Source organism: Miscanthus floridulus, chromosome 1 (genome assembly GCF_019320115.1).
Source record: "Miscanthus floridulus cultivar M001 chromosome 1, ASM1932011v1, whole genome shotgun sequence".
Classification (NCBI taxonomy): Eukaryota; Viridiplantae; Streptophyta; class Magnoliopsida; order Poales; family Poaceae; genus Miscanthus; species Miscanthus floridulus.
The window spans coordinates 166,297,061-166,368,486 of NC_089580.1; the positions used below are offsets into that span (position 1 = coordinate 166,297,061).

The 71,426-nt window shown below is 45.7% G+C and overlaps 4 protein-coding genes and 1 pseudogene across 4 annotated transcripts; 1 reads left to right on the forward strand and 4 right to left on the reverse strand.

The window, feature by feature from the left end:
- Nucleotides 1-21,753: 21,753 nt before the first annotated feature.
- On the reverse strand, nt 21,754-28,358 carry LOC136500915 (uncharacterized). Its single transcript, XM_066496388.1, has 7 exons — nt 28,020-28,358; nt 27,860-27,915; nt 26,696-27,546; nt 26,400-26,598; nt 26,058-26,237; nt 25,583-25,959; nt 21,754-22,138 (listed from the first exon to the last, which is right to left on the reverse strand). The coding sequence occupies exons 1-7, from the start codon at nt 28,193-28,195 to the stop codon at nt 21,998-22,000; spliced, it is 1,980 nt and encodes a 659-aa protein (XP_066352485.1). The 5' UTR covers nt 28,196-28,358; the 3' UTR covers nt 21,754-21,997.
- An 837-nt stretch (nt 28,359-29,195) lies between these two features.
- Nucleotides 29,196-32,352, forward strand: LOC136500922 (lipid phosphate phosphatase gamma-like). Its single transcript, XM_066496402.1, has 3 exons — nt 29,196-29,913; nt 31,315-31,525; nt 32,049-32,352. Exons 1-2 carry the CDS (start codon nt 29,437-29,439, stop codon nt 31,519-31,521), a joined length of 684 nt encoding a protein of 227 aa, XP_066352499.1. The 5' UTR covers nt 29,196-29,436; the 3' UTR covers nt 31,522-31,525; nt 32,049-32,352.
- A 2,560-nt stretch (nt 32,353-34,912) lies between these two features.
- Nucleotides 34,913-38,655, reverse strand: LOC136500930 (uncharacterized). The gene is given in 12 exon segments (XM_066496411.1): nt 34,913-35,333; nt 35,336-35,432; nt 35,837-35,932; nt 36,027-36,083; nt 36,351-36,533; nt 36,662-36,728; nt 36,857-36,921; nt 37,049-37,126; nt 37,224-37,291; nt 37,589-37,700; nt 37,793-37,854; nt 38,062-38,655. Coding segments are annotated over 12 exon segments (1,221 nt in total). The 5' UTR covers nt 38,369-38,655; the 3' UTR covers nt 34,913-35,304.
- A 495-nt stretch (nt 38,656-39,150) lies between these two features.
- LOC136500939 (RNA pseudouridine synthase 5-like) lies at nt 39,151-46,238 on the reverse strand (annotated as a pseudogene).
- Nucleotides 46,239-46,659: 421 nt separating this feature from the next.
- LOC136500949 (uncharacterized) lies at nt 46,660-47,999 on the reverse strand. Its single transcript, XM_066496428.1, has 4 exons — nt 47,860-47,999; nt 47,210-47,385; nt 46,969-47,098; nt 46,660-46,895 (listed from the first exon to the last, which is right to left on the reverse strand). The coding sequence occupies exons 2-4, from the start codon at nt 47,377-47,379 to the stop codon at nt 46,827-46,829; spliced, it is 369 nt and encodes a 122-aa protein (XP_066352525.1). The 5' UTR covers nt 47,380-47,385; nt 47,860-47,999; the 3' UTR covers nt 46,660-46,826.
- Between the last annotated feature and the right edge of the window lie 23,427 nt (nt 48,000-71,426).

Below are 71,426 nucleotides of genomic sequence, written 5' to 3' on the forward strand. Positions count from 1 at the left end.
AAAGTCACACAAACCTATGCCACTAGTACTTCAAGGAACAAGGGAGCTCCTACACAAGCTAGTAAGCAAAAGCACAAAGCCACCTAAGCTCACTAGCAATGCTCAATAACAAGGTAACCAATGCCAAATTAGAGAGCGTAATTTCTTAGCTACACAAACTAAGTAATGTGACTAACAAGGTTACACAAACCAAATTAACCACGTAAGGAAGCTACTTCTATGCTACACAAGCAAGAAGGTAACTAGTAAGCTACACAAGCTAACTAATTACAAGAGCAACTATACAAGCACAATGTATATAAAATATAAATACAAGCTTGTGAAAGGGGATTGCAAACCAATGGGAAGAACAAGGTTGACACGATGATTTTTCTCCCGAGGTTCATGTGCTTGCCAACACGCTAGTCCCCATTGTGTCGACCGCTCACTTGGTGGTTCGGTGGCTAATTGGCATCACCCGCCAAGCCCGCACGTCGGGCACCGTAATAACCTACCCGAAAAGTGATGGTAGCTCAATGACAAGCTTTACTAGAGTTGCTCTTCGTGGCTCCCATGGGGCAAGCACAATGCTCCTCACAAAGCTCTTCTCCGGAGCATCGCACAAGCTTCTTGCGGGCTTCAATGGAGACCACCACCAAGCCACCTAGGAGGTGGCAACCTCCAAGAGTAACAAGCACCACTGGCTTACAACTTGATCACTTAGTGCCACTCGATGCAACCTCACGATGCAATTGCACTAGAATCACTCTCTCACACAATCGGATGATCACTATTAAGCATATGTGAGATTGAGGGCTCCCAAGCACTCTCAAGCATAGACACAAAGTCCCCCGAGGTGCTCAACACCAGCCATGGCCGAGACCCCCTTCTATTTATAGCCCCACAGGCTAAACTAGTCGTTACCCCTTCACTGGGTGTTTTTAGGTTGACCGAACGCGCCGATCATATCGACCGGACGTTGGACCTCAGCGTCCGGTCAACGGATGCTCGCCACGTGTCGCCTCTGTTCAACCTCAGTCACTTGATCTCAACGGTCATGAGATGACTGGACGTAGCGGCTCAAAGTGACCAGATGCAGAACCCCAACGTCTGGTCGTTTCCAGTAAGGTTCTAGTCGCGACTGGACGTGTCCGGTCGGTCATGATCGGACGCAGCATCGGCGTCCGGTCCTTGTCCAACTTTTCTTCATTGTCTACGTCACCGTACGTCAGCCTGACCAAACGCACCCTGCCAGCGTCCGGTCACTTTCAGCGCCAGCGTCTGGTCGAAGACTGATGCCTACGTGCGCTCTGTTGCCACTGACCAGACGCAGGACTCCAGCGTTCGGTCACTGCGTGACCAGCATCCGGTGCACTCTATGAGACCCTGTCTTTTTTATATAGAGCACCGGTGGCACCATCGGACTGTCCGCACTCTATGGGCGAACACTCTACCGATGGAGTTTCGAACCCTTCTCACCTCCGTTCCATCACCGAGTTGATCCACATCAACTCCAACTTCATCTCCTTTATAAATGTGCCAACACCACCAAGTGTATACCACTATGTGTATGTGTGTTAGCATTTTCACAATCATTTTTCAAAGGATTAGCCACTCAACTTGCCACGCCACTCAATCCTAGCAACAATGCAAAGTTAGATCACTCGAGTGGCACTAGATGACCGATATGCAAATAAATTTGCCCCTCTTAATAGTACAGACATCTATCCTAAATCTGGTCATAAACTTCTCTACACACCTATGACCGATGAAATGAAATACTCTAGGTTATACCTTTGCCTTGCGCATTCCATTTCATCTCCTCCAATGTCGATGCAACACATGCACAAACACGATCAACAATGATATGATCCACTTCATATCATCACGTGATCATATTGGTTCATCGATCTTGACTTCACTTGCTTTTTACCGTTGCCTTCGTCCATCGGCGCCAAGTCTTACTCAAACTTCACCGCCACGCGGTCCATCACTCCAAAGCCTCCGACTTGTCCTTCACGCTTGCAACCGGTCCATCAAGCCAAGTCTTATCTTGATCTTCTTCACCTTGATCACATGACTCAATGTCATGTCTCATGTGCAATAAGCTCCTTCATCATCACATGTGTGAGCTTTGCAACATCTCCAAACCATTTTTACCTTCACGGCATATGTTGCTCACACACATATACTTGTGGACTAATCACCTGTGTATCTCACATAAACACAATTAGTCCACCTAGGGTTGTCACTCAATTACCAAAACCACACAAGGACCTTTCAGCGGCCTCCCGCTCGCGCCCGCTTGGGCCTAATTCTGGCCCGGTTGATCTGTGTCGTTCGTTCTGGTCGGATGGTCGTGCACGTGGATAGGGAGAACAAAACCCCACCCACGGTCGGCCTGCCTCCCAAAGCCCTAGTATCTTTCACTCTGCTCCCCTTCCACTCTCTCTTACCGAGCGGCGACAGCGGCGACAGCGATGGTGGCCATGGTGGCTATCGGCGCCGGTGAGGAAGACTGCCATCGGACCAAGTTCGGCTCCCCTTCCTCCTCTTCCTTTCTCTTTCTTAGCCCCGTGAGCGACAGAGCGCAACCAAGCTAGCAAAACGGTGGAGCGGGCAGCCATGGCGCCGTCGCCGGCCCCCTCGCCGACGTGCGTGCTCCCCAGCGGGTGAGCGCGCCACCGTCGAGCGGCCTGGCCGCAGCGCCCCCTTGGCCGAGCCCGGGCGAAACAGCTCCCTCGGCTCGGCCTTCTTCTCCCGCGCCGGTGAAGGGTTAGCCCGACGCACGGCGAGGTAGGTGCCTTTCCTCTTCTTCCCCGTCCCCTTCTTCTTTTGAATTTGGATTCTTCTTCTCTTATCCGAACCGGTGTTGGGGATTGGGGTTTAGATCTAGGGTTAGGGTTCGGAATCCAACCCACTGTTCTCCTTCCCTAGAGGTTCTTCATGGGTTTAGGGTTCGACTTTGATTCTCTTCTAGGCCGAATCCCTCTTCTTTTGTTCGTTAAGATAACCGCCGAAAAGCGTGTGAAGAAGCTTAACCTTGGATCAAACTTGACAAGCAACTAGATTTACTTACAAGCATTACATTTGCATGAATGTTGTTTTGTCGTTTTGTTCCATTTGCCCTCTTGCTGCCTACTTTCTTAAAAAGAATTATAGCCTAAGGCAAAATATTTTGAAAATTATGAGGGTTTGAGAGAGGTCACTCACATCAGTCCCAATTGGTGTTTATTTTGATCTTATTCAAGTTGGGACTTGATTGGGAACAGGTAGCGCGAAGGTATGTTGAAGAATTGCTGAAAAAGGTGCACCGGACGCTGCACCGGACGCTGATGTCCAGCGTCCGGTCAGTTCACAGGAGGTGAACTGCTGTTGAAGGAGTGACCGGACGCTGCGTCTGTGCGTCCGGTCAGAAAGGGCTCAGCGTCCGGTCGAACGGAGGATGACAAAGTTGTACTGACCGGACCCTGCCTGCGTCCGGTCAAGGACCACCGGACGCGTCCGGTCGCGATTCCAGAGGATTTGGACCTCTCTGGAATCGACCGGACGCTGGGTGGTAGCGTCCGGTCGCTACCACCGGAGCGTCCGGTCAGTAGATCTCGCGCGTCTTAAGGACTCTTTTCGGTTTCCCTTTCTGTCGCGTTCGGGGGGTTATTTATCCGTGCCGTGTTCCTCTGCTCCGACCTAACCAGCGCCGCCACCTTCTCGCCTCCAATCTCGCGCACGCGCCGCCGCTGCCTCGCCGAGCCGCCGCCGCGCCCAAGTCGTCGCCGCACCACTGCGCCGCAGCCTCCTCGCGCCTCACCTCTCGTCCGCGCAGCCGTGCCCTAGCCCGAGCCACTGTCGCAGCCCAGCCACGCGCCACCTCTCCGGTCAGCCTGCACCCGCGCCACCGTGCGCCTGACTGGCCGCGCCGTCGTGCCTTGCCTCGCCGCGCCTCCACGCTCGGCCCCCGCTCGCCAGTCGCGCTCCACCCAGGGCTATCCTCCCATTGATTGGTATGGCAATCTTTGCAATTCAATCTTGATCTCAACTGTGACCTAGATCAAATTCTAAATTCACTGTTCCCCATTGCATTTAGGGCATTTGACCTAACCCTAACCGGTTCTGAGATCCCCCGCGTGACAACTTACCTCTTCTCGGTTCGCGGTTCGTCAGGTAGAAAGCCATACGATTCAATTTCGCATCTACATTGCTTTCTCTATTAGGATTTCGCAACTATTAGATATATGGTATTTATTTGTATATCCATCTATTCTATCGTGCAGCGTGTCGTTTCCGTTGTGTTTCGTCTGGCAGTTGGCAGTAAACTCGGAGCCAAGCTCGCGAGTAAGGATCGAGGCCAAGCCTCGAAAGCGGCAGATTGACAGTTGATCTTCATCAGCGACAGTTCACCATCTTGTCAGCTCAGATGGCTCGCACCAAGAATGTTGGTGGTGGCCCAGGCGATGATGATCGGAGGCCCCCGCCTCGTCAGCCAGCCGGATCCAAGGGCAAGTCAACCAAGCAAGTAACATCCAAGAAGCGCAAGTACCCCGACGCCGAGACAGCGAGAGCAGCAGCTGTTGCAGAGGCCGCAGAGCGTGCAGAGAGAGGTGGTACCCGCAGCGGAGTTGTTATTGCAGATCAGCCAGTTTCACCCGCACTCAGAGCTGCGATTGAGGAGGCTGAGCGTCGTCATGGTAGTCCAGCTGGGACTGCCACGTTGGCAGGACGACGGGTTGCCATTGAGGAGGGTCCGTCAGCACAGCAGCAGCCCCCACCAGCAGAGCCTCAGCCAGCCCAGGAGACTCAGGAGAGTCAGGAGACCGAGCCGGCACCTCAGCTACGCCGCTCGAGTCGTACCAGTGCTGCAGTTCCACCGAGGCCAGTGACACGGCGCAGGGGTTCACGTCCTTCACAGGGTCCGCCTCCAGTGGTTCACCTCGACTTGAGGGCCGCTACAGCCAGGCAGGTTCAGCAGCTGCGGTTTGTGGAGTTTGAGGTCTGGTTTCCTCCGAGGAGGGATGAGAGAGCAGCTGAGGGGTTCTACACGCCACTGCATGAGGATTTCTACAATGCATATCTTAACAGTGGGGCAGTGTTCAGATCACAGAGGGTCTGTCAGATAGAGTCCATTGTGGCAGCAGCCGGAGAGGGCATTCGGCAATACTTGTCATATTTGCCAGGACTGTCAGATCTGATTGGACGGACGGGGATATATGTACCATCTTGGGTCCGTCAGTTTTATGCCTCGCTCTATGTTGATCCTCATCACAGATTCATTCACTTTGCCTTCAACGGCAAAGACCATAGAGTGACTAGTGGCAGAGCCAGGGAGATACTGAGACTACAGGAGCAACCTATAAGGATGCATGAGGTTTGCTATGGACAGCAGGGACCTCCCAGGCGTCCCCATGGAGGGTTGGTACCCCCTACAGACTTAGTGCGGCATTGCTTCAAGGAGCCATTTGGTGAGGGGTCGAGCAGGAACCCCAGTGACTTGACTCCTACAGCGAGGATACTAGAGGCCATCATCAGGAGGACACTGCTTCCCAGGTTGGGATACAGGGAGGGCCTGACTCGCTTACAGCTCTGGCTTCTCAATGCTATCATGCAGATGACAGTGTTTGACATCTGGGACCTCCTTCTTTCTGAGATGGAGGATACTATCGCTGAGGGATTCAAGGGTCGCAGGCAGCTTCCCTATGCTCACTGGATCACCTTCCTTATTCGCAGAGTTGTGATGGATAAGCCCCCTGGCATGATGGATGAGTATACAGGTGCCACCACAGAGTTCCCAGCTTACAACCTGTCACAGCGGATCAGACACGCCACTCCTCAGGCACCCAGTCAGCCTAGCCGTCGCCCCGACGTGCCAGAGTCTGCAGCTCAGCAGGATGAGATCATCAGAGGGATTGCAGCTACTGAGGAGGCGGAGCTAGAGGCACAGCAGGAGGTGAGCGAGTACAGTGATAGCTCCGACGACGACTACCAGCCTATACCTCAGATGCCTCCACGCAGACACGATGCAGAGGCCGGTAGCTCCAGTTCTGCTCCACCTGCTCCACAGACAGACCCCGCTCTCATTGCTATTCTTGAGCGGATGCAGCAGGATCAGACACGACAGGCACAGGAGACAGCTGCCAACTTCGCACAGTTTCAGGCTCGTCAGGACGAGTTCCAGCGGCAGCAGCAGCTCCTTCAGCACCAGCAGCTACTAATGCAGCAGCAGCTCATGGGATTCATGCAGCATGTAGTGACAGCTATTGGGGTCCCAATGCCACAGCCTTCGCCCCAGCTTGCACAGCCTCCTACCACTTCGACGACTCCAGCAGTACAGCCCATCGGGCTTCAGAGTCAGGGACAGCCTCCAGTTCAGTTCACGTCACCTCCAGTACAGGTGTCCCAGTGGTTAGCCTCACCGGGTGTTGCCCCGCAGTTCACGCCCTTTCAGACGGGCTTTACACCAGAGCAGTCTTCCTCGCTGTTCGTGCCTGAGTCGTCAGTCTCCAGGAGTCTTGGAGCATCATTCAGCGAGTTGACCGGCATGCCTACTCCGCCTCACATGCATACTGCCGGTCCGTCTACAGCAGCTCCAGCTATCATGACCACTCAGAGGCTCCCCTCGTCTGTCGCCTCGTCAGATCCTACGACAGACTTACTTGCAGCGTCACAGGCAGCACCAGCCCCAGCTCAGACCCAGACCGCTTCAGCGACACTTCCTGCTTCAGAGGGTCAGTCAGTTCAGAGCTCAGGATCTGATGATGATGGCGCCCAGTTCCATCTTGCTCCACGTACTTCAGCGCCCGACTCGTCCGCTGCAGCCCCGCCGTCCGACCCTTAGGTTTTGGTGTTTGACGCCAAAGGGGGAGAGGGTTTGAGTATGTAGACTTAGGGGGAGCGAGTTTTAGGGGGAGCTAGTTATCTAGTATTAGCTTTTTATATACATTTGGAGTTTTATTTGTGTGATACACTATTACTTATGCATTCGTGTGTTTACTTTCATGCATACTTTTATATATATGTGATAGTGCTATCTACGTGGTTGTGATATTTGACATATGTGATTTCTACTTCGCTTTTCTATATGTCATATCACTTGTGATTATGCTCATTTGCGTTTGCTTCCGCGTTTATACTTCGAAGCAAATGAGCTTTGTTATTTGTACTCATGCTTAATTCATATCCTTTGAGTACATTGTGTTGGCTTGGGTCATATAAGCTTGACTAACTCTTTGTTCTTATTGACAAAAGCTTATATGAACCAAGCCCGTCAAAAACCTCACTCCATAACATACTCGAGGTGGTATTGTCATCAATCACCAAAAAGGGGGAGATTGAAAGCATCTAGGCCCCTAGTTGGATTTCGGTGATTAATGTCAATACAAGATTACTATGACTAACGTGTGTTTTGCAGAGGCAATTAAGTTAGGTCATGGTAATAGAGATCGATTGGGCAATCGAGGTTGTCATGCCCCTACGATGGAAATCGTTTCGGTTTTCAGAGGATGGACGACAAGGTTAAGGATAACTAGTTCTAAGTGTCGATTGGAGTTGGAGAGACACTTAGAGTAGTTTAGGACTTTGTTTTTCCTTTGGCCGTACTATGAAGGGGGGTATGAACGGGTAGCTTGACCTAGTTGAGTCTAGTGAGTTAGGTGTGGTGCACACTTGTTAAAACTAGCTCTAGGTAGCTCCTATGAATGCCTAAGATCCTTTGGAGCAAACTTCATTCACATATGATCGAGAGTTGAAAGTGAATGGAGGGTCAAACACTGACCGGACGCTGGCTCCGGTGCGACCGGACGCTGGCCGCAGGGTCCGGTCAGTTCGTTTGACTGAGGTGGTTAAGTCTGTTGTGACCGGACGCTGGAGGGTCGTGTGACCGGACGCTGAGAGCTAGCGTCCGGTCGACTCCAGTAAGGGTCCAGACTTGGAAAAGTGTGACCGGACGCGTCCGGTCAGTGCGACCGGACCCTGAGGGTTCAGCGTCCGGTCGAGTCCAGTAAGGTTCCAGTAAGGGTTTTATGCGACCGGACGCGTCCGGTCAGTGCTGACCGGACCCTGCCAGCGTCCGGTCGACTCTTTAATTACTGGTTCGCGGGTAGAACTGACCGGAGCGTCCGGTCATCACGACCGGAGCGTCCGGTCACCCCGCAGAAGCTCATAACGGATAGTTTTTCAGGCTGCCTTATAAATAGAAGCTCCACTCGTGAGTGGAGCAACTTTTGCTCATTCCAACAGCTGAGAAACACGTTTGTGAGTGCCAAGAAGAGCAAGTTCCTAGTGAGGTGTTTGTGAGTTGAGAATCCAAGAGAGTAGCCTCACTAGCAAATCAAGAGTAGCCAAGTGTGCATCCATCGTCTCATTAGGCTTCGCGTGGTCAAGTGAGAGTTCGTGCTTGTTACTCTTGGTGATCGCCATCACCTAGACGGCTTGGTGGTGTTTGGGAGTTTGGTGTTCACCCGGCGGAGCTTGTGGGTGACCCAACTCAAAGTTGTGAGCGGCTTTGGGTGATTCGCCGCGACGGAGTGTCGAAGAATCAACCCGTAAAGAGCACTTGATCCTTGCGCGGATCAAGGGGGAGCTACACCCTTGCGCGGGTGCTCCAACGAGGACTAGTGGAGAGTGGCGACTCTTCGATACCTCGGCAAAACATCGCCGCGTTCCCTTCTCTCCCTATTTACTTTGAGCACTTACTTTGAGTATTTACTTTAAGCAATTCAATACTTGTTTTACATCCATAGAATTGCTTGCTTGAGTAAGGTTGGAACATAGGTGGTGAGTTCGTTGTGCATTAGTTTGATAGAAACACTTTTCTAGGCACAAGGGGTTAATTGGGCTATCCGTAGGATTTGTTTATTGCAAGAGAATTTCGAATTAGCCCAATTCACCCCCCCTCTTGGGCATCTTGATCCTTTCACAACCACAATCTCTCGGTTGCTCTCTGGCGACGCCTAGCCGTCTAGGACCGAAGAGTCCAAGAGTAACAAATGCGAATCACGAGATTGACAATATGCACAAGTGCTCAAGTGGTGGCTTGCTCTCTTTTTCAAATTCTCTCTTAACCCACAAATTGATTTTGCAATTTGGATCACACACTCACTAAGAGAGGGTTTAGGAGAGTTGGCAAGGCTCAAAAACGTGTGTCTATCTCAGCAGAATCAGCAGCCTCCAAAGGTGGAGGCTTGGGGGTATTTATAGCCCCCTTGAAAAACTAGCCGTTTTATAGCCGTTGCAATACCGGACACGTCCGGTATGACTCATACTGCGCCAACGGTAACTAAGTTACAGTGAAGGTGTGAGGCGTCGGAACTCCCGAAGAACGCCGGGACTTCCGACCGTCGGAAGTCCTGACTCAAGTCGAAACCCCCGACCCACAGTAATTTTGAAAAACATGTAACTGAGTTAAAGTTAGTGAGGTGTCGGAACTCCCGACATATGTTGGAACTCCCGACCCTCACGGCTTTTGAAAACTAGCCGTTGGCTTCTGGTCATCCATACCGGACACGTCCGGTATGACCAGGACAGTGAACCCTCCAAGTCGGTCGAAGTGCGATACGTCGGAACTCCCGACCCATGCCGGGACTCCCGACCGTTGGAACTCTCGACCTATGTCGGAACTCCCGACGAACCAACCCGAGAACAACAGTTTTACATCTGCTGGACAAATACCGGACACGTCCGGTATGAATACCGGACACGTCCGGTATTGCCAGACCAGCAACGAATCAGTTAGCTCTTTTGTCGCTCAAATTCTCAAAACTCACATGGGTTGGCTTGAGCACTTATGAAACATTATCTATCAACATGATGCATCCCTCTTAATAGTACGGCATACCTATTAAACTCAAGATAAACGGGAATATGAATTTGTACCACTTGAGTTGTTCTTTTTGAATTGATGCCGTCCCTTCCAATCTTCATCAAGTAAGGGTGCTAACATGTTGATGTTGATCTTTTCACTTGAGCATAGCCATCTTGAGCATGTGACTTGATTCCATTCATCAAGTTTGAATAATCCCAAATGTATCAAGTCACTTCCATCAAATACTTCATTATAGATTTGATTCTTCACATCAATATGACCATCTTAGCTTGATTAGTACCTCAACTAAATGCAAGTACTTTCTTCTTCACCCTAGCTAGGTTCTTCGGCCACCAAGCCATCGCTTGCCCTTCACCCTTGCTTAGTACCTCGAAGCCTTTCCTTGCTATCTTCACCATCTCAAGCCATCAAGTCACATCTTGTTGTTGAATCATCCATTCATATGTATTGTTATCTTTTTCATTTTTATTTAGCAAGCTTCAAATATGAGACCATTCCATATGCAATCCCTCATGTCTCATTAACTAATAATCACGAGCTTGCTTTCACATAGTACATGGAAATCCCACAAGAAATAAGCCTTCACATGAATTCCATTTGCATTGTTGTCTTGTGCTTGAACTAGATTGTTTATACAACAACACATCATTTTGGCTTTCATTAAGTGCCTGTGAGATAACCTATTACCTGTTCACACTTAGCAAACGGGTTAGTCCTTTAATCACGTTATCATTCAATCATCCAAAACCCACTAAAGGGCTAGATGCACTTTCAAGACCGATGCCTACGCGCGCTCTGCTGCCACTGACCGGACGTAGGACCCTAACGTCTGTCACTGTGTCACCAGCATCTAGTGTACTCTGTGAGACCCTGTCTTTTCTGTATAGGGCGCCTGTGACACCATCAGACTGTCCACACTCTATGGGCAGACACTCCACCGGTGGAGTTTCGAACCCTTCTCGCCTCTGTTCCATCGCCGAGTTGATCCACATCAACTCTAACTTCATCTTCTTTATAAATATGCCAACACCACCAAATGTACACCACTATGTGTATGTGTGTTAGCATTTTCACAATCATTTTTCAAAGGATTAGCCACTCAACTTGCCACGCCACTCAATCCTAGCGATGATGCAAAGTTAGATCACTCGAGTGGCACTAGATGACCGATATATAAACAAGTTTGCCCCTCTTGATAGTACGGCCATATATCCTAAACCCGGTCACAAACTTCTCTACACACCTATGACCGGTGAAATGAAATACCCTAGGTTATACCTTTGCCTTATGCATTCCATTCCATCTCCTCCAATGTTGATGCAACACAAGCACCAACACGATCAATAATGATATGATCCACTTCATATCATCACGTGATTATATTGGTTCATCGATCTTGACTTCACTTGTTTTTCACCATTGCCTTCGTCCATCGACGCCAAGTCTTGCTCAAGCTTCACCGCCACGTGGTCCATCGCTCCAAAGCCTCCGACTTATCCTTCACGCTTGCAACCGGTCCATCAAGCCAAGTCTTGTCTTGATCTTCTTCACCTTGATCACATGACTCAATGTCATGTCTCATGTGCAATAACCTCCTTCATCATCACATGTGTGAGCTTTGCAACATCTCCAAACCATTTTCACCTTCATGGCATATGTTGCTCACACACATGTACTTGTGGACTAATCACCTGTGTATCTCACATAAACACAGTTAGTCCACCTAGGGTTGTCACTCAATTACTAAAACCACACAAGGACCATGCAATCTCCCTCTTTTTGGTAATTGATGACAACTCTACAAAGATATGGAAATTAAACTCTTTTGGATTTATGTTGTTTGCCCAAGCAATTTTACCATGTGTAAATGATTTTGGACAAGTACCATAAACCCGAAGTGATAGTATTAGCTCCCCCTATATTTGTGCTAGAGTATTTGTTTTGAAGCTCGCACATATACATAGATTGAAATTGTGGGAGAGTAATTACTACTAAATGATGCTAAGATGTATAGAGTAAACCTTTGAAGCATGATACCAATCAAAATTGCACCTTTAAGTTTATCCTTAGCACCATGGTTAGCTAGATATCACTTGGAAACAAAATCACTAGATACCTCATGAGATCAACATTAAAACCAAGGTACTAGCATTACTTGAAAAGCATACCAAGTGTCTAGCTATCATCCTATACATGCTAGTTTTCATTTCATCAATCAAATTCTACAACTAGCATACATCATACAAGCATACATATTGAATTTAAGAACTTATGCAATACAAGCAAGCACGTGAATATGCACATAACAAATGCAATCAATCAAAGTTCATGAGCTTGCTCCTCCTATTTGTGTGCTTCTCTTGTCCAAGAATTTTGATCCATCTCTTTTCTTCAATGTTGCTCCCTCTTTCTCCATATCCATATCCTACCTCTACTTCTTTGAGCTTTCATATCTTATCTCTCCCCCTTGTACAATCTTAATCTCAAAGCTTTCATATCTTCTACAATCTCTCCCCCTTTATCATCAATTTCCATAAAAGATGTGCTTCTCATTGATGCAAAGGTATGCATTTTGGGGTAGATGGTTGAGGCTTGAATCTTACATTTTTTATGGACATCACTTGATTGTTGGAATGACACCACTTGTAGATACTACTTGTAACTTGTACTACTTATATTTTGTGTAGGGCTTCTTGAGATACCACACATAGAATCTTTGATCTTGATATCAATTTGTGTGACACCTCCCCCTATGTGATAGCATGGGTCATCCATTTGATACACTTGAGCTCTTGTAGGTGAGAGATACATTCTTCATTTGATGATCACTTAAAGTTGAGGATCACTTGTGGAACCATTGTCTTGCATGATTGATATTATGTGCAGATGTGATATCACTTGAAAGAATCTTCTAGTATGGAACCACTTGTTGGATTTATCAATAAAAACCATTTCTTGAACCTTTGCTATCTATATGAGTACCACTTATAGGATATCACTTGTGAGTTGATCTAGACATCACTTATGAATTCTTGATGAAATACTTGAGTCTAGATACCATTTGAAACAAACAAACTAGATATCCATTTGCATTGTTGTCTTGTGCTTGTACTCTTATTATTATCATAAGCTTCTATGGTTGACTTGAACTAATTTGATTTGCCTAAGCTTCCAAGTTTGGTTTGAACCAATGACAAGCTTCTTCACACCTCTTACAAGGGTTATCATGCCAATGTTGTACTTGTCACTTGTTGGTAATCCAAATTAAATTAAGTACTTGGGTTTACTTAGCTCATGAACAAATTCATATACTAACCACTAGATCATTTAATCATTCAAGCAATAGTGGTAGGCTATGAATTTAAACGTTTCATTTGTTATGCATGATCCTATAAAGTATGAACTATATGCACTAACCGCATACTAGTAAAGGATGAAATGATCATGCACATAACAATGATACCTTTGCTATGTTGGAGTAGAGAATAGTCACATAGATTCCAATTCATTACTTCAATAGCAATGTGAAGTCCAATTATAAGCTTGGTGAAGACCAATAGATACCATTTTGAATTCTATTCTTCACCCATATGAAATGAATACCACTTATGTTCAAGTGCACTTTCTTGTTGTGGTTGGCTTGCTTCATCTTTTGATCTTTGCTTGCATGAGAGAACTATTTGGAATACCACTTGAAATATCATGACTAGCTTTCTTTTGGGTGTTGCTTACTTTTCTTGATCAACCCTTTTGATTACTTCAACTAAGCATCTCAAATGTCCCTCGGATCACCACTTCCATGTTAGCCTTCCAAATACCACACTTGGTTTACCTACACATAGGCGGTAAGCCTCTACACTAGGGAGAAGTGACCTCTTTCCAAAGAACCATTCTTGATACTCACTTGAAATAGCTTGATTGATTGATCCAAGTGATAGACTTAACTTGATAAGTAATATTGATTCCTTCTTTAAGTCCTTTTCTTTCTACTTGTTTAAGTCATTTTCTTTCTACCAAATGATCTCTAATCATATCTAGAACTTAAACTTCATCTTCAACTTGAGTTTGATCTTGATCTTCATCTTGAGTACCAAAAGTGTGCAAAATACACTCCACAATCAAATGTCCTACTACTCTTTGCTTGTCATGCTTCTAGATCATCTCAAAACCAAACTTAGGTACCTCAACCACTTGTAAATATGTTTCCAACTTGAGGTCCTTTCAATCAAAGTGACTCTAGATCAATCCAACATTTGTTATTTTTCTGACATATTCTGTACCCTTCAAAGAAATAAGCATATTTCCCAAAGTACAAATCTAAATATCACAAAATTTGGTGGAGGTGTGCATTACTAAGTTATCTAACAGATGTAAAAATTTGAGCTTCATTTGACTTCTATATTACTACCAGATTTTAATTCTTCCACCACTGCTACATGCTGAAAACTATTGCACTATAGCTGACAAGATCCACTCCAAAACCGAAGCATTTCTTATCTAATTTTCATAAAATTTCTATAGCATCTCATACCATAAGTCTAGAGCATGAACACCAATTTTTATGCCAATCCAATAAGTTTTGATCACTCAAACATGGCTATAATCACAGCTAGCTCATATTTTGCAATATAGGACAGATTTCAATCACTTGAGCTATACTTCATCAAATGTGAATCAAACTTAAAACTAACTTGTTTAAATACTTCCATAAGACATATATCCATTCAAACCACTTACTAAAAGTCATCTCATGAATTTATCCAACACAAATCAATCCAACCTTGATTATTAATCAATTATCCAATCAATCAACTTATAGCAAGCAACTTTGCATATTTGTCCATTTTAATCAACTCATATGCACCTAAATGAAATGATCAATAAGCGATATACCTTGGTTGGCTCATGATCATCCAACTTGCAAGCTTCAACTTAATTATTTGTAAACCATCAAATATATCCAATGAATCACCAACAACTTAAATTTGACACTTGTATGTTGTAGCACATTTGGATTTCACTCAATTTGTCATGGCATTAGGAGAATGATCATCACTTAGCAATACTTGGCTCAACTACATGATCAACAAGATGAATATCATTTGAACTAAACCTCCAATGCCGATGGTACCTACAAATAATCATTCACTTTTTGATGGTACCCAAACAACTTTGGGTCCTCTCAAGTTAGGTGCAACATACTTATGCATAGCATTAGTATGAATAACGGGATGTTTTGCAATAGCAACTATAGAGGTACCATTACCATCCTTCCTAAGCATAGAATCATCATTAATTAAAATAGGCTTAGGGGTGTTACCTAGGGGACATGAATGTGCCATGTGTCCCTTTTCCCGGTATGAGTAGCACTTTCACTTTGCTTGAGCCTTTTCTTCCTTGCTCATGTTGTGCTTCTCATTGCCTTGCTTCTCCTTGTTTGCTTGAGCCTTCTTCTCAAGCTTGTTTGGACAACCCGAAGCTAGGTGGCCCAATGTGTCACAACTATAGCATCTCATGTGAGCAATCTTCTCCATTTTCTCTTCTTCGTTCTTGCTCACTTGCTTTGCATCTTGATTCATCCTTGGACGCATTGCTCTTTCTCTTGCTTTTCCACCCCTTCTAATTTTCTTCTTCTTTATCATTAAATCACCACAATCTTCATGGTTGATCTTGATTTGCTCTTGGGGTGTCTTCTCTTGCTCAATTTGTGGCTTTGGTTGAGGCTCTTCTAGTTGCTTCACCAATTGCTTGGTTGAGCACATTGAGGTAAGATGACCCCAAGTGCAGCACTTGAAGCACTTAACATACCTTAGCCTCTCTTCTTCTTTCTTCAACTTGAGCTTTTCTTCATTGGGGCAACCATTTGCAAGATGTCCCACTTCATGGCACTTGAAGCACATGAAATGAGAGAGCTTCTCTTGTTCTTGCTTCTTCATCTCTCTTTCATATCTTCTTTTGCCCCATCTTTTATCCTTGATCTTGTTCTTGTTGAAGCCAATGCTACTTATGTCATTGCGGCTTTCTTGATAATTGACTTTGTTAGTCTTGAAGCCGACGCCACTCTTGTCACCAAAGTTTCTTTGAGTCTTTAACATATGCTCAAAGGTGACTTGAGAGTTATAGCACCTCTCTAACTTATTGTTCAATTTCTTCACTTGTTCATTGAGCTCATTGTTCTCCTTCAAAAGGTTAGTCTCACAAGACATAGAAGTAGAACAAGCATCTAATTATGAAGAGCATGACATATCTAATAAATCATCACAAGAGGTGGATACATGCTTCTTGTCTACATCACAAGGGTTAGCAATATTTTGCAATTTATCATTTGATCCATGTGATAAGCTCTCATTATTTTTAAACTTCTTTGTAAATACTTTATTAAGAGAAGCATGTTGTTCTAATAATTCTTCATTAGATGCAAGTAGTGTCTCATGGTTTAATTTTAGCTCATCATGTGAAGATTTAAAAGCATCAAGTAATTTCTTATGTTCTTCACAGGAGTTCTTTAAAAATGAGTTTTCATTTTCTAATTTTATTGTTTTAGCTTTCTCATTTTCTAAAGACACAGTCATGCTAGCAAGTCTACTAACAAGCTCATCATATGAATCAACATGATCAACCATATTATTATTTGATACCTTGGTGTCACCTTGTGACATAAAACAATGTGGTATAGTAGGAGAGCTTATAGTAGCATCATCATCATGGCTTGAGCATGAACCAACATCATCAAGATCACCACCAAGTGTGCTTGAGGTAGAATCTTCATGTGCAACACTTGTGACATCATCATCAACCTTGTCAAGTGAACTTGTAGTGAATCGATCATCATCATCATCACTTGACCATGAGGTGGAGCAATCTTTCACAATCACCAAATTGTGATCATGCTTGACACACTCATGCGCCTCCTTCTTGGGCTCATCCTCCTTAAATTTGCCATCATCCCATGTGGAGGAATCACCGAAGGTGTGCTTGATGGACTCCCATATCTCACGAGCGGTTCCCATGTAGTTTACTTGTTTCATCAAATCAAAACTCAAAGCATCCATTAGAAAACAACAAGCATGTGCATCAAGTTTATAGATAACTCTTTGAGATTTGGTGATATTTCTATGATCCAAGACATGAGTGAGACCACTAGTGACAATCCACCAAAACTTAGGTCCCTTTGCATAAAAATGATCAAGCATGTGATTTTTCTAAAGTGCAAAGTTTGTGCCATCAAAAATGTGTGTTTCACAAACATCTAGCCCACTAGACGCCATCCTCTCGGGTCGGTGAAGACCACAAATGAGAGACCTAGCTCTGATACCACTTGTGAGGTCGAGATGACGGACTAGAGGGGGGTGAATAGTCTTTTCTAAAATTAATCACGTCGGCTAACTAAAATAAGTGCGGAATTAAAACTATCTGTCTAGCCAAGACTACACCCCTTTATTTATGTTCTCTAGCGCCTTCCAAAGATACTAATTAAGCAACAAAGGTGTCGAGCTAGCTAGAGCTCACCTAACCAATTCTAGAAGCAAAGTCACACAAACCTATGCCACTAGTACTTCAAGGAACAAGGGAGCTCCTACACAAGCTAGTAAGCAAAAGCACAAAGCCACCTAAGCTCACTAGCAATGCTCAATAACAAGGTAACCAATGCCAAATTAGAGAGCGTAATTTCTTAGCTACACAAACTAAGTAATGTGACTAACAAGGTTACACAAACCAAATTAACCACGTAAGGAAGCTACTTCTATGCTACACAAGCAAGAAGGTAACTAGTAAGCTACACAAGCTAACTAATTACAAGAGCAACTATACAAGCACAATGTATATAAAATATAAATACAAGCTTGTGAAAGGGGATTGCAAACCAATGGGAAGAACAAGGTTGACACGATGATTTTTCTCCCGAGGTTCATGTGCTTGCCAACACGCTAGTCCCCATTGTGTCGACCGCTCACTTGGTGGTTCGGTGGCTAATTGGCATCACCCGCCAAGCCCGCACGTCGGGCACCGTAATAACCTACCCGAAAAGTGATGGTAGCTCAATGACAAGCTTTACTAGAGTTGCTCTTCGTGGCTCCCATGGGGCAAGCACAATGCTCCTCACAAAGCTCTTCTCCGGAGCATCGCACAAGCTTCTTGCGGGCTTCAATGGAGACCACCACCAAGCCACCTAGGAGGTGGCAACCTCCAAGAGTAACAAGCACCACTGGCTTACAACTTGATCACTTAGTGCCACTCGATGCAACCTCACGATGCAATTGCACTAGAATCACTCTCTCACACAATCGGATGATCACTATTAAGCATATGTGAGATTGAGGGCTCCCAAGCACTCTCAAGCATAGACACAAAGTCCCCCGAGGTGCTCAACACCAGCCATGGCCGAGACCCCCTTCTATTTATAGCCCCACAGGCTAAACTAGTCGTTACCCCTTCACTGGGTGTTTTTAGGTTGACCGAACGCGCCGATCATATCGACCGGACGTTGGACCTCAGCGTCCGGTCAACGGATGCTCGCCACGTGTCGCCTCTGTTCAACCTCAGTCACTTGATCTCAACGGTCATGAGATGACTGGACGTAGCGGCTCAAAGTGACCAGATGCAGAACCCCAACGTCTGGTCGTTTCCAGTAAGGTTCTAGTCGCGACTGGACGTGTCCGGTCGGTCATGATCGGACGCAGCATCGGCGTCCGGTCCTTGTCCAACTTTTCTTCATTGTCTACGTCACCGTACGTCAGCCTGACCAAACGCACCCTGCCAGCGTCCGGTCACTTTCAGCGCCAGCGTCTGGTCGAAGACTGATGCCTACGTGCGCTCTGTTGCCACTGACCAGACGCAGGACTCCAGCGTTCGGTCACTGCGTGACCAGCATCCGGTGCACTCTATGAGACCCTGTCTTTTTTATATAGAGCACCGGTGGCACCATCGGACTGTCCGCACTCTATGGGCGAACACTCTACCGATGGAGTTTCGAACCCTTCTCACCTCCGTTCCATCACCGAGTTGATCCACATCAACTCCAACTTCATCTCCTTTATAAATGTGCCAACACCACCAAGTGTATACCACTATGTGTATGTGTGTTAGCATTTTCACAATCATTTTTCAAAGGATTAGCCACTCAACTTGCCACGCCACTCAATCCTAGCAACAATGCAAAGTTAGATCACTCGAGTGGCACTAGATGACCGATATGCAAATAAATTTGCCCCTCTTAATAGTACAGACATCTATCCTAAATCTGGTCATAAACTTCTCTACACACCTATGACCGATGAAATGAAATACTCTAGGTTATACCTTTGCCTTGCGCATTCCATTTCATCTCCTCCAATGTCGATGCAACACATGCACAAACACGATCAACAATGATATGATCCACTTCATATCATCACGTGATCATATTGGTTCATCGATCTTGACTTCACTTGCTTTTTACCGTTGCCTTCGTCCATCGGCGCCAAGTCTTACTCAAACTTCACCGCCACGCGGTCCATCACTCCAAAGCCTCCGACTTGTCCTTCACGCTTGCAACCGGTCCATCAAGCCAAGTCTTATCTTGATCTTCTTCACCTTGATCACATGACTCAATGTCATGTCTCATGTGCAATAAGCTCCTTCATCATCACATGTGTGAGCTTTGCAACATCTCCAAACCATTTTTACCTTCACGGCATATGTTGCTCACACACATATACTTGTGGACTAATCACCTGTGTATCTCACATAAACACAATTAGTCCACCTAGGGTTGTCACTCAATTACCAAAACCACACAAGGACCTTTCAGCGGCCTCCCGCTCGCGCCCGCTTGGGCCTAATTCTGGCCCGGTTGATCTGTGTCGTTCGTTCTGGTCGGATGGTCGTGCACGTGGATAGGGAGAACAAAACCCCACCCACGGTCGGCCTGCCTCCCAAAGCCCTAGTATCTTTCACTCTGCTCCCCTTCCACTCTCTCTTACCGAGCGGCGACAGCGGCGACAGCGATGGTGGCCATGGTGGCTATCGGCGCCGGTGAGGAAGACTGCCATCGGACCAAGTTCGGCTCCCCTTCCTCCTCTTCCTTTCTCTTTCTTAGCCCCGTGAGCGACAGAGCGCAACCAAGCTAGCAAAACGGTGGAGCGGGCAGCCATGGCGCCGTCGCCGGCCCCCTCGCCGACGTGCGTGCTCCCCAGCGGGTGAGCGCGCCACCGTCGAGCGGCCTGGCCGCAGCGCCCCCTTGGCCGAGCCCGGGCGAAACAGCTCCCTCGGCTCGGCCTTCTTCTCCCGCGCCGGTGAAGGGTTAGCCCGACGCACGGCGAGGTAGGTGCCTTTCCTCTTCTTCCCCGTCCCCTTCTTCTTTTGAATTTGGATTCTTCTTCTCTTATCCGAACCGGTGTTGGGGATTGGGGTTTAGATCTAGGGTTAGGGTTCGGAATCCAACCCACTGTTCTCCTTCCCTAGAGGTTCTTCATGGGTTTAGGGTTCGACTTTGATTCTCTTCTAGGCCGAATCCCTCTTCTTTTGTTCTTTGCTTCACCCAATTAGGGTTAGGGTTAGGGAACCCCTTCTGTCTGCTCAGATCCGAAAGGATCTAATTCATTCTTTCCTTTTCTAATCGTTTCTAGTCCCTTCCCCTTCTCTTTTGGATCTTCTTTCTTTTCTTTTCAGAGTTGAACCGATTTGGGTTTGGGGTTAGGGTTAGGGTTTGACTCGAAGTGCCGAGACCCCTTTCTATTCTCTTCTCAGATCTGAACACCGATGTTCTTTTCTTGCCGTGCGCCGGCGAAGACGGCGGTGCGACACCTTTCCCCTGGCTCGGTGGCGGTGGTGACCGGCAGTCAGTGACGCCCGCCACCCTCCCAGTCTCTTTTCTATTTTCTTTTACCCGGTTAGGGTTAGTGTTTCAATCCGAAACGGATCGAATCCTTGTTCTTTCTTTGATTTCTTTTCAATGCTTTACCCCATACTAGATCTACACACTGGCAACCTTGTCTCTGGTACCATTGTTATAGACAGTGTACCTCTTAAACGTACATCAGGGTAAGCATCTTACTTAGAGTTCCTCTAGTTCGCCCTGGCGCAGTTGCGCCGCAGCCTCGTGGACGCCGGTGTTGAGGGAGCTCGGTGCGGTGGCGTCCAGCGTGGTGGAGACGATGCAGAGGCGACGACGGAGTCGATGGAGCTTCCCGTCGCTGGCAGCACTCTTCTTGAGATCGGATTAGTGTTTCTCTGTCAGTGGTTACGGCGGCTCAGGTCAACCTCATAGTTAGAGCCATGATCCCCACCTATCTTTTATAGTGCTGTGCGACAGAGGCTCACCAATCATATCAGGATTAGACGCCCCCCCCCCCCCCCCCCGATCATAGCGTAGATCCAAGGACCAAGGCCTATTGGTGGAGATCAACTAACAATGGCTACTCTCCGGAATGGGAACAATGGAATTGGAATGGGAAATCGCTGCTGCTCCTCCCGTTAGCGGCGAGACCCTGCAGCAGGGCGTGCGAAATCACCTGCAAGGCTGCAAGCCGGCGGCGGCGGACCCTCACAGGCAGGCGCGACGGCGAGTCCTGGGCAGCCGGCCAGCAGCGACTACCTGCGACAATGGAAGAAGAGGTCAATCAAGTTTATAACCTGAGTGTACAATTACTAAAAGTATCCTTTATTACAAATAGTTAATTTTTTTATGATCGACGGCTGCAAATAATTCCATACGGAAGAACCAGTGGTTCCTTCCAAGCATAGTAACAAATCTCCTATCTATAATACCAAAACCCGTAGTCTCAGAGGACCGGGACCCATTTGTTTTGTTGTTAACATGCTACTTTCGGGGGGCCAATCAGGATTGTAGCCTCAAATAAGGGTGAATATTAGGATCCTCGTATTCATGAGTAATATTACTGTTAATGATTAGTATGTTAAATAACGAGTGAAATTGATGAACAGATCAAAACGATACTGCAGTAAGTAAATTACTGGAAAAATTACAAAAATGTATAGGTACATTAATAAAGGATCTAAATCAGAGAATGGGGGTTAAGCAAATCAGATTGTTACAAATCTAAGGTACAACTTGGGCATAACATTCAGACGCCCCCCTCCATCAGGCCATATTACAGCTAAATAAAGCTATGTCAATTCCAAGCATGCTAGTGTTAATTACAACATTAACACCAGTAAACTAGCTGGTCACAGTTTATCCCCTCAAGACTACCAAACCAACTTTCAGCTTTCTGAATCTGAATCTATAACTGACTGGAGGTTCAAGGCGGACGAGCCAATATGGATTCCTCTAACCACACCGCCACACCCAACGTTTATTTGGTGGCATAAAAGTAGAATGGCATCCCACAGAGCTGTTCTTCCCTGGAAAGTGAAAACATAGATGTATAGTGTTAAGACTTATTTTCACGAAAGATTTGGTGTTAATGCTTAACAGTCGATGCTCTAGAGAACATAGTCTCTCGGTTAGGTACAAAAATGATGTGAACAAATTCAACTGGGGTAATGAATTAAGAATCCACATAGGTAACACATATATAGCAACAAAAGCGAAGGACCTATTGAGAGAACAAATATAATTGGCTAATGTCACGTTAACAGTTTAATCGACGCAAGCACGTACTTCTCAAATGAGGCTATCAGCCGCTCAAGTTTCCATACTGATAAATCATCATATTCATAGTAAACGGTAGATGAACAAGAGGTACTACCTCCAAAAATATGTCCATCTATTCCCAACCACATTTGAGTTATAAGATGATAACTTGACGTAGCTTCATTCAAGTCCTACCTCAACTCCTCAAGCAAACAAAACTACCCATTTTCTACCTTTCTTCTGTGTTAGTTTCTCCCGTCCCTTTAACACGAATTCACAGGAAAAAGCCTCGGCCAGTTAATATGGCCACGTCGTCTGTATTTTCTGGACCGTTCGATCCAAATCCGGCCATCCAAAAGCAGGCACGACAGCTAGGCTTCGCCGAACCCTTCGCCCCGAGTGCGTCTTCCTCGAGGCGCAAGAGTCTCCCCACTCGGCTTCACCAGTGCTACTACCTCGTCTCCCTTTCCCACATCCCCAACGAGTCAACGACAGTAAGACTGCATCGCCTTCCTCCTCCTTGGGGCGCCTAGCGCACGGGTGATCGACAGCCGTTTGGCGGACATGCACGTCGATGCACCCGCGGCGATGCCAGCTGCTCGCCCCCTTCCTGCACACGCAAGTAGGAGGATGGTGAGGATGAGAGCATCTCCACAGCATGAGGCTGCAGGCACGAGCGCCCTGGCTGCGGCACAGCGTGCCATGCTTCGCGTTCCCACGACCCACTCAATGGAATGTCGTGCCGCGTTGTTGTGGACCACTTTGTGCATTTCCTCTACTTGAAAGACTGCAGCAGTAGCACGCGGTGCCGCTGCTAGCAGCTGTTTGGGGACGGCCGTGTGCCCACATCAATAGGCCATAACCAACAAGAGGCAAGCAGCTGAGGTCTGCTGCACGCTGCTTCTATTCAGTATCTTTGCCATATGCACTGGTGAGTGTAGATAACTAGATATCAAATTAATCAATCTGCCTATGTGTCTATCAAAATTGTTCCAATAAATCTAAACCTAAGTAAGATTGCTCCAATAAAGTTAAGTTACCTCTCATTATCCCACATTAGACCAATTTTACTTTCTCCTATCTGAATTTTCACAGTTCTAATATAATAGATACAGAGGCCTTAAATTAATTTCTCATTCTTTAGGTGAATCCTAGAGTTCTCTTAGCTCTTAATTCATGGTTTTGACAGCTCTCCTACTCCGATTAGCAGCAGCCTGCACTTGAAATTTCCTTTGCAAGTTAACTAATGCAATACACATCAAGTCCCAGAGATATTTTTAGCTGACCTTAGAATTCACTAAAGCTTAAATTATAGTGTGGTTTAGTTAGTTTAGATGCTGGTCCTGCCATCCTTTATGTTTGTTGATTCCTGAATTTCAGATTCCCTATAAATATAGTGTTACATCCAAACTCCAATATTACAAGTGTCCAGAATTGTTCTTGACTTCGTGAAATATCCATATTAGCCACCAGTGCTTGCATTTATGTCTCCGTGTTTATACATTCTCATGATTTTTCAGTTCCCCTATCCTTAATTACCAGGTAACATTTTATATATCTACCAGTTAAGGCCTTGTTTGGATGCGCATGTATTCATCTCAATCCACATGTGTTGAAGTGGATTGGAGGAATTAAACTAAATTCCATTCCATTCCACTCCAACACTTGTGGATTGGAGTGGATACACATGCATCCAAACAAGGCCTACGGGTGTGTTCTCTGTATGTTTGAGTCAAAAGAATTTGTTTCAAACAAGGAAGAGGTGTTAATGTACTATTAGTTCACTTTTGCTTTTCTAATAATTCATGTGCTCATTGTCTTAGATTGCGAATATGAAAATGCAGAAATTACATATTCATCTTCTCTGAATTGCAGCTCAAGGATGAACCACTACTTTTAACAACAGGTATTGGGCATGCATGTAGTTTACATTGTTTCCTGCTACTTTCTGTCGAGGTACATCCATATCTGATATCACTTCCAGGCCTGGCAACAGCCCGAAGCAGCCCAGGGTGCAGAGCAGCTTGAATGACCAACAAGGACAGTGCAGTAGCAAGAACAAGCTAACAGACAGGGAATTGCAGCGACGATTTCCTGGGCCACTTTGGTAATGTTCTAGTGTAGATCGGTTCCCTATGGCCCTATATGAGAATAGAGAAGGTTTACTTTAAATTGAGTTAATGTCTTCGCCCGACTCCATTCTCCCATGGACAATTTTATCTCATCTGCAAAGGATTTACAGTCCAATGTGTCTGTGCAAATCTATCCATGGAAGGCCACTCATGTTCAGATTTTTATGTTACTCACTCGCAATAGTCAACATGACTACATGTTCTGATTTTTATGGGTTCTAGAAATAAAGACTTTACATGTCCTTGCCACACTTTTCCTTATTCCTTTGTATAATTGTTAACTCATCTTTTGTTTCACAGGGCTCTTCTAGCGATTGAGTTTGATCTAGCTGAAATATTTCTTTACGAAGGTCTGAACCAAAGCCACAAAACCTTCGTTGTTGAGAGAAATAGAAGAGGATTACTACATGCAGAAATAGAAGAACATGAAGATTACTATATTGACAAGCTACTGTACCATAACTACAAATCAGGGTTCCATCAATTGCAACCTCATGACCAACAGCAAACATATACATTAGTCATATGCAATTATACATTCACCAAGTGCAACTTTCATTACCATATGCATTGGTCAAGAATAGAATATTTGTATCTAGCGATTGAGTGTGATTCTACTATTGCATCAAACAAATTGTGAAGATGGACTTCATTTCATGGCTGCCTAATAGTTTACGAGTAACACATTAATTTAACATGTACACCATAGTCCATATTGTGAAGTGTAAATAAGGCTGAGTTATCGTTATGGGAACTAAGAGCTCCAAAATTCAATTCAATGGACAAAAAAGTTCATGAGATTGGTGGCCAATCTAACCATGTTATAATAGCATGTGCAGGGAACATGTTTGAAGGTATGTTGTATTGCCAATACTACTCAAAAGTTCTCAACTGGGCTAGCCCAAGGCGGCGCAGCGCGCCCGAGGTTTTCTAGTCTTTCCTTAAATTCCTAGATCGTGTATCTTATTAAAACAAAATAGCATTTCCTCAACAGCAATCCATGCTGAAATGAATGACTCTGAACGGAGGAAAAGGAATAGTACAACCATGATAGAAGAAGAATTGCACATAAAAAATCACCTGAAGAGAAAATTGCTGCTTCTTGTCCCAGTATAGAGCAAAAATTGGAGGATTCTGCTTGCTCACAGCCAGTATAAGGGCCCCTGGGTGGATAACTGCCGGAACACCTGATATCAGAGCAACATACTTTTCTGGAAACCTCTCTTTTGGTGGAAGAACTCCCAGAAATAAGGGATTTTTGCTGGACTGGGCACCAGAGTACGAGGTAGGGTCAACATGAAGCATCCATTTCGGATGTTCAAGGAAAGCAGCAAACAGGTACAAAAGAAGGTGCGAGTCAGTAGGTAGCTCGGTGGTCCATTTCTTTTCTGATTTACCATAGCCATTTCCATGACCCATGTAATCATAATTCTTCAAGCATGTTCCTTCAGCAAGTTCTGCATTGAGATAGAAGCACACAAGTTATACCAGCACTAATTCAACAAAAGGCTCTGCAGTTGGCTACTTTGAGAAAAGGCGAAATCCATATATTCACCTTGAACTCTCTGGACAGTGTAATCAGCACGGACACTACTCTGTGGCAATAAGCCTTTTATCAGCTCTCCCTTCATCAGAGAGTTGAGCCTCTGATGCTCTGTAATTGCATCAATACATGCTTGAATAGCAGGAAGGAGGGGATTCCGTTGTGGCTGTTGTGGACTGCCAAAAGTTTGCGCTGCACATAGAAAATAATGACTAACAACTAAAGAAAATCTAAGCTAAACTTTAAGAAGTAGGTCAACTTCAACCACAGCACAAAAACCCTTGTTACGTGTATTGATGGGAACACATGAAAACACAAAAACCGTTAAACCACATCAGGAAGTCAGGAACTCACCAACAGGGGCATCTCGAGAATGTAGGAGTGCAGAGCGTAATTGGTTAAGGATCCCATCCTCATCTACCGTGACAGTCGGTTGCCAATCTTTAGTCCCACCAAGAGGAGACAAGGAAACTGGTGGTGTTGTGCTTGGCAGATCGCTTCCAACTTGGCTAACAGTAACCGAAGCCCCAACAGTAGCTGTTGTTTGCTTAACCTAGAGTGCACATGAAAGGAATATTAAAAAGAAAGATAACCAATAAAAAATGCATAGAGATATAGGTTCATGTAAAAAGAATCCTAGAAATCTGCACCTGAGTATGGCTTGTTTTGATTTTTTGGACAAGTGGGTTCATCACAACTGAAGAAAACCATTGCCTGAGACTATCTCTCCACTGCTCAATCTCAGGATATACACCCAAGTTGTCAAAGGCCTCCACTGCTTGCTCTAAGGACATTGGAGATGGAAGTTCACCCTCACCCTTTTTTGGTGGCGTGCTGTATTTCTGATGGGAGCCAGGAGACATCCTCACAGGTCTCAGAGGTGTGCTCCTTGCAGCACCAGAAGGGGTGGTTGATGTGGTAATTGAAACAGGGGTAGCAACACCAAAGCTTGTAATGGTTGCTGGAGGTGTTGTGGTCTTAGTCTCTGGATCCGTGATTTTGTCAATATTTACATCCAAGCCAGCCAAGAACTGGTCCAGCATTGCCTCTGTCCGTATGCCCTTGGCACTGCCTGAGCTTTTCCTTGACCATGGAGTTGAAGGAGAAGAGACATGCTTCTGCAACGGTGTGGAGGGTGACATTGGCAATGTCGTGGTCAGTCTCTCACCACCAGGGCTCAAATGGCTGGAACCAATCCTAGATTGCCCCGAAGGCCGAGATGGTGTATAGCTGAACGAAGACCTCCTAATAGGCACAATTGGCTCCGATGGTGTTGATGGCTTGTTCTTGGGAGGCCTTTTGGTTTGCTCACCTATCCCACCTCCTTCTGAACCCGCCATCTTTAACCCAAGAAGCCCCAGTTGGCGTTCAGACAACACAACCTTGTCGTCCTTGGCCAGTGCCTTCTTCCCATTGTATAACATCAGTGCCCTGAAGAACCCCAACAGTGTGAAAAGCGCAACAAGACCAAGTGCTGCCTCCACCAACCTAAAGACAAAAACTGAAAGACCGAAACAGGTTAATGTTGGCTGATGCACCTCTAGCACAAGTGCACAACAAAAGCTCACTGTTCACACTTCATCATTTGTAAATATCCAGACCTATTAAATGAGTCTAAAAATAGGGATTCGTATACAAATTGATGTGTGACAAACTATGGCGTTTCTGCAAACACTTGATGTGCAATGCAACCAAGATAGGCGTGACTGGCATTTTCACAAACACCTCACGCGCAACGGGGCAAAGCACAGTGCCACCACACCAAGCTTGGGATTCCCCAAACGCCAAACCAGCAGAGAGATAGGCGAACTTACCAGCAGCAAGGACAGAGATACCGGCTCGGGCGGCGAGCTTGGTGAGCTGCTCCTCCCTGGAAAAGCAACAAGGCACAAGAAGAGAACACACGCATGGTTATGACATTGGGTTTAGGTGCAGATATGAGAATGGGTGGGTATTAATGCTGCTTGGGCTTACCGGGAGGAGAGAGCGAGGAGGGAGGAGGCGGAAGCAACGGGTAAGACCGCGAGGACGAGGAGGACTGTGACGGAGGGGCGGGCGCTGCGGGAGTCTAGGGCCCGGGTGAGGGACGGGTTCTGGTACACCGAGAACATGTCCCGCGCCTTCCCGCCGCCGCCGTGATGGGATTCCATCACTGCTGCCACCGTGAGCTTCCTGCGTGAGGCGATTCGCGGCGGCGTCGCAGTCTGGCGGAGGCGTCCAAGGCTGGGACAGGCACAGCGAGAGAGCTATTTGAAATCGGGAAGCATCGGCCACCGCCCACAGGGTGGCAAACGGGCAAACACACGGAGTCCCAGACGGACGCAGCGGCGGCCGTGGCCAAGGCCAAAGGCCCAAGGGTTTAAAAAACAACCTCGCAATCTCTAATAATAATACTCCCTCTTCCCTAAAAAAAAAAAAACTCCCTCAGCCCTAAAATACTTATCTTACAGTTTCAAAAAAATACTTATCTTACAGTAGCATTTAAATTTTATTCTAAAATATGATTGTTCTTACTTCATAATGCACATTTCTCTTTTCTTAATTAATATTTTTTTTATTTTTCCTCACTTAAGTCCTGTGGCGTGTGGTACTGTGGTGTGTTTCTTGGGAGCACCGAGCAACTTAGAAAAATCATATTTTTTTACGGAATTAAACAAAGATAATTTTTATATAAAAATTATAGACCTCGACGAGATCTACAACTTTCTAGTTTTGAGTTTTTTTTATTTAAAGTCGTTAAGATGCTTAAAAAAATTAATGACATATTTAAACTTAAGGGTATTTTCGATTTTTCACACCTGCAGTTTGACGGTGTTAGAGCCTAGACTGACGATAGTGGCATGGAGGGCACAAAAAAAAGTTGGAACGGTGGTACTGAAGACCGTTGAACTTTCCAGAGACACATGGAGCATCACGATGTTTTTTAATGACACATAAAGAATTCCCCTTCGAAATTCCTGTGAAAAAACTCTATTCCAAACTGGGCTAAACATTTTAAAACTGAGAAGACTAGTAGTATCATTTTTCTGATCCCCTTCGTCAATTTGAAGTTCTGATGAAATCTATCGTTTGATGCCGAATCTCCAATTCATCCGTCGTGTGCTCGCTCAGTCCCTCTAGCCTTTTCCTTCGCCCTCACCACGCGGCTTCGCCTCCCTAGTCTGGCACGTTCGTCTGGCTCAAAGGACCACGACGCGTCCCGTCCCCCAACCCAGCACCAGGCTCCAGCTGCAAAAACGCGGAGGGCGCAAATCCCCGCGATCTCCACGCCAATCGGAGCAGCGAGACGTCGCCGATCGATTCGCCACCGGACCCCAATCCTAAACTTTCGCCGGGAAATCACATCTTCTCGATTCCTCCGCGACGCGGACCGCAAGGCGAGAGCGCGACGATGTCCGGAGCGGCGGACTACCAGGAGATGGCGGCGTCGTTGCCGCCCTCGCTGAAGGCCATCACGCTGACGCACGTCCGCTACCGCCGGGGCGACCCGTTGGGTCTCTTCCTCGCGTGGGTCTCCCTCGTCCCGGTTTTCATCAGCCTCGGCGGTTTCGTCTCCCACTTCCTCTTCCGTCGGGAGCTCCAGGGCCTCTGCTTCGCCGCGGGGCTCCTCGTCTCTCAGGTCCTCAATGAGCTCATCAAGCACTCCGTCGCGCAGTCCCGCCCGGCGTACTGCGAGCTGCTCGAGGCCTGCGATTCCCACGGTTGGCCGTCCAGCCACTCGCAGTACATGTTCTTCTTTGCCACCTACCTGTCGCTCCTGTCCCTCCGCCGGTCGCGCGCGCGCCAGGTGATCGCCGCCGTGCCATGGCCGCTTGCCTTCCTCACCATGCTGTCCAGGGTCTACCTAGGCTACCATACCGTCGCGCAGGTGAGAGCCCCTGAATTTCGGATCCGATCTGACTAGATGTGCTTTTTGTTCAAAAATGGTGCACCCCTACATAATCAGTTGGAGGTTCTCCTGCCTCACTTAAAGTCTTAAGCTGTGGTGCCCTGTGACAAATGAAATGAAAAATTCGAAACCTTTATGTGCTTTGAGGAAATTTTGCTACTTTAGACATTTTTAAGGCGGTGGGGTTTCTTTGTTTTGAAGTGAAAGTTCGCTAAGATTGAAAATTCACGTGTGTTTGCTAAGGAACATAGGACAGAAGTACTAAAGATCAGCAGCATGACAAAGTGACAACAAACCCTTGTAGTCCTAGCAAGTTAGACCATGCCAGCATGGAAACTACCCTCTCCATTTAAATTGTAAGTCATTTTAGTTTTTTTCCTAAGTCAAACTTGTTTAACTTCGACCAAATTTATAGAAAATATATTATCTACAGTATCAAACGAATGATCTATCAAAATATCTTTTATGGTGTATCTAATGAATTTGTTTTATGTTGTACATGTTTGAGCATTTTTCATTAAAAAAATAGTCAAAGCTGGAGAAGTTTGTCTTATGACAAAGCTAAAACGACTTGTGATTTGGAACGGGCAAGTTAGACCATGGCACTTTCCATAACTATGTTATTTGTCCTAACCTTAGCTGATGGAAACAGAAACTCAGATGCATTAAAAACAGTTTCAATTCGAAGAAAGCTGCTGCAGAAAAGTTAGTGAGTCGTGTTTGAGGGAGGAAAAAATGAGTCAACACTGTTTTACTATCTTGACAGAAAACTGTGAAAGGATAATCTCCATAATAAATATTTATGAAACGAGTATCCAAATTCTAGTAATTCGTTGTTTAGGTCAGAATCGAAGGGCGGGCCTGGTGCAAGCGGTAGAGTCTTACCGCCTGTGACCGGAAGGTCCCGGGTTCGAGTCCTAGTCTCCTCGCATTGCATATGCGAGGGTAAGGCTTGCCACTGACACCATTCCCCAGACCCCGCACAGAGCGGGAGCTCTCTGCACCAGGTACGCCCGTTGTTTAGGTCAAAATCATGAATTGTCTCCCTGTTTTTTTCTGGATACAACGGTGCATGTATACCCAATTGAATGCATTTATCTGTATTGAAAAGTTCTTATCTCTTTTTCTCTATATCAAAAAGCTGTGTGGCATTTGTTTCTGCAGGTGTTTAATAGTGCTTACCTCTGTATCAATCTACTTAGCATTAGGTATCATTTAGTGAGATGTCAATAACAATGTGTTCATTTACATCGGTTACCTGCCTCAAAAACCTGCTTATTTGAAAGAGAAGTGGTTCGATGTGATTGTTCATACTCTAGGCGAAGTGTGGCACATAGCTTCTCAAAACTGAAATGAGTTTCAATTGATAAATTTCATTAGGTTTTCGCGGGAGCAGTAGTGGGCCTCGTGTTTGGTGCTATTTGGTACTGGATTGTCAATACCATGCTTGTTGATTACTTCCCAATGATTGAGGAGAGTGCAATCGGGAGGTGGTTGTACATCAAGGATACATCTCATATTCCAGATGTGCTCAAATTTGAGTATGATAACACAAGGGCAGCAAGGAAGAAAGTTGCTACTGATTGAGCTTGTAAGTCGAGCATATTTAATTTTGTTTGGCTTGTAGCAGATATTGTGCATACATGAAGTACTGTACCTGCAAATCGCAGCTACTTTACCCCCCTTATACTTGACGCTTTTGAATGAAAACCCTTAATTCCTAGTCCAGCATCTTTCAAATTCTTGTTCCGAATGTTTTGCTGAATGCCAATTTAGTCGTGAACATGCTATTCTTGATATCATTCGAACTAGCTAGATACATTGGAAGTTATTGTTAGTCCTATTTGCAGCTCCAAAAATCATCGCCGTGTATCAAACTCCACAGTTTATCAATATATTGGTTTTACGAATACAAGTTAAACACCTACATCAAGGAGTATCGCATTATCAAATTTTGCCTATCAAACTTCACCTCAGTTTACCTTATACCATTTCAATTACTTTCACATTATAGTCTCTATTTTTTCCTGGCAACTAAATTGGTTGAGCATTTACCATGTGACATTACTTGACCTCAACCTTTGAACTGTTCATACTTTCTTATGTCTATGCAGGTTATGCTTCTGGATTGCATTTTGATGTTGTTAAGACGATTATAAGAATATGTGTGGCATGATATTTCCTTCAGTTATGCTACACGCGGGCACATCTGCACATGTAGCAGCAACATTCAGTAGAAGAAATGCTCACTAGAACTTGTTGGATTTAGCTCTTCCTGGGAATACGCCACAGTTTTTTCCCCTTATTAGTCACTAACCAGACATTATTTTATCAAAGGTTGTGCGATTATAACTTGATAATTGCTTACAGGCATTTGAACTTGTCTCGTGGTGCCACTTAGGTCCACAAACTCTCTAATCGTACTTCTGGCACCCTAATGTTGTTTAAGTATGCCACTTAGGTCCATAACTCATCGGATCAAGGTTTTTGCCGACATGGCGGGGACAGAGCGCACGTGAGCCGCGCGTGAGCCTGGTTTGACCCGGGTTGGGACTGCTACACGCCAGCGCGAGCAGCAGCAGGCGTCCGGCCTCGTCGTGGTCGAACTCGTCGGCACCGAGGCTCTGGTCCACGGCGCTAATGCTGGCGGCGCGGTGGTGGGTCGCGGCGGCGGAAGCGCACGGGTGGGTGCTGTCGCAGGCTCGTGGCTACAGAACATGACGGTGCTGGCCACGCTGTACGACCTCGCAAAGCAGCGGGTGTGGGCGCACGGGGACGTGGCGTGGCAGGAGTGCAGCGATGCGCGGTGGGCGCGGCGACGTGATGCGCAACATGAGGCCGCAGGTGGAGAGTGGAGTCGCTGCTGCGATGGGGCGGCGCACAACCCGCGTGCTGCTGTACCAGGGTGTCCGCAACCTCCGGGACGGTGTCGTGTCCGGGGTGCGTTGGGACGGCCTGTGCGCCGTGTGGCGGACGGATGCCGGCGAGCTCGCGGCGTACGTGCAGCTGTCAGGCTCACTGGTGCACCTCGCGGTGTACGGGACCGGGCACCTGCCACCTGGTGCCGGCGGACAATGGCCGCGTGGCGCAAGAGATGAACGAGGGATGGGTGCTAGGGACGGGGCTGTTTGGGTCCGGGAGCCACGGTGGTGGCAATGGCAGGAGGCGCGCAGCCTGATCCCGCCGTCAGGCCGCGGTGTCCCCCTGACGAGTGACGAATATGAGTGGGCTCGGCTCAGTCCTGATGTGGGCCAACGCAAAATGTGTAGCCAGCTCAGTCGCCGCGGGAGCACTCGGCGTGGACGAAGCGCGCCAGCTCCGTGTCCGGGCGGAGGATGCCCGCGACGGCATAGCGGGGTCAGCGACCCGGCCTCAATCATTTGACGTACGTACGCACGACAATTATCATGCTGTGCTTTTCTCATGATCCCTCCGAGCGACGTCCCTGTGTAGTCGACGTACGTGTGTAGTCGACGATCTGCAAGGCTTCTTGGCACAACAACCTTGGCGAGGGCGCCAATGCGTCAGTCGGCGCTACCGTGCTAACGTTGTGGCCTTCGATCAGGATGTCCAGCAGCAGCGGTCACTCGGTCCGGTCCACTAGACGCCGCTCGTCCACGCGCAGCTGGGCGCGATGGCGTGCTGATGTACGCCTTCTCCGGGAAGTGCTTGCTGAGGTCCAGCGGCGAGTCCAGCACCGGGGACGCCGGCTTCGGCTCGCCCCGGACGCCCATGTACACGGACACGTGCCACGCCGCGCCGTCGTACTCGACCCAGGCCGTGTAGTTGGTGGGGTTGCTGTTGTTCGTGGTGATGCGGAACGCCGTCAGGTTCGCCGTCTTGACGAACACGACAGAGCCGACGTTGAGGCCGACGTGGTTGTCGCTGGGATCGTAGTCCTGCTTCGTGGTGTCGAACTCGACGGCCACGAAGCGGTTCCTCGCCGGGGTTGGGTTGTCCTCGAGCGTGCCGTTGGTGAGGCCGAGGTAGCCACCGTAGCTACCGGGGGGCGGCTCGTCGCGGGACGGTGCGGCGACGAAGGTGAGCCCCTCGTCGGGCCACGGCGATGAGTCCGGGAGGTGGAACACGTTGATGGAGAATGTACTGTTGAAAGACACGACCTGGACGCGCGGGGCCGTGGCACTACCACTGCCATTGTCGACGCAGCGCCACATGGTGAAGCGGCGCTGGAGGAGCACGGAGCTGGACTTGTTGACCATGATGTCCTGGTAGCTGTCGACGTTGCCGGTGTCCGGGGAGACCTGGATCGCGCCCTGGTAGATGCGGGCCTCCCTGCTGAACACCGGCTCCTTGCTCCTCCTGGAACGCCAGCTCCTTTTGCTCCCGCGAGTTGCCCTCCTGGAACGACGTGTAGTTGTAGGTCTCCACCTCCAGCGCTGGCAGCGGCTGCAGCTGCCCGTGCCCCGGCTCCTGCACGTGGCAGATGACGGCGCGGAGGCAGAGCAGCGAGAAGACGAGGAGGCAGCCTAGTAGAGGTGATAGAGCAGAGCGTCCACGTCCACGTCCGCCGCCACATGCAGCAGGCGCCATGACCACTCACGCGCGGCTCACGTGCGCTCTGTCCCCGTTACGTCGACAAAAACATTGATCCGATGAGTTATAGACCTAAGTGGCATACTTAAACAACATTAGGGTGATAAAAATACGATTAGAGAGATTATAGACCTAAGTGGCACCACGAGACAAGTTCAAAGAACTACGATGCATATACCTCTTTCAAAAGTGACTTGAACAAATACGTGAGTTCATCTCTGCAGTCTAGCGCCCATACATAACTGTTTCGTTGGTTCTTTGTATATATATGTCAACTGCAATTTGTGTTGAAACTTGAAGAATACAGGAATGATGGATCAATTCCAGAATTTTGGACAACAAAGGATAACTCATTAGATTACCGTCTATCCAAAATAAAAGATGTTTTAGTTTTTAACACAATAGTTAAGAGAAAGCATGGAACAAAATGGCCACTTATTAAGGCGAAAACGGGAACAGAAGATCAGAGGAATCAACACACCGGCAATGTAACAGCCTTTGTCTCAAACGAAAACAAGAAAAGGAACAGCCGAGAGCTGAGTGTGTAACAATACCGAGTTACTTGTAGAGGAATGCACCTCTAGGCTCTAGCTACAATCTCAAAAGGCCTGAGATGGACAGTAGGTTGACAGCTGAGTGTGTGTTAAATGTGCCCACAACTCCCGCAAACACAAGCAAAACAGGATATAAGTAACATATGCATTTCTCAGGCTTCAGAAATCTCGGCAAGCTGTAGCTGGCACCAACGGTATATTGGCAAGCACACCAAGCACAAAGTGCTAAGACTCTTGACTTGTCGCTGACGCATCTTCTTGGCTAGAAGGGGCATCTGGAATACTGGCGGAGGGGCCTTGTTTCCTTTCTGCCTGTAGTGATCGACACAGGGATTCAAGCTTCTCCTTTTGATTTTTCAATTTCTCTATTTGCTTCTTCGTTAGCTCACGCTGCAGAGGCATCGCAAATGGGTCGAAGTTAGCAAATACCACTTATATAATGCAGGATCAACTGGCACAAGATTTTCCTAGTATGCACAGAAAGACAAATGTCACAAATCTAACTCTATAGGCTAGAGAACTGGTCCTAATTTTTTAAACACGGTAAAGGAGATCAATGTACTGTGCTAAGAAGGCAGGCAGCACCCTGTTCGCTTGGGCTTGTTTGACTTATAAGCCATACTTTTTCAGCCAACGAACAATACTTTTCTCTCACACCAAATCAGCCAACAGTACTTTCAGCCATGGCTTATCAACCAAACAAGCCCAAGCGAACAAGGCGCTGAAACTGTGGTCTCAACATAGCAACCTGGTTTAGTACAGCTAGGAGATAGCTTTTGCGATGCACACATTACCTCTTCAATGAGCTTCACAAGAGCAATATCTGAGTTCTCGCATTTTCCCTTCAGAAATTCATTCTCCTTCTTAAGATTCTTTATCACCGAAATCATCTGATGAAAAAGATCATATGAGACTACTTCAGTCAACAACAACTGTTGACAAGTAAAGCAGATACAATGATATTGAACATTATGTAGAGCATACCTTTTCCATCTCCTGCTTGTAAGTTTCAAAGACTTCATTGCTTTTTGACAGGGCATCCTGATAAAGGTATAACCAAAAAAAGGATAAAAGCGCTTCAAAAGACATCCCGTGCTCAAACTTTTAAACCTTCACCTACAAGGGCAAAAATGGCCACTACTAAAGCGGGTAAAGTGCACGAGTAGTTTTACATTTTTGGTTGGGTTTCATATCTAACCTACACCAACTTGATTTGGACCAAAGCCACGTGTTGTCATTATCGTCGTCAGTTCGTCACCTATTGAGGGACCATTTGGAACCTGAAAATGGTCTTAGAAGTGAAAGTACCTGAAAGTGTTGAAATCTTTCTCCATCAGAAGCTAGTTGCAACCGCAGGTTCTTCTCAGTAGTCATAAGCTGAGAAACTTGCTCAGCATACAACTGCATTTGGGTATGTTCCTGAGCAGCCCTCTCTTGATGTTGTTGAAGTCTCAGATCAGCAAGCTCAAGCTCCAGCGTTTTCTCTTTCAACTATACATGCCATAACAAGTTAACCAAGAGCACAACAAATAGCATTTAAAACTAGTAAGAACAATATTGTCATACAAATATCAATGAGACTTCAAGATCTATTAATACATAGGATATAGATAGCATACTTGGTGAGCATATTTCTGCTGAGTAATGTCATATTGATCAGCAAGGTCTTTGAGTTTACTTCTCAACCTACAAAAGCAACAAGTGTCAGTGTACCGGACTAGAAATGTCAGAAGGCACTTTAACAACGAGTTGCTACCAAAATCAACTAATGGAACTCCTAATATTCAAGATACGAATAAGGTTAGTAAAATTACATATTGTTCTCTTCTAGCTGAGCAATGGACAAAACTCTCTGCTCCTCAAGCTTGGCACTGACACCCTACAAAAATATCATAAAAATTTGATAAATAAGAGCTAAAACTTAGACATACAAGCAAAAAAGAATGAAGGAACTTGTATATGTTTATCATATATCATAACCAGATGATGTATTTTGAGCTGTCAACCTTTATAGCGTTATCAAATTTTTCAGACAATTCCATACGCATGTTCTGTCCCTCCGTCGATACCCTTCCGCACTCTTCCTGAGACAAAGATGCTAAAATGGTATAATAATTGAACAAAAATGAAAAGAACTCTTTTATACCGCTTTGATTCAAAGTTCAAATACACTGAACATACCTTTAGCATTTTGTTTTGACGCTGAAATTCCCTACAAAGAGATTCTAGTCTTTCTTTGACTGCAATGGCTGCAAGGACCCAAATTTAAGTGACAAATGTTAAGTAGATGAATTCTATGAGCACAATGTGCACACACCAGTTCATATGCAACAATCAAACTACACATAATTTTTAGCGACACTGGATTATCTATGCTACTAAGAAGTTTTAATTAACATCTTAATACATGGACATACAGGGTCATCCATTCGACCAAAGAAACACACATGTTTTGTCAGCGAAGATATAAAGAAGAATCACAAAGGGAGGCATGCACTCATTAAATTCAACTGTACAACGATCACATATTCAAGTAATAAACTAACCTGCATCCCTTTCTGCAACCACTCTGTGGTATTGCTGGGCCAGTTGAAACAACTCTCTGTCCTTCTCAAGCTTGCTACGCTTCACGACCTTTCGTTTTGGCTCGCCGCTCCCCTACAAAAGCAAGTAAATCAATCCCAGTTCACAAAGACAAATTCTTCTTGCAAACGTTTATATGATATTATGTGATAAACAATCTTGACCACCTTTTGAGCAGTTGGAGCGCCCACTTGCTCTGATGCACAGTTCTCCTTCAAGAAATCTTCACCTGTCAAAAGGAACAGCAAAACATGGTAAGGAAACACAGCCCCTAAGGTACATTTGGAGCTCAAACTCCACCGTGATGAAAATCTTAATTTTTCTATGTTTACACTGAACCGCTAGAGGAATGGCTACCGTTCAGAAATAGTAACTAGGATCAGGAGGCTAATGGTGAATGAAAAAATAAAATCGAGAGAGGACTACAGAGGATCACCTCTTGAAGCGCCGGCGGGTCCGCGCTCCCCTAGAGCGCGTTCCGGCTCCGCAGCAGCGGCCAGAGAAAGTGTGCCCAAGGCTTCAGCAGCGGCGGCCGAGGAGGCAGACGCAGGAAGGGAGGGATCGCTTAGGGTTTCCTCACCGCCGGGGTTGGTGGCGGCGGGGCTATCGGAGTCGAGCGCATCATCAGCGATGGGCGCGGAGGAGGGAGAAGCGGCGTCCGTGCCTGAGCTCTCGACGTCGGGGACGAAGCCGTCGGGGAGGGAGTTAGCCTCCGGGAGGCGCGTCACCGGCGAGCCTTCCATTGCGCGTGTGCCACTGCGATGCTCTCCTTTCTCTCTTTTTTTAGGGTCTATTATGGGGAGAAAATGGAGAAAGAGTGCTGGGAATGGGATACGAGGAGAGGGCGCGATGCGGCTTGTTCAGATCCCCGCGAGCATGGAGGCCGCGGCTAGCTCGCCTGTGCTACGAGGTGGACGCCGGTGCCGCTGCCTCGCTGAGCAGAAGCTGCTCGCCACCGCCTCGCCCTCCCTTTCCCCGAATTCTCTCTTCTTCGGGAGGTTTTGGGGGGAGGAATGTCTGGGGGTTGCAAGCAGTAAGCCTGATGCGTAACGCGAAGTTCCCTCCAAAACACTAAATTTTTCAAGATTCTCCGTCACATGGAATCTTTAGACGTATACATAAAATATTAAATATAAATAAAAAATAAAACTGATTATACAGTTTAGACGAAATCCACGAGACGAATCTTTTAAGCCTAATTAGACTATGATTGAACACTAATTGCCAAATAACAACGAAAATACTATAGTGTCGTTTTGCCAAAATTTTCGGCATCCAAACGGTGCCTAGGGTCAGTCCATTGCACGCACAAATGAATGGCACGTTCGAGCCATGGCGGAAAGTAACGTTGGCTGATTTATTTATAGAGAAAATATTATTTGTGAATTAAAAAAATATGCTTATAAAGCCAGCGAACAGAGCTGAATTCGTTTGAAATATTCTCCTAGACTCCTACAATTATCACCTCCCTCCATTTCAAACCAAAACATATTTGTGACAAAACATTTCTTCAGCGAATTGAACTTTGAATAGACCGAACACGATTCAGGGTCAGGGATGGAGACATGGAGTCATAGAACTCATTAGCTAGTACTCCATTTATTTTTAAATATCTGATGCTGCCCGTTAGCCTGTCCTAAACGTCACATGAGACGGCGCTGCGTCGAGCCAGAGTTTTGCTGCGTCGAACTAGTAATGTTGATAGTGTACGACGGAGGTATTTCCTCAACAAAGGTGATCAAATAGAGAAGAGGTCTGAGTGTGAGAGTGAGGACTCGCTGCTTGCTCAGTTCAACGAATATACATGGGAAGATTCTAAGTTTAACCACCGACTTGCTGAGCTGTAGCACGGCGTTCCTCCCGTGTCTGTAGAATTTGTGGAAGAGGAGCGGTAATTTTTACCATCTGCATAGCCGGCCATGGTAAGCGCAGAGTCAATACAAGGAATGGAGTAGTAGTTACAATAATGCCTATTAAAAATATCACAAACTACATTTAGTCGCCCTACTCGCTTGTTGGTTTCAGCCAGGGCTTATCAGTTATGGTACAATGTTTTTCTCTCACAACAAAACAGCACCAGCCGGACTTATTAGCCCAGAAACCAACTAACGAACATGCTGAGTTTCTATTAATAAAGCTAGACCTATAGTAAAAAATCATTATATTTATTGCTTCTTAATCGAATGAGAGTTCATTTTGCTGGTTCAATTATAGGGGTTCCTACCTTCCGTTAGATCCGCACTCTGCAGTAAAAGCAGTTTACAACGAGAGTAATATCTTTACCTTTTGCCTCCCTCGAATACATATAAGAGATGTGTATCATTTCATTGAAGAAGAGGAACCTTTTTTAGGGAGCTATTATTATCGAACCAGTCCAAGGTTCAGTTTTTTTCATTGACCTCCTGTCATCACCTTTTTAGACCTTAGCACGACAGTGCTATATATTATCTTATGGACAACAATAGTGCAGACTATATAAGTTCATGTCCAATTCAACCCATGCATTTTAATTGTTGTCAGAAAAAAAAACATGCATTTTATTTAGTGCCTCGGGAAGACAGTTGATAATACCTGCCCAAGATTAGATATACGTTTAATCACCTTATTGGTTGTTGGGTGGCAAAGAACCAGCCAATGTGCATGTAGGTGATACCCGCAGTCTCCAGGAATAGGTTGCAAAGGTCTCTCATAACCTCTAATAAGAGCAAGAAAGGCCAGTTAAACTAAATACAAGAAGCATACAAAGAGGTATCTCAATGGAAACGAGAGATGAAACAATTACCCATCAGATGCAAAAGAACTATCTGTGCCAGTAGATTCTGGCTCAACAAATTTGGGGTGCCCACCAATACCATAGAGAGGATCATCTGTTGGTGCATACAGAAAAATATACATGAGTTTAAATTACAGCTGTTAGAAATTTATGTTTGAGTTAGATAGTAGGTCCGCCTACCATTACTTAAAAAAAGACGTGTACTGATAAATACAAAAGTATTTCATTCCTAGGTGCGAAGATGAGTTTTGCCAAGTGCATTAATTAAATAAGTAACTCAAGAAATGAATTTTTAAGTAGAGTGAGTGAGGCACTTGCCTACAAGAGGGTGCCCAATGTATGCAAGGTGTATCCGTATTTGGTGAGGTCGTCCTGAATGAATTTCAATCTACATCAATGAAGAAAAGGAAACATCAAAGATTAAAATGCCCAAGGCAGCAAACGAAAACTTGCCAGCATACATACTCGCAATTAAAAGCAGATGATGCTATGCACATTTGTGAACATGTAAGAGCAGGAGCTAAAACATATATCCTGTTTACAGTCAACAGTCAACACACGCTACCTGGACCAGTGTGTGATTTTGGTGTGCAAGTCTCTCAAGAACACATACTTTGCTCATTGCTGACTTTCCTGAAAATCGATGGCACAAGATAACATAACAAACAAAGAGAACCAATCATCAAAATTTACTCAATATGAATTATATCAACAGTACTGTGATTACCAGACCCCCAAGGACCTTCACCAATTCCAAGTTACAGTATTACAATTGCAATACCTGAGGAACATGCCGCATAAAGTCCCTCTGCAACTCCAGGATAATGAACTAACCCTATGGGTTGCGTAACCACAACCTACATGTGTGATAAAAATAAATTACATGAGAGAGAGAGAGAGAGAGAGAGAGATCATGCATACAATACAAGATTATAAATAGGTATGCAAGACTGAGGGAAAAACAGGGGGTCATAACCTGAACAGCATATAAGAGATCAGATCAGCGTATAAAATAAGTAAGGGATAGTACCTCATCATCATCAAGTATGCCAGTCACTAAGGCTCGATAAAATTTTGAAATTTTTCGCTCTTCACTGAACTCTGATTTATCCCTATAAATCATCTCAATCACTTGAACTGCATACATGATGTGAATACTTGAAAAAAAACTTTTAAAATTAATGAGAAGTTTTTACACCTTTTCTTTGCAGCATTTATAGCACCTTCAGCAAAATAAGATGCAAGTCGAACTTTGGCAACCTTTGTCTTGGCACAAAGCAGGAGGCCTAGCAAAATAATATACAAGTCAGCATCAGCTAGCAAGAACAGACATCATAAACTAAAACAAAACTACAAGCAAAGCAAATTCTCCTCTAATACAATGAGGCGCAGCTCTCCTGCTTGTTCTAGGAAAACAAGCAAAGAAAATTACAGATGAGCTTATACTGAATGACCAGCTTTGGCTAAACAACATTTTTTTTTGGCAATACACATTATTGCAGAAAACGGTTGGTTACCAGTGGAACAAACATGCACACCTTTCTGTCTAAACAAGTGGAAACTCATCTTGTAGTGGAAATGTGGATCATGGAAACCAGCATCCTAGGTCATCTAATCAAGGATCATGCCTCCCACGATCCCCCCACCCCACCCAACCCACTCAGCAACCACAAACACATGCAGCTCTTGGAACCAGAATGACCTGAGCATCGGTATTATCTCACACATGGGTTCCCACAGTCAACCATGGCTATAATCACTCCTCTCTCCACCTTGTCCCTGTTACACATCATAGTTACCTAAAAATATCTCATCACCATGTTCATGGCTCCCATGTGCCATGACTTGAACTTCCCTCATATTACTTGATGGTTACATCAGCTTTTTGGAGCAACTAAGGTATCTTTCTCCTAGATTCTTATGTTCATGTAGAAGCTACAAAAACTTACACCTGCTAGCCTAGTTATTTGGACCGGACCGGACCGGCGGTCGGACCGGTAAAAGACCGAACCAGAGACTACACCGGCTCGGTTCACTTAAAAGACCGTTCATGCAATCAGACCGCTAAAACCGGTTGAACCGGCCGGTTTTTTAAGGAACCGGTGAACCAGCCGGTTCTGTCTGGACCGTCCCGGTCTGGAGCTCTGGTCTCGTAGCGCGCGCTGTTGTCTCCTGCTGCCCATGTGCATATCTGCCGCTGGGCCCAACCTGGCTGCTACTGCCGCCTGCGCCTGTGAACGTTTGGAGGACGTGTGTGGGCTGTGAACGTTTGGAGAGTGACGTGTGCGTGTGTACATTGCCTGCCACGCTTCATGCACTTCTTGACTTTGGACGCTGCATTTTTTATTTCCAAAAAAATTGAGCTCTCTTAATTAAATACATAATATATCCATCTTGATTATTTTGATGAGCTCTTCCCAATAGTACACTCTATTTCAACATTTGAGATTATTAGATAACCGTGAGTATTTAAATTACTATTTAAGTCTTTTTGGAACCAATTCGTAAGTTCTCTATATATTATCTTTTCACGCATATTTTTTATATATAATTGTAGCTAGATTAGCTGGAAAATGGTTAAATAATTGTGTTCTTTATTAGATTATTTGTATATATGATCAACTATATGTTGCTAATTATCGGTTATATTTCATTATATTACACCGGTTTGAAGTATTTGTAGGCGGTTCAATTCATCCAGTCCAAAACTATCGAACCGGCGGCTCAACCGGTTCTTAACGGTTGGACCAGTGAACCAGTGAACCGACGATCTCACCGGTTCGATTTCCGGTCCGGTCCTAATAACTATGCCTGCTAGACCTCAAGTGAGTGTCAGTGAACCAGAGTTTCTGAGGAGTGAGGACTGAGTTGTAAAAAAGAAACAAACCTGATGTTCCCCTCCCTAATTGATGAACAGGTACTGGATGTGACTACACATCTTTTCTCTTCGACCGGCAAGATGAGGCCATCTTCCAGTCTTTCAATTGAAGCTGTGCTAAAACAGTGCGCTGCTGAAAGAGTCCTTTAGGCAGAACTTGCAAGCCAGAAGGCTTATTAAGGGCAACCTGACAAAACATTCTCTGGCTAAGATTCATAGTTCTAAATGTAAAATTGGAAATTAGCTTCATGTGTTATTACAGATTTTGGCAAACATGCGCAAGAACAGAATAAACCTTACACCTTATGAAAATGGATAGTTGGAAAAGACGGGTGTCTTTGGATCCCCAGCAATAACTATCCTGGACCTTATGACTGAAGGTTGCTATTTTGTAAGACTAGAAAATTTTGGCTTTTGAAGGCAATCTAGCTCGTAACAGCAAGAAATGGCTTGCTTGGCTCTCCATCAGTGGAAACTGGCAGGCAGGAAGTTGCATGGTGTCGGTGTTTCGAGTTACCACCGACGAGTAAATTTCTAATATTGCGCGTCAGGCTCGGATGGTGTGCTTAAAGGACACGAGGTTTATACTGGTTCGGGCAGAAAGTCCCTACGTCCAGTTCGTTGCTGCTGCTCGTGTTACTAACACTGTAAGTTTGTAGTAGGGGGTACAAACGGGCGAGAGAAGAAAAGGATCCCAAGTCTCTGGAGGAAAGAGTGAACGGGTGCTGAGAGCTCGATCGCTGCTCGGCCGTGTGTTCGTCTTGTGTTCTTGTGTGTTTATTTCGTGTTCTGATCGGTCCGGGGTGATTCGATCGGTCCTAGATGGGTCGATCCCTTCCATGGGACGTCCTGCTTTTCCTTTTATAGGCCAAGGAAAAGCACGGGTTACAGCGGAGGAAAAGAGAAGAATAAGAGGGAGAAGAAGTCCATCAGGATCGCCGGGTCCTTCTCCTTCATGCGGGTCCCGCCGACCCTGTAAATGTCAATAGGGGCAACTCCACGTCGTAGCCCTGTCCGTCATTGGCGCCACGCGCAGGCGTCGTTTGCCGGTCATGGCGTTCCATTCCGTCCCGGCGGACGTCATGATGAACTGAAGCGCCTGTCAGCGTTCGTACGATGGTTAGGCAGAATAGCACCGGCACGCCTCACGCTGTTCTTGATGTGAACCCTCAGGTACGGCCCGTCACGACCACGGGTTACATCGGGGCGTGTCGGTCTCTTCCTTGATGTCAGAGTTTTGACCCAGGCCCATACGCCTGGACCTGGAGTGGTCGGCAGCGGCATGGGTCTCCGTCGGGCGAGACGGAGCCCGCCCCCAGAGGTCGAGCGAGGCGGAGCACGAACCCAAGGGTCGGGCGAGGCAGAGCCCGCCCCCAGAGGTCGAGCGAGGCAGAGCGCAAACCCAAGGGTTGGGCGAGATGGAGCCTGCGGCCTCGGGGTCGGGCGAGGCGGAGCCCGCCCCCAGAGGTCGGGCGAGGCGGAGCTTGCGCGCCTGGGTCCGATTGGAGCTGTAGTCACGCTCTTGACTGCTCGGATGAATCAATGTTGACGGTCATTAGCTCCTCCTATTCGGGTACCCTAGTATTGGTCCCCGACACATGGACAAGGTGCTTACGGCTAGCTTGACCTAGCCTAGCCTACGGCTAGCTTCATCTCTGAGCAAACAAATGCAATACCTTGCTTACGGCTAGCTTGACCTAGCCTAGTGCACTAGTGATCCAAGTGTATGCAATACTTGCAAGTTTAAGCTAGTTGGGTGTTCACAAGTCGGACAACGACAACAATAACAAAGCACGTAAGTTGGGGTTAGGCTAGAGATGAAACCCAACATGAGCCAACAAAAAAAAGGAAAAACTAAGGCATTAAAAATCTAATTCATAGTTCATGCACATGGATATTCATAAGTCAATAAAGTTAAAAACTTAAGTCCATATCTTCCAGTCCTCAGATAAACATAGACTAAATTAGATGGGACTTGAAAGTTGAACCTTGCAAATCAGCTCGGGGCATGAAATGTGAAACATAGACCGAATTTACAGAACAATCTTTATCTCACAAACTGATAAATAGCACCAAGGTCATTTGCATACCATGTCATCATCCTCGTAGAGCACTTCTAGCAAATATGGTGCAAATGGCTCCTGCCAGGGAAAACGATGATATGCCAACTTAGAACCATCCCTGCAAAACAGAGTTAGCTTAGGTACCTATCATATTAATAAGATTCATGAACTTCTTTGAAACAATAAATACAGAACCAAAGGAAATAATCGAATGCAATTGGAGATTGGGAAGAATATAACAATAATAAGCTTGCTGAGAGAAAACTACCCCAGAGTCATATCTGGATCAGTGACAACTTCACCATCAACGGTTATCTGCAAACAAACTGAAACCTTCATTTGCACATCCAAGAAATTTTGCCAGAAATTCATAAATTATCTCATTTTCCAAAATACATGTGACATTTTTTTTAGAACTCCCTTCTAAAAGCAGACGAATCACCATAGCTCAGGTACAGATAGCACCAAATAGAAGATCAGTAATTTTTCACTAAATCCCCAATTTTCCTACCTGTCCGTTACGAATCCTCTTGATCCACCTGCGGAGCACACCACCACCATCATTAAATCAACAAGAAAAACCATCGACTGATCACGGAAGTCAGGAATTAAGCGTAGCAGATAGGCACTTGACTTGGCAATGGCGCCGAGCTCTTGTATTTAGTAGAGTAGAACTCAATCAAGGTAGTAGCGGCGTCCGCATCTGCTTGCAAGTAATCAGAACAAGTACCAAACAACAAACCAGAGGGAAGGAGATAGGGAGGCGAACCAGCGCAACGGAACGTGTCGGTGTAGGTGAGGCCTTGATTGAGCTCCGGACACGGCGTTCCGAAGGAGTAGAGAGCCCCTGGCGGCGGAGCCCCGTCGCCCACTGGTGTTTCTCCCGCCGCGGCGGCCATCGCGCTGGGGAAGAGGTTTAAGAGTACATTTGCAGATAAGTCCAAGTTCTCCGTTCTCTTTGCATAGGCCGCCACGTCCACAACTTTTGGAGGGTATTTACATATTTATCATTACTATGGACGAATGCAGGTGCAGCGGGTATCTAATTTACTATAACACGAGGGCAGTGAAATGAGACATCGAAATGAAAATCTGACACAGTAGCAAAGTTCAAACTATCTTCAGCGAAGAAATCTAATACACAAAATGCTATTGTCCACTTAGAATCTGTTAACAATTTATTAAGTCACGTTAGTAGCATCAAAAAAATTCTCAGCAGAGTAACAATACAGGCATACCATGAAGGCGTATAATTGCTGTTGCTACAAACACTGATTCCTACAGTTCAAGGATCCTCGTGGCAATTCTCTACAGCTGGTGGCTCACAGAGCATAGAGTTCTAACGATGATGATGGGGCATTCCTCTTCTAATTTCAAACTTGAATCATCTCCATACATTCATACAAAACTTGTGGCAAGACGAGCCGGCGAAAGTATCAAGAAACAAACATCCACTTGACGCACTGGTAAATGATGTTCAGCTTCACTTATTTCTCATTGGGTCGTGGGATGGGCTTGTAGTCGTAGCTGTTTATGTTAACCTTTTGCTGCAAAGCCTGTGAATGCGCAAACGGCTAACTTAGAGTCAAAGCAGACGTGCATTTTCTACATAATATGAATGCAGCATACCTTCAGTTCATCCTCTAGAGAGAGCTTCTTAGGCTTATAGGCTCCGTCCACTGGCCCTGTTCGGCTTAGAGCTTTTGTTGTTTCTACAACCCCCCATTCTATATCCTCCTTTTCCTTTGTCACTTCTTTGCTGCAAAAATACAAATCAAACAGCATTGTCAGATAGGTGAAGAACAAAGGAATGCACAACAGACTAGTTCATGTGACTTAGGCAAAGTTCAGAAAGGCTTGAATCATTTACCTGCCCTGTATAAGATGAGCAAGTCCGACTGCACCAAACACTGTCAAGGAAATGAGTGGTAACCCATACCGAACAAATGGATGTTTTCGCCCCCACCTTTTGAACTGTGAGGCCTGTTTCAAAACCTTAGCATCTTGTTCCACTGAATTAGCTTTCTGAGTTGTATTCATGATTGGCTGGCAAGTAAAGAAGGAAAACTATGAAAGGGAGCAAACGACATTGATATCATGGATAGTACAGAAGGAGGATGTCTTGTAAGTAGCGTGGTTGTAAATAGCATTATGCTACCACGGAGTCGATTTAGTCCTTTATACCTGAGCATATACATTGTGAAAAGACTGGAAGAAAAGAACTTCATGTGATAACTGATAAATATGAAACAGGAATCTCCACATAACTGACATGCTTGAATTGTAAAGCAGCTCAAAATTAAGACACCAGACGAACCAACAAGCAGTGGCGGTCTAGCAGAACATTTTTTTCGCCTCCAACACAGCAAGAAGAAGCTAACCGTTCGAAAGGAGATTCGCTCTGCTTTTAGAAGGCAATATCTGGATACAAGCTAACCGTGTGTTTGGACACAGTGACGACCACAGCAAGAAGCTACAGAGCACTAAGCACGGAATAGAGAAGTGGATGTGAACTTTCACCTCTTACGGACGAAAGACAATGGGTCAGAACCCGGAGGCTGGAGGGCAGACGTCCGGACTGACAAACTTGTTTGCCTCTGCGCCTGCAGTCTCGACTGCTGGGTGCTGCCCACTGGCCGCTGCCATCACTTGCGCCCATGTGTTCCTTTTTCCCTGAAGACCTGAATCATGGTTATGGGCATGGAAATCACGGCTGGATGAGTTAGCACCGTGGCGGGTGTTAGTCGCTGAATTTTTACTTTCGGTAGTAGCAGAATTCTTATTCTCATCGAGAGAGAATGACACTAGGAGTTGGGACAATTTTCTAGTTTATTTCTCACACAAATGTCATGCCAACCTGAGGGGTTGAAGATACATATTTATAGGCTGCTAGTCAGCTAAGCATATGCCAAGATGCTAAGCATAAGCTAAGATGTTAGTTCTAGATGCTAGTCCTAGATGTTATCCTAGATACTAGTCCAAGATGCTAGTCCTAGCTGTAGCCCCACACAGAGACTTATCAATCATTTTTTCCCTAAGTTTTGTGCGTCGTCTTGTGGGAAAGTTGAACTATCCCGGTCCTGGAGCAGAGCTCAAAGAACTTGATCCTCCCAAGAGGCTTGGTAAGCAGGTCCGCAAGCTGGTCCTTGGTGTTGATGTAGCTCGCCTTGATGCTCCCTTCCTCCAAACAGCGTCGGATGAAGTGGTACCTCATCCGGATGTGCTTACTCCGTTCATGAAAAAAGGGGTTCTTTGCCAAGGCTAGAGCGGACTTGCTGTCCATCCTGAGTTTCACCGCTCCAGTGTCTCTGCCGAGGAGATCACCAAGCAGTCGAGTGAGCCAGAGCGCCTGAGTCGAAGCGATGGAGGTCACTATGTACTCGGCGTCGCAGCTGGATAGGGCCACCACCTGCTGCTTGACCGACTGCCAGCTAACGAGGCACTTGCCGAGAAGGAAGAGGATCCCGCTCGTGCTCTTGCTGGTGTCGATGTCGTCGGCGTGGTCGCTGTACCCGACGAAGTATGCCGCCCCAGGGCACCTAGGGTAATAGAGGCTGTGGTCGAGAGTCCTCGCAACGTAGCGGATGATCCTCTTCACAGTCTGCTGGTGCTCCGTCGTCGGTCGCTGCATGAACCGACTAACGTAGCCAACGGAGAATGCCAAGTCCGGCCGTGTGTGGGCGAGGTAGCGAAGGCTCCCCACAAGACGCCGGTACTGCCTAGCGTCCACCTCCTCCGTCGTGCTGTTGCGGCTCAGCTTCAGCCTCTCCTCCATCGGAGTGAGAGCTGGGTTGCAGTCGGTGAGCCTAGCTAGCTCAACGACGCGCTTGGCGTACGCGGTCTATCGAAGCGTGATCCCGGAGTCATCCTGGTGCACCTCGATTCCCAGGTAGAAGGAGAGAGGCCCCAGGTCACTCATCTGGAAGGTGGCCTTCATCTCTTTCTTGAATTCCACCACCTTCGTATCCTTGGTGCCAGTGATCACCAAGTCGTCGACGTAGACACCCACCAGCAGAGCATTTCCTCCACTGCCCCGGCGGTAGATGGCCGCCTCATGCGGGCTTTGCTCGAAGCCCATCCCCTTTAGCGTGGAATCCAACTTGGCATTCCACGCCCTCGGTGCCTGCCGCAAGCCATAGAGGGCCTTGCGCAGGCGGAGCACTTTGCCCTCCTTGCCGAGAATCGCAAATCTCGACGGCTGATGCACGTAGACCTCCTCCTTCAAGTCGTCGTTAAGGAACGCCGACTTGATGTCCATGTGATGAACACGCCAGCCCTCCTAGGCAGCTAGCGCAAGGAGGAGTCGCATGGACTCCATCCGTGCCACAGGAGCAAAGGTGTCATCGAAGTTGACCCCCTCCTGCTGCACGAAACCTCGTGCCACCAAGCGAGCCTTGTGCTTGACGATGACGCCGGTTTCATCCCTCTTTAGCTTGTACACCCACTTAAGGGTGATCGCACGGTGACCACGAGGAAGGTCAGCAAACTCCTAGGTGCGGTTCTTCTCAACCGCATCCATCTCCAATTGCATCGCGGCGCGCCATGCCGCGTGTCTCTCAGACTCTACAAATGACCGAGGCTCGCCATCATCACACGCAAGGTGCAACTGCGCCTCTAGGTCATGAGGCACTAGTCCCAGCACCGGCTGGTCACCGAGAAGGTTCTCCATCGTACGATACCGCAACGGCTCGCCGTCGTGGTACGCGTCGATGCGCTCCTCGTCGTGAGAGAGCGGAGTAGCGAGCTCAACCGGGCTATGCTCGACACAAGCTGGTGTTAGAGTAGACATGCCCGGAGAGGTGCCTATCGGTGCTGGAGTGCGTGGCGGTGCCGACTGTGGTGGAGCCGGCGAAGAACTCATCGCAGCTGAGGTCCTGGCTAGAGAGTGTGGTGCTGTCGGAGTAGCAGGCACCGGGGTCGGTGGAGGCTCGGGGACTAGGGTAGACGTGCTCGTCGAAGAAGAGCCACCTACTCCACCAGCTCCCTCGAAGTGGACATACTCGATAGTGAAGTCGTCGTACGTCGGAGCCGAGCCGTCGTCCACCGCCTTGTCCCACGCCCATCCTCGCCCTTCGTCGATCACAATGTCGCGCGCCATGCGCACACGCTGTGTCTTCGGGTCAAGGATGCAGTAGGCCTTTGAGCCCACCGCGTAGCCAATGAACACTCCCGGAGTGCTCCTGTCGTCGAGCTTCCTGATGTGGCCAAGCTCCTTAGCGAACGCGAGGCAGCCGAAGACCCACAAGTGGGAGACCGCTGGCTTGTGCCCATGCCAAGCCTCGTATGACGTCCTGCCATCGAGTGCCTTGGTAGGCGAGCAGTTGAGGATGTAGACGGTCGACACCACCGCCTCTCCCCGGAAGACAGCCGGCATCCCCCTCTACTTAAGAAGGGCCCGAGCCATCCCCACAACTGTCTGGTTGCACCGCTCGACGACGCTGTTCTGCTACGGGCTGTACGGCGCGGAGTAGTGGCGCTGAATGCCCTCATCTGCGTAGTATGATAAGAATTCAGCCACCGTGAATTCGCCGCCATTGTCGATGAGCAGCACGCACAGCTTGCGGCTGCACTTCGCCTCCGCAGCAGCCTGCGAGCGCCTGATGGCATCCACAGCCTCTCCCTTGCTGCTGAGGACCATCACCCACATGTAGCGGGAGAGGTTGTCGACGAGCAGCAGGAAGTAGCGTCGTCCTCCCGGTGTGGTCGGTGTCACCGGGTCACATAAGTCCCCGTGCACAAGCTCGAGCCTCTCCTTGGCTCGAAAGCTTGCCCACTGGGGAAAGGGGGAGTCGCCTCTGCTTCGTCAACATGTAGACGTTGCAGAGCTACTCCACATAATCGAGGCACGGCAGGCCTCGCACCATCTCCGTGGCACTGAGTCGCTTCAGGGCCTCAAAGAGAAGGTGCCTGAAGCGCTCGTGCCACTGCCATGCCTCATCATCTCGATGAGCAGCGAGACAGAGGGGTTGTGCCACCTACATGTTAAGGACGTAGAATCAATTTGTGCTTCTAGATACCTTGGCGAGAAGGCGGCGACGGCGATCCCAAATCCTCATGACTCCATCCTCAACCACCATGCGCGAACCATTCTCATCCAGCTATCCCAAGCTGATGATGGAGTTCCTCAACGCGGGGATGTAGTAGACTCTGGTGAGCAGCCTATGCTCACTAGACATGGCGGTGAAGATGACGGAGCCGACGCCCTTGATCTCCACGTCGGAGGCATCCCCAAACTTGATGGAGCCTCGGATGCTAGAGTCAAGCTCGGTGAAGAACTCTCGTCGATCGGTCATGTGATGGGTGGTGCCAGTGTCGAGGCACCACCCGTTAGTCTTGTTGTTACCAGAGTCATCGTCGAGGAGGACATGTGCTTTTGGCTCATCAAGGTGGAGGAGAGCCGCTATGGCCGATGCCGTTGGAGGTAGCTCGATGCTTGCATGTGCCATGAACAGAGCTAGCTCCTCCTCCGCCTATGTGACGTGGGCCTAGCCACGTCGTGGCTGTCGACAGTCCTTGGCCCAATGGCCAAGTTGGCCATAGTTGCGGCAGGTGTCGTCTCGTGCTGGCTTGTGCTTGCCGGTGGCACCGCCCTGGGCGCCTCCACGGGCATCACCCTCGGCACATCCTCGCGCCCTAGCCTAGGCATCTCTGTGCGCCTTGCGTGGCTTTCCACGCTTGCAGCCGCCTATTGCGGAAGAAGGCCCCCCTTCTTTCGGTCACCTTGGCAGGCAGCCCACTGCTCTCGAGTGAGAAGGAGCTTCCCGCCAGTGGTGATGGGCCCTAAGAGAGACTGTGGCTCATTATTATCGATGACCTTGAGGCGACCTATCGCCTCCTCGATCGACATCATGGAGAGATCCAACAGGGACTCGATCGAGCGAGCCATCTGCTTGTACTTCTCGAGGACGCAGTGGAAGAGCTTTTCGATAGCTCTCTCCTCGCCGTAGGTGTCATCACCGAACTGCACCATCTTCTTCAATAGAGTGTTGAGATGGAGATCAAAGTCATCAACGTCCTCACCTGGCTTGAAGGCTAGGTTCTCCCACTCCTTGCGAAGTGCCTGCAGTGTGGACTTGCGGGCGCGATCGCTGCCGATGCGTGTCGTAGCGATGGCGTCCCAAGCCTCCTTGGCAGTCCGCTTGTTGGTAAGTGAGAACTGCATCTCAGACGGGACTACAGCGATGAGGGCATCCAGCGCCCGTCGATCCTGGTCATAGTTGATGTCGTCGTACCAGACTGCCTCCCACATGTGCCGCACCTGGAGCTTTACCCTCATCACCACAGCCCACTTGACGTAGTTGGTCTTAGTGAGGGTAGGCCACCCACCGCTGGGGTCGATGTCCCTAACAATAGCCTAGAGCCCATGGTAACCATGGTACCGATCCAAGGAGAGAGAGCCACACTGCCTGTAAAGGCCACGCTCTCCATCGACCTGTCCACCACCGTTGTCGTGCGCGCCTCCTCCCATAGCGCCACCACCATGCGCGCCTCCTCTAGGAGCGCCACCGCCGTGCGCGCCTCCTCCAGGGGCGCCACCGCCGCGCGTGCCTCCTCTAGGAGCGTCGTCAGCGCGTCCGTGCCTATCTAGGCTGCCGCCGCACTCGTGGACGTGCGCGGCTACCCACTATGCCACCCGCGCTCATGCTGCCTCCCTCCCCAGCAGCTCGAGGTCCGTGCCAGCGCTGTCGTCAGCAGAAATAGAGCTGCTGATGCTGCCGCATAGAGCCTCAACCTCTACTGCCGCCACACGCGCTATATCCACTGCCACCGCTGCTTCTGCCTCTGCTCTGGCTGTTGCCAGCTCCACCGCTGCCAGCCTCGACACCCTTGCCGCCGCTTGCTCACGTTCCTCTACCGTGGCAAGTTTAGCCTCCTACCGACGCCATGTGCTTGAGGCGACCAGCGCTAAGACTGCCCTGCGGACATGACACGCTACCAGGGGGCTGCTACATGGGGACAGGGCTACTTTAGACGCACAGAGGGAGAGGAGTGAGCAGGAGTGGCCGAAGCTGCTACTGCTCCCAGCTGGGGCTGTTGCGCAGCTAGGAAAGGAGATGAGCAGGAGATGCTCAGGCTACAGGATAGTACGGCTCTGATACTAGTTATTAGTTGCTAAATTCTTACTCTTGGTAGTACTAGAATTCTTACTCTCATCGAGAGAGGATGACACTAAGAGTTGGGGCAATTTTCTAGTTTATTTCTCACACAAATGCCATGCCAACCTAAGGGGTTTGGGATACATATTTATAGGCTGCTAGCCAGCCAAGCATATGCCAAGATGCCAAGTATATGCTAAGATGCTAGTCCTAGATGCTGTCCTAGATGCTAGTCCTAGATGTTGTCCTAGATGCTAGTCCAAGATGCTAGTCCTAGCTGCAGCCCCACACAGAGACTTATCCATCAGCGGGCTACCACCGGAGATGGGAAAGAAGAGTGTGGCGAGGCGACAACATGATCGAGAGACTTAGAGCATCTCCCATAGTCCCCTTTCCTAATCCCGAATGAGAAAAAAACGGTAGTTTGAGGGATTTTGGTGGTCCAGCAATCCTCCAATCCCACCCCCAATCTATACAACTAATCTATATCTCTATCTCTATCCCTTCTATCCACAATTAAAAAGCCTCAAGTGTCAACGTCTACCCGACAGCACTAAACCCACCCCTGACCACCGCCGGTGATATTTGCACTGCACCGACATGTGGGGACACACTTGCACCTTCTGCCTCCGCCCCTACTGTCTCTGTTTGGGACTTTGAGCATGTTTGATAGTTTTCTAAAATGTGTCAAGATGGTGCTACTTTATTTAACCATTTTTGTAACATCTTCGTTGTTTTCCTAATTGTCTTATCTTTAGTCTGTCGTTCCTCATTTGTAGGTTCTCGATGAGGTAGATACAATGTTTGATCGCTTTAGATCAAACATATGGAAGTTCCTTCCTCTATTAAAGAATCATGCTCAAAAGCCTGGTGATCAGGAGATCTAAACATGCAATGTGGCTTCATGCCAATCCTATCAAACCTCTAGTGAGCTAGAAGTCAATTGCCTCTCTATTACAATTTCTTTTGTGATGAATTGCTGATACATGTAGCTCAGTCTGTTGTATGGAGTCCTAAGTTTATTGTAATGTTGTATGTAGTCCTAAGCAAACCAATTTGGGTGAATGGATACATGGGCTTACATATATTTCTTGTGTTGGACTGCTTTGTTTGAGATTGGTGGGCTCCACTTGCAAATGAAACATCAGTGCTGGATCAGGCAAGGCATTCAGTTGCTTACCGTTTTACTTGTTATTAAGCAAAGTCTTATGAATCAAGCTTAATGGAGGATACATTAGCATTTTTGCTCTTGTTTTTGCATTCTTACTCTTTGTGACCCACTTGCTTGCAACTAGTGCAAAACCGACCATTGTTTTTCACAAAACTAGTCTTGTGAGGAGCAAAGGCCGTTTTGCCTTTCTTGGAGGTATAGCCCAATCCCTCTTTGTAGAGAGAAGCTCTTTGGCTACCCAAGCACATAAGCAAGTGGTCCTCACCACCATAAGCCTTAGCTAAGGTGTGAGTGAGCTTAGTGACCTCCTTCTTGAGGTTCTCATTCTCAACCACTAGTGAGGCATCACAAGTGAAACCATCACTACTAGATGAGGTAGAAGTAGAAGTACTACAAGAAGGGTTAGCAGGAGCAACAATGATAGGCATAGATAGTGATTCATCAATTATATCACAAGTTAAACCTACATTGCAAGTTTCAACATTCTTCTTTTTATTTTGCTCATCAAGTAAAGATGAATGAGCCTTTTCAAGCTTTTTGTGAGCTTTGCCAAGCTTCTCATTGGCTTCCTCTAACCTCCTATGAGATGCATTAAGCTCATCAAAGGCTTGCTTAAGGTCTTTTAGTTCCTTTCGCAAGCTTTTGCATTCTCTTCTCTTGATGTCAAAGTGTTCTCTAGCATCTTCTAGCATGTCAAATAATTTATCTTTAGTGGGTTCATCATTATCACTATCACTATCATTTTCATTTTTATGTTCATTTTCATCATCATATTCTTCATCATCACAAGATTGTACCTTAGTGGCCTTAGCCATGAAGCATGATGAAGATTCGAAGAGAGAAGGCTTCTCATTGATGGCAATGCTTGCAAGAACCTTCTTCTTGGTGGTCTTGTGATCATCACTATCATCATCATCATCACTTGAGGAAGCATCACTATCCCAAGTGACTATATATGAACCACCCTTCTTCTTCTTGAAGGCCATCTTGTCCTTCCTCTCTTTCTTTTCCTTCTTATCCTTCTTCTTGTTCTTCTTATTGTCATCATCATTATCGCTATTATATGGACATTGGGCAACAAGATGATCTTTGCTTCCACACTTGAAGCACCTTCTTGACTCTTCTTTGTTCTTAGATGAAGACTTCTTTCTTCTAGCATGGTAGCCCTTCTTCACCATGAACTTGCCAAATCTCTTAACAAAGAGAGCCATCTTCTCATCATCACCATCATCATCCCAAGATTCATCTTCTTCACTTGATATTTCTTGCTTAGCTTTGCCCTTGGATGATGTGGCTTTGAATGCCATGCTCTTCTTCTTGTCATCCTTCTTCTCCTTCTTTTCTTCCTTCTCATCATCATCTCTATAAGTATCATCGGTCATTATATCTCCCAATACTTGGTTTGATATCATGGTGTCCAAACCACTTCTCACTAGAATGGTGACCAATGTACCAAATCTTGAGGGCAAACATCTCAAGAACTTATGTGAGAAGTCCTTGTCCTTCACCTCTTCTCCAAGTGCTTTAAGATCATTGACAAGCACTTGAAGCCTATGAAACATCTCTGGCACACTTTCATCCTCCTTCATCTTGAAGCTTGCAAACTTCTCTTTGAGGATGTATGCATTTGCACCCTTCACGGCTTGAGTGCCCTCAAATGATTCCTCCAACTTCTTCCATGCCTTATGAGCCATTTCAATATTTTTGACTTGCTCAAATATTCTTTCATCAATTGCATCATGAATTGCACTTAGAGCAATGTTATTATTTTGGAGAAGTACTTCTTCGGCCGTGGTGGGATTCTCCGGATCTTCAATCTCAATTTTGGTTTCTACCACCTTCCAAACCTTCCTATTGATTGACTTAGTATAAGTTGTCATCTTGGCCTTCCAATAGGGATAGTTGGAGCCATCAAATTGGGGTGGCTTCTTTGTGTTGTTGATTTGAGCCATTTTTACACCGAAGGTTGTTAAGCCTCAAATCACGGTAACCTCGGCTCTGATACCACTTGAAAGGTCCTAATGGCTAGAGGGGGGTGAATAGCCTAATAAAAATTTCTATAACAACACTTAACAAAATGGTTAGACAATTATGAGGTGAAGCAAATGTTGCGCTAGCCTACTCAAAAGGCAAGCCACCTATCACAATTCTAGTTTAGATAGTGTCTATTCACACAATAGCTATAACACTACTCTATGTTAGTATGCTCTCAAAGACTAACTAAATAGCCACACCAACCAAGCATGCAAGCTCTCACAACTAGTTACACTAAAGAGCTTGACAACTAGTTTGCGGTAATGTAAAGAGAGTGATCAAGAAGATTATACCGTCGCGTAGATGGAGGAACCAATCAATCAGAGGAGTGAATAACAATGAAGACCAATCACCTCGGAATCAAAGGATGAACACAATGATTTTTACTGAGGTTCACTTGCTAGCCGATAAACTACTCCTTGTTGTGGTGATTCACTCACTTTGAGGTTCACGCGCTAATTGGCATCACACGCCAAACCCTCAATAGGGTGCCACACAACCAACACAAGATGAGGATCACACAAGCCACAAGCAATCCACTAGAGTACCTTTTGGCTCTCCACCAAGGAAAGGTTAAGGACCCCTCACAATCACCACGATCAGAGCCGAAGACAATCACCAACCTCCACTCGACGATCCTTGCTGCTCCAAGCTATTTAGGTGGCAGCAACCACCAAGAGTAACAAGCGAAATCCGCAGTGAAACACGAACACCAAGTGCCTCTAGATGCAAACACTTAAGCAATGCACTTGGATTCTCTCCCAATCTCACAAAGATGATGAATCAATGATGGAGATGAGTGGGAGGGCTTTGGCTAAGGTCACAAGGTTGCCATGTCAATGAAAATGGCCAAAAGTTATAGCTTCAACTGGCCACGGGGCTTAAATAGAAGCCACCACAAAATAGAGCTATTGTACACTTTCACTGGGTACAGCGTGGGGTGACCGGACGCTCCGGTCTAATTGACCGTATGCAGCACCGGATGCTCCATTCGTGAATACCGAATGCGTCCGGTCAGCCTACCGGACGTGTCTGGTAGCTCCCAGACTGCCACATGCCTAGTTCAAACCAACATAGCCATTGCTGCCCATTTTGCCGACAACCGGATGCTCATACCGGACGCACAAACACAAAAGACCGGACACTGAGCCACCGAGTCCGGTCAAGTCTAGTAAGCCATCAGGGCCGACCAGACGCGTCTGTTAGAAACTGACCGGACGCTAAGCCTTAGCGTCTGATGGAGTACAGTAAGCATCCACGCTCGACCAGATGCGTTCGGTCACACCGGACCGAACGCTGCCAACGTCCGATCGACTGTTCTGCCAAACATTATGTTTGCTTATTCACACCGGACGTGTCCCGTGTGGCGACCAAATGCGTCCAGTCGCGGAGTTCGTTGCCAAATACCAGACATGTTTGATCACCATACCGGACGCGTCCGATCACTCTGTAACTAGCGTGACTAACTCCTTTTCAACTCTATCTTCTTCACCCTTGCTCGAATGTGCCAACCATCAAGTGTATCACCTTGTGCACATGTGTTAGCATATTTTCACAAACATTTTCAAGGGTGTTAGCACTCCACTAGATCCTAAATGCATATGCAATGAGTTAAAGCATCTAGTGGCACTTTGATAACCGTATTTTGATACGAGTTTCACCCCTCTTAATAGTATGGCTATCAATCCTAAATGTGATCACACTCTCTAAGTGTCTCATCACCAAAACAAAATAGCTCCTATGGTTTATACCTTTGCCTTGAGCTTTTTGTTTTTCTCTTTCTTCTTTCCAAGTCCAAGCACTTGATCATCATCATGGTATCATCATCATCATGCTATGATCTTCATTTGCTTCATCACTTAGAGTGTGCTACCTATCTCATGATTACTTGATAAACTAGGTTAGCACTTAGGGTTTCATCAATTCACCCAAAACAAACTAGAGCTTTCAGCAGCGGCGGTGATGGCGGCGATCCCCGTGGTGACAATAGAGGCTAGGTCAGAGGTGACCCTTGCGATCCCTCCCGCACTAGCTATGGTGGAAGAGAGGAGGGAGACCAGACTTCCTGCCTCGCTCGATGTAGGGTCGAGATGGCGGACTAGAGGGGGATGAATAGTCCTTTCTAAAATTAATCGTGTCGGCTAACCAAAACAAGTACGGAATTAAAACAATCGTTCTAGCTAAGACTACACCACTCTATCTATGTTCTCTTGCACCTTGCAAAGATCCTAATTAAGCAACTAAAGTGTTGGGCTAGCTAGAGCTCACCTATCCAATTCTAATACTTTAAGCAACAAGAGAGCTCCTACACATGCTAGTAAGCAAAAACACAACATTACCTAAGCTCACTAGCAATGCTCAATAACAAGGCTACACAAGCCAAATTATAGAGCGCAAATTACTTAACTACACAAACTAAGCAGTGAAGGGAGCTACTTCTATATTTCACAAGCAAGAAGGTAACTAGTGAGCTACACAAGCTAACTAATTACAAGAGCAACTACACAAGCACAATGTATATGAAAGTAACTACAAACTTGTGTAAGGGGATTGCAAACTAGGAAGAACAATATTGACACGGTGATTTTCTCCCGAGGTTCACGTGCTTGCCAACACGCTACATCCCCATTGTGTCGACCGCTCACTTGGTGGTTCAGTGGCTAATTAGCATCACCCGCCAAGCCCGCACGTTGGGCACCGCAAGAACCTACCCTAAAAGTCAGGGTAGCTCAATGACACGCTCAACTATAGTTGCTCTTCGTGGCTTCCATGGGGCGAGCACAATGCCCCTCACAAAGCTCTTCTCCAGAGCATCGCATAAGCTTCTTGCGGGCTTTGATGAAGACCACCACCAAGCCATCTAGGAGGTGGCAACCTCCAAGAGTAACACGCACCACCAGCTTGCAAGACGACCACCTAGTGCCACTCGATGCAATCGTACTAGAATCGCTCTCTCACACAATCGGATGATCACTATCAAGCATATATGAGATGGAGGGCTCCCAAGCACTCACAAGCATGGACACAAAGTCCCCTGAGGTGCTCAGCTCAAGCCATGGCCAAGACCCCCTTCTATTTATAGCCCCATGGGCTAAAATAGCCGTTACCCCTTCACTGGGCATTTTTCAGGTTGACCGGATGCGCCGGTTGGATGCTCGCCATGTGTCGCCTCCATTCAACCTCTGTTGCTTGATGTCAACGGTCGGCTATCTCGAGCCAACAGTCAAGTTGCGACCGAACGCTGCTACGCCTGAGTCCAGTTATTTCTAGAGAGCTCCCTGAGCCTCTGTTTTGTGACTGGACACGTTCGGTCCACCATGACCGGACGCAGACCAGCGTTCGATCAGTTCTGCGCCCACGCACCAAACTCTAGTGCTGCCTATGTCACTGTACATCAGCCTGACCAGACATGCCCTGCCAGCATCCGGTCAAAGACCGACGCCTGCACGCTCTCTACCGCCACTGATCGAACGCAGGACCCCAGTGTCCAATCACTGCTTGACCAGCATCCGGTGCACACTGTGAAACCCTATCTTTTCTATACAGGGCGCCGGTGGAGTTTTGAACCTTTCTCACCTCCATTCCATCGCCGAGTTGATCCACATCAACTCCAACTTCATCTCCTTTGTAAATGTGCTAACACCACCAAGTGTACACTACCATGTGTATGTGTGTTAGCATTTTCACAATCATTTTCCAAAGGATTAGCCACTCAACTTTCCACGCCACTCAATCCTAGCGATGATGCAAAGTTAGATCACTCGAGTGACACTAGATGACCGATATGTAAACAAGTTTGCCCCTCTTAATAGTATGGCCATCTATCCTAAACCCGGTCATCAACTTCTCTACACACCTATGACCGATGAGATGAAATACCCTAGGTTATACCTTTGCCTTGCATATTCCATTCCATCTCCTCTAATGTCAATGCAACACATGCATCAACATGATCAATAATGATATGATCCACTTCATATCCTCACATGATCATATTGGTTCATCGATCTTGACTTCGCTTGCTTTTCACCATTGCCTTCATCCATCGGTGCCAAGTCTTGCTTAAGCTTCACCGCCACGTGGTCTATCGCTCCACAGCCTTCAACTTACCCTTCACGCTTGCAACCGGTCCATCAAACCAAGTCATGCCTTGATCTTCTCCACCTTGATCACATGACTCAATGTCATGTCTCATTTGCAATGAGCTCCTTCATCATCATATGTGTTAGCTTTGCAACATCCCCAAGCTATTTTCACCTTCATGGCATATGTTGCTCACACACATGTACCTGTGGACTAATCACCTGTGTATCTCACATAAACATAATTAGACCACCTAGGTTGTCACTCAATTACCAAAACCACACAAGGACCTTTCATTCTCCCCCTTTTTGGTAATTGATGACAACTCTACAAAGATATGGAAATTAAGCTCTTTTAGATTCATGTTGCTTGCCCAAGCAATTTTACCATGTGAAAATGATTTCAGACAAGTACCATAAACCCGAAATGGTAGTATTAGCTCCCCCTATATATATGCTAGAGTGTTTGGTTTGAAGTTCACACATATGCATAGATTGGAAATGTGGGAGAGTAATTACTACCTAATGATGCTAAGGTGTATAGAGTAAACCTTTGAAGTGTGATACCAATCGGAATTGTACCTTTAAGTTCATCCTAAGCACCATGGTTAGCTAGACAACACTTGGAAAAATAAAAAGCACTAGATACCTCATGAGATCAACATTAAAAGCAAGGTACTAACATTACTTGAAAAACATACCAAGTGTCTAGCTATCATCCTATGCATGCTAGTTTTCATGTCATCAATCAAATTTTACAACTAGCATACATCACACAAACATGCATATTGAATTTAAGAACTTATGCAATGCAAGCAAGCACATGAATATACTTATATCAAATGCAATCAATCAAAGTTCATGAGCTTACTCCCTCTACTTGTGTGCTTCTTTTATCCAAGAATTTTGATCCATCTTTTTTCTTCAATGTTGCTCCCTTTTTGTCCATGTCCATGTCCAACCTCTACTTTTTTGTCTCAATCCTCTCCCAAAACTTTCATATCTTATCTCTCCCCCTTGTATAATCTCAATCTCAAAGTTTTCACATCTTTGTACAATCTCTCTCCCTTTGTCATCAATTTCCATAAAAGGTGTGCTTCTCATTGATGCAAAGGTATGCATTTGGGTAGATGGTTGAGGCCTAAATCTTGCATTTTTTATGGACATCACTTGATTGTTGGAATGACACCACTTGTAACTTGTACTACTTGTATCTTGTGTAGGGCTTCTTGAGATACCACACATAGAATCTTTGATCTTGATATCAATTTGTGTGACACCTCCCCCTATGTGATAGCATGGGTCATCCATTTGATACACTTGAGCTCTTGTAAGTGAGGGATGCATTCTTCATTTGATGATCACTTAAAGTTGAGGATCACTTGTGGAACCATTGTCTTTCATGATTGATACCATGTATAGATATGATACCACTTGAAAGAATCTTCTAGTATGGAACCACTTGTTGGATTTATCAATAAAAACTATTTCTTGAACCTTTGCTATCTTTATGAGTACCACTTATGGGATATCACTTGTGAGTTGATCTAGACACCATTTGTGAATTCTTGATAAAATACTTGAGTCTAGATACCATTTGAAACAAACAAACTAGATATCCATTTGCATTGTTGTCTTGTGCTTGTACTCTTATCACTATCATGAGCTTCTATGGTTGACTTGAACTAAATTGATTTACCTAAGCTTCCAAGTCCGGTTTGAACCAATGACAAGCTTCTTCACACCTCTTGCATGAGTTATCTTGCCAATATTGTACTTATCACTTGTTAGCAATCCAAATTGAGTCAAGTACTTGGGTTCACTAGCTCATGAATAAATTCATATACTAATCACTAGGTCAACTAATTATTCAAGCAATAGTCATAGGCTATGAATATAAACATTTTATTTGTTATGCATGGTCCTATAAAATATGAACTATATGCACTAACCGCATACTAGTAAGGGATGAAATGATCATGCACATAACAATGATACCTTTGCTATGTTGGAGTAGAGGATAGTCACATAGATTATAATTCATTACTCCAGTAGTAATATGAAGTCCAACTATAAGCTTGGTGAAGACCAATAGACACCATTTTGAATTCCACTCTTCACCCATATGAAATGAATACCACTTATGATCAAGTGCACTTTCTTGTTGTGGTTGGCTTGCTTCATCTTTTAATATTTTCTTGCATGAGAGAACTATTTGGAATACCACTTGAAATATCATGACTAGCTCTCTTTTGGATGTTGCTTGCTTTTCTTGATCAATCCTTTTGATTGCTAAAACTAAGCATCTCAAATGTCCCTCGGATCACCACTTCCATGTTAGCTTTTTAAGTACCACACTTGGTTTACCTACACATAGGCGGCAAGCCCCTACACTAGGGAGAAGTGACCTCTTTCCAAAGAACCATTCTTGATACTCACTTGAAATAGCTTGATTGATTGATCCAAGTGATGAACTTAACTTGATGAGTAACCTTGATTCCTTCTTTAAGTCCTTTTCTTTCTACTTATTTAAGTCCTTTTCTTTCTACCAAATGATCTCCAATCATATCTAGAACTCAAACTTCATCTTCAACTTGAGTTTGATCTTCATCTTCATCTTGAGTACCAAAAGTGTGCAAAGTACACTCCATAATCAAGTGACCTTGTACTCTTTGCTTGTCATGCTTCTAGATCATCTCAAAACCAAACTTAGGTGCCTTAATTACTTATAAACATATTTTCAACTTGAGGACCTTTCAATCAATGTGACTCTAGATCAATCTAACATTTGTTATTTTTCTAGCAGATTTTATACTCTTCAAAGAAAAATGTATATCTCCCAAAGTACAAATCCAAATACCACAAAATTTGGTGTAGGTGTGAATAACTAAGTTATCTAGCATCTGTAGAAATTTAAACTTCATTTGACTTCTAGATTGCTACTAGATTTTAATTCTTCCACCACTGCTACATGCTGAAAAACTGTTGCACTATAGCTGACAAGATCCACTCCAAAACTGAAGCATCTCTTATCCAATTCTCATGAAATTTGTATAGAATCTTATAACAAAAGTCCAAAGAATGTACACTAATTTTTATGCCAATCCAATAAGTTTTGTCACTCAAACAAGGCTAAGATCACAGCTAGCTCAGATTTTGTAATATAGGATAGATTTCAACAATTGAGCTATACTTCATCAAATATGAATCAAACTTGAAACTAACTTGTTTGAATACTTCCATAAGACATATGTCCATTCAAACCACTTACTAAAAGTCATCTCATAAATTTATCCAACACAAATCAATCTAAACTTGATTACTAATTAATTATCCATTCAATCAACTTATAGCAAGCAACTTTGCATATTTGTCCAATTCAATCAACTCATATGCACCCAAATGAAATGATCAACAAGAGATATACCTTGGTTAGATCATGATCATCCAATTTGCAAGCTTCAACTCAATTATTTGCAAACCATCAAATATATCCAATGAATCACCAACAACTTGAATTATAGCACTTGTATGATGTAGCATATTTGGACTTTACTCAATTATCATGGCATTGGGTTTGGATGTGCACTAAACTTCATATCTTGACTCAACATATGATGATCAATATAAAATCAATTGAATCAAGTCTCCAATGCTGATGGTACCTACAATCAATCATCCACTTTTTGATGGTACCTAAACAATTTTGGGTCCTCTCAAGTTAGGAGCAACATACTTAGACATAGCCTTAGAATGAATAGCGGGATGTTTTGCAATTGTAACCAATGAGGTACCATTGCCATCCTTCCTAAGCATAGAATCATCATCAATTGAAATAGGCTTAGGAGTGTTACCTAGGGGGCATGAATGTGCCATGTGTCCCCTTTCCCGTCATGAGTAGCACTTTCTCTTTGCTTGAGCCTTTTCTTCCTTTCTTATGTTGTGCTTCTCATTGTCTTGCTTCTCCTTGTTTGCTTGAGCCTTTTTCTCAAGCTTGTTTGGACAACCTGAAGCTAGGTGGCCCAATGTGTCACAACTATAGCATCTCATGTGAGCAATCTTCTCCATTTTCTCTTCTTTGTTCTTGCTCATTTGCTTTGTATCTTGATTCATTCTTGGACGCATTGCTCTTTCTCTTGCTTTTCCACTGCTTCTAGTTTTCTTCTCCTTTATCATCAAATCGCCACCGTCTTTATGGTTGATCTTGATTTGCTCTTGGGGTGTCTTCTCTTGCTCAACTTGTGGCTTTGGTTGAGGTTCTTCTAGTTGCTTCTCCAATTATTTGGTTGGGCACATTGAGGTAAGGTGACCCCAAGTGCGGCACTTGAAGCACTTCACAAGCTTGAGCCTCTCTTCTTCTTTTCTCTTCTTGAGCTTCTCAATGTTAGGGCAACCATTTGCAAGGTGCCCCGCTTCATGACACCAATAGCACATGGTATGAGAGAGCTTTATTTGTTGTAGCTTCTTTATCTTTCGTTCTCTCTTTCTTTCTCCCTTTGTCATCTTCTTCTTGAAGCCAAGGTCACACTTGTCACCATAGTTTCTTTGAGTCTTCAACATGTGCTCAAAGGTAACTTTTGAGTTTTAGCACCTCTCTAACTTGTTGCTCAAATTCTTCACTTCATTTTTGAGCTCATTGTTCTCATTTAAAAGGTTAGTCTTACAAGACATAGACGTAGAACAAGCATCTATTTGTGAAAACATGGCATATCTAATAAATCATCACAAGAGGTGGATACATGCTTCTTGCCTACATCACAAGGGTTAGCAATAATATGTGATTGATCAATTGACCCATGTGATGAGCTCTCACTATTTTTAGTTTTTCCATTTGAAAGTTCTTTAGTGAGAAAAGCATGGTCTTTTACCAAATTATCATGAGTAACACTAAGGTCCTCATGAGCCAATTTTAGCTCCTCATATGAACAAGTAGTAACATAAAGTAGGTGCTTTTGTTGTTCACATGTGTTCTTTAGAAAAGAGTTTTTGTTTTTCAATCTCTTGGTTTTAGCTTTCTCATTTTCTAAAGACATGGTCATGCTTGCAAGTTTACTAACAAGCTCATCATATGAATCAACATGATCAACCACATTAGCATTTTGTACCTTAGTGTCACCTTGTGACATGAAGCAATGTGGTGATGGGCTTGTAGTAGCATCACAATCATCATCAAAGCATAAACCATCATCATCACCATCAAGTGTGCATGAAGTAGTATCATCATGTGCATCACTTGAGGCATCATCATCAATCTTGTCAAGTGATTTTGTGGCAGAAAGATTATCATCATCACTTGACCATGAGGTGGAGCAATTTTCCACAATCACCAAATTGTGGTCATGCTCAACACACTCATGCGCCACCTCCTTGGGCTCATCATCATCATCAGAGACACTCCCATATATTAAGTTGAGGTACAACCAAATATCATGGGCAGTCTTCATGTACATGATCTCCCTAAATATGTTATCTTTCATGGATTGATAGAAAATGTTAGTAGCTTGGCAATTGAGATGTAGGCATTTCTTTTGCGCTTTAGTTGCATTCTTTTCATCCAACGCATGAGAAAAGCCCACATCTACGATCCACCACATTTGAGGGGAAATGAACTTAAAATTACATGTCATCCAATTTTTCCACCGTGCAAAGTGTGTGCCATAAAAATGTATGGACACTCAATATCTAGCCCATAAGCTGCCATCCTCTTGGATCGGTGAAGACCACAAATGAGAGACCTGGCTCTGATACCACTTGTAGGGTTGAGATGGAGGACTAGAGGGGGGTGAATAGTCCTTTCTAAAATTAATCACATCGGCTAACCGAAATAAGTGCGAAATTAAAACAATCGGTCTAGCCAAGACTACACCTGTCGACATGGAATTTTATCCCATGCCAAGGACACACGAGCAAGCCAAAAGGGTCCGCTCGATGGAGCTAGAGATCTGCCTAGCTTCAGCGCAGGGATGGTTGATCCTGTGTGCTCCTCGCAAGACGTGCTAGTCAATTTGACCCTGTAATTGACAAGGAGAGAAAGTTTATCAGTAATTTAGGACAGAACATGCTGGTGTTGCCAGACAGTCCCGAATGTGCGGCTCTGAGAGCCGATATGAAAGAAGATCGACTAAATAGTCGATTTCAGCATATTCATAAGAATAAATCAATTAAAGCTCATGTGGTTGTGTAAGAAGAATCGGTTATCGCTCAGAATGAATATCATTATTTAGACAAATATTGGTCACTAGCAAAAGGATATCAACAATAATTAGTTCATGCTAAGCCAATGACTGCAATTAACCGAACCCTTTTGTATAAATGAAACAACTCATTATCATTTAATCATTTAATAAAGATAAATCTAATGAACATATTAGATTCCATCTATCGCTATGACTAGTGAGGCATGAGGCAGAATCATGTAGGTCGTAGAAACAACAATAGACTCGACGACCCTAACTTATTACTAATATCAGTGGGGCATGAGACAGAATCATACAGGCCATAATACAATAATAAGATCATGGGGCTAACATATCTTTTAACCTATCCCTACTTCAACGATCTCGTGATGTGAACCGTTCATGAAAGCACTCGATATCGGCAAAAACAACTGATTCAGGCATAGCGCACAGTTAAGGTCATGCCCTCTCAGGAACAGATCTACCAAATAACGATACCCACTCCACGGTGCTAACAGTGGGGTGTGAGGCAGAATCACACAGGCCATGATAATGGGCCATGAAACGGTTTTCGCTAGCTAATAGATCTACTCAAGATCAGACATGCCTTAACCTCACGCTATGCACGATCAAGATTGATATAAAACAATCGATAAAAACATAACTTTCATTTAAAGTGCAGATTAGATTAATTTAGATTAACAAATAATGGGTTAAACAAGATATAAGGCCGATCTAGATCAATCCCAATCGGGCGAAGTGATATTGCTGTAATTAAATACACAATGGAAGCAATAAGCAATATCGGTAACTTAATGAATCTATCCGAAGGAACGCCACCCTTAGATAGAGCCAATAACTTGACCTTAATCTAGTTCGAGCAGTGGAGGTCGACCAGATCAATGTAGCCTTACTTGAACTAGATAAGAATCGATAACTAACTTATACCAAAGTTGCAGTGGAGGTCGACCGGATCTATGCAGCCGTATGAACAGAGGTATAAGCCATGATGGTACTTACAGACAAGCAGTGGAGGTCGATCGGATCGATGTAGCCGTACTTACTGAAGAACTCATCGAGATCTACTCTACTCCTACTCCTAAGGGGTGGCTGGAGCCAAAAAAAGTAAATAACTTGTATTGGATTGATTGTGTGTCCTTTTACAATAGCCGGGGTTTGATATTTATACCTGGAGCCTAAAACCAAATCCTACTTAAGTACGACTCAGTACAATCTTTGGTACAAAGAAAATATTTCTATTTTAAGATAACTTGGACTCTAATCTTTCCCCTTTTGTAGAGTATGATATGTATCCTCTCGATGCCAATCATATCTCATCATTGTTATCTGCTGATGTCATTTAAAGAGAATCGATCCCAGTGTCGCATTCGAACCAGCATATATCATTTTTTATGTAATCGACTCCTTGATTGTTACAATCTTGGAAGCCTATGAGTTTCTACGCTCTTCTCCCAAATTTTGGTGTAAACACATGCCCCCCAATTTTGGGGTAAAATGATTTTATCCAAAAATTCCAGTTCATTAGTTTACCATGTTGTAACTGTTCTATCCCGAGATATACGCATGACTCCTGACTCTTGGCCTGAGTTTTATATAACATCCCAACAGTATCTTTTCCAACCCCCTGTTTGCTTTCTCCTTCTTTCTCAAGCCAACTTTAATAGTCTACGCCGTCATCGCTAAGGTCCCAAACCCTAGCAAACCATTTGTTCCAACAAGCCGTCATCCAAGCGATCCTCTCCAGATTCAAACCAATTTTTTGGCTGTAATGATGACCATCGACCACATCCCTAAGGTATGTTTCCAAGTCTCCACTCTCCAATTATCGGTCGCTACCTTGTACTTCTTTTCTTCTCAAACTTATTTCGCCCGATTTCTTAGGAAATGAGGACCAAAATCTTGATTCCATCAGCTGTTGCCCCCAATATCTATTTTCTTGGGCCTACGGGCGATCCCGATCCATCTAATTTCATTCACCAAGAAACCAACCAAATCCCCTTCAAACAATCTATAGCGGATTTGTCCTCTTGGAATACCAAAACTCTCTTCAAAAATTGGCCAAAGATGCCTAAGGGATGGAGAAATTGGTTCCGTAGGGTGTCTGAGAAAAAGGGTGGAGATTGGGAGCTTTATGATCTGAATCAATGCTTGACCCAATGGTTGTCTGTGATGGAGAGGAATGATTCACTCCTGATTTCTATATCTTATTTCTAGTCTAATGCCCTGAATGCCTTTGTATTTGGACATGGTCCAATGACCATCACTCTGACCGATGTTTACATGTTGACCGGCCTTAGAATTACTAGATCAATGCAACCTTACGAGTACTTGAGTGCTGGCTCCAAGAAATTAGCCAAGATAGCAGACTGTATGGGATGGGCCGGTTACATCTGAACCACGTTGAAGATGTATCAGCTGTCAGCGAAAGGGAATACGTGGCCTTTCTGAACATGTGGCTAGAAAGATTCACTTTCTACGGGTCATCTTATGGTCCAACCTATAATCACAAGCTCATCACGGAGCACCTAGCATTAGGCAAGGATATCCCTCTCAGAAAGTATCTACTAGGAGTTGCTTATCATCTGATGTACCAGGTGGCTACCCAATTACTGAAGAATGAACCAGTGCATACTGTCAGTGGCCCTTGGTGGTTAATACAACTGTGGCTTAACCTATATATGCACAAGTTTGTGAGGCCTGATCTCAAAAGTCTGAGCTTCCCTTCTTCTAATTTTAATGAGGAATATAGAGGTGAAGAAGGAAGAACTCAGCAGTGCATGAACTATGATGAGGCTGCATCGGCCATAACAATTGATTTCGATATTGGCCATCTCTTCAAGAAGTTCTAAAGAGGGTTTGGTGTAGACATCCTAACTTGGCTACCATATGATGATGAGAATGATGAGCTGGCCTTCCCATTCAAGTTTCAATTTGAGTCAGGTTGTTCGGATGATGTGGCGGCTGCAATCTTCAATTCTTTTGTCAAGCCCTGCGTTCTTCCAGTCGAGTTTTATCATGGCCATGGAAAAATGGCTATAGGCTCTTTCATTCTAGGCAACCTCCCAATGTATGAATTACAACCCATCCTTTGTAGCTCATCAGTTTGGTTTCGGCCAATTGCCTCCTCAGCTATGTAACACCCTGGGTGTTTAAATACTAAAACCTGACATGTCATCATATGTATTACAAAGCATTTGGTATTCGGTGAAAACTTTGAGATGCACACACTAAAATAAGTTTATATTTATGTGGTATGTGTTGAATTGTATTGTTTGACTCAAGTTCAAAGTTTGCTTGGATTTTTAAATTTTCGAGAAAACCCTGATTTTTAGCATTTAAATCCTACCCTAAAAACTCATTTCAAAATCTAAGCATATTTTGGGGTTGAGCCCAGAAGCAAAAGTGTAGAGCTTGGCAAGTTATACAAAGTTTGTCTTTGGAGTTTTCAAAGTTGTTATGAAAAATTTGGAGTAATTCAAAAATGCATAATTCATTAAATTTCCCCTATTCGAATTCAAAAGTTCATTTCAAAATCTAGACCGAATTTGGGGGTGGTTATAAAAGCAAAGTTATAGAAATTTGATTTTGAACAACTTTTATTTTTGGAGATTTTTGAGTTGTTACAAAAATTTAGGAGTAATTTGAGTTTCAAACTGGATGGCAATTCTGTAATATTGATGAACAGTGTTCACCGCTCTTGCTACATGGTCGGCGACCATCTTTGGCGTTCTAGGCGCGCGCGTGGCGGCCTTGGCTTCCCGCTGGCATGGGAAAGACTCTACCGTGGCTTCTCCTTGCTTCCTTGGCCGTCCTATAAAGCTCTAGAGCAGTCGCTGTTCTTCTTTTTCGCTTGCTCTATTTTTCCCGTCGGCCTTGCTCATCTCCGGTGAGCTCGCACCGTCGCGGTAGTGCTCCACCGTCGCAGCTAAAGCCAGTTCCATCTCCGTCTCCTTCTTGCGCATCCACCTAGCCAACTTTGGTCGACTGATTTCGCTGGGAACTCGCTGACCATGCTCTTCTTCCTCGCGGCCGGCAACATCGCCGTCGTGGCAGCGCCGTCGTGGCCAGCGCTCTACGATGAGCCTCTGACCTTGTGAAGCCTTGTTTCAGCTTCTTCGTGATGCCGTGGTGCTTCGTGCTTGGTTGATTGACCGTTTTGTCCACCGCAGTAGCCGAAACATCGCCGTCATCGTGGCTTGCTCCACCGTGGTTGCTGTGAACGTCGACCCATCTCTTCGTTGGTCCTCTGGCTCGGTCATCGACTCCAGCGTGATTGGGGTGAGCCCCTGAGTCTTTCTAGGCCATTTGTTTAGTCGCTACCGGCCTTGTTTCACTAGCGTAACGCCGCCGAGCCACCGTGTCCGCCATGGCCGGTACCGTGCTCATTTCATGCCGCAATTGTTGCAATTAAGGACGTCAGTAGGTGCGCTTAGTCGTGGGGAGTATGTTGGTGCAGTTGCATTCGCCGTTAGTCTCACCGGCGGTGAAGAATCATCGGTCAGCGCCG

What these genes read in the sequence shown, in the direction of transcription:
- LOC136500949 (XM_066496428.1), bottom strand. Translation starts at nt 47,379, where the DNA reads ATGAATACAACTCAGAAAGCTAATTCAGTGGAACAAGATGCTAAGGTT. An exon ending in GCTCATCTTATACAGGGCAG is followed by an intron (nt 47,099 to 47,209) that starts GTAAATGATTCA and finishes GTATTTTTGCAG; the next exon opens with CAAAGAAGTGACAAAGGAAA. An exon ending in CTCTAGAGGATGAACTGAAG is followed by an intron (nt 46,896 to 46,968) that starts GTATGCTGCATT and finishes GCGCATTCACAG; the next exon opens with GCTTTGCAGCAAAAGGTTAA.
- LOC136500915 (XM_066496388.1), bottom strand. Translation starts at nt 28,195, where the DNA reads ATGGAATCCCATCACGGCGGCGGCGGGAAGGCGCGGGACATGTTCTCG. An exon ending in CTCCTCGCTCTCTCCTCCCG is followed by an intron (nt 27,916 to 28,019) that starts GTAAGCCCAAGC and finishes TTGCTTTTCCAG; the next exon opens with GGAGGAGCAGCTCACCAAGC. An exon ending in TATCTCTGTCCTTGCTGCTG is followed by an intron (nt 27,547 to 27,859) that starts GTAAGTTCGCCT and finishes TCGGTCTTTCAG; the next exon opens with TTTTTGTCTTTAGGTTGGTG.
- LOC136500922 (XM_066496402.1), top strand. Translation starts at nt 29,437, where the DNA reads ATGTCCGGAGCGGCGGACTACCAGGAGATGGCGGCGTCGTTGCCGCCC. An exon ending in GCTACCATACCGTCGCGCAG is followed by an intron (nt 29,914 to 31,314) that starts GTGAGAGCCCCT and finishes AAATTTCATTAG; the next exon opens with GTTTTCGCGGGAGCAGTAGT.